Source organism: Pristiophorus japonicus, chromosome 10, assembly GCF_044704955.1.
Source record: "Pristiophorus japonicus isolate sPriJap1 chromosome 10, sPriJap1.hap1, whole genome shotgun sequence".
NCBI classification, from domain to species: Eukaryota; Metazoa; Chordata; class Chondrichthyes; family Pristiophoridae; genus Pristiophorus; species Pristiophorus japonicus.
This window is the reverse complement of record NC_091986.1, coordinates 63,892,078-63,964,166: the sequence shown is the minus strand read 5'-3', so window position 1 is coordinate 63,964,166 and position 72,089 is coordinate 63,892,078.

The window sequence follows — 72,089 nt, the reverse complement described above, 5'->3', positions numbered from 1 at the left end:
CGGATTGGAAAGCAGCTAATGTAATGCTTCTGTTTAAAAAAGGGGGCAGACAAAAGGCAGGTAAATATAGGCGGGTTAGTTTAACATCTGTAGTGGGGAAAATGCTTGAAGCTATCATTAAGGAAGAAATAGCGGGACATCGAGATAGGAATAGTGCAATCAAGCAGACGCAACATGGCTTCATGATGGGGAAATCATGTTTAAATAATGTACTAGAATTCTTTGAGGATATAACGAACATGGTGGATAGAGGTGTACCGATGGATGTGGTGTATTTAGATTTCCAAAAGGCATTCGATAAGGTGCCACACAAAAGGTTACTGCAGAAGATAAAGGTACGCGGAGTCAGAGGAAATGTATTAGCATGGATAGAGAATTGGCTGGCTAACAGAAAGCAGAGAGTCGGGATAAATGGGTCCTTTTCGGGTTGGAAATTGGTGGTTAGTGGTGTGCCACAGGGATCGGTGCTGGGACCGATCCCTGTGGCAATATACCTAGATGACCTGGAAGAGGGGACAGAGTGTAGTATAACAAAATTTGCAGATGACACAGAGATTAGTGGGAAAGCGGGTTGTGTAGAGGACTCAGAGAGGCTGCAAAGAGATTTAGATAGGTTAAGCGAATGGGCGAAGGTTTGGCAGGTGGAATACAATGTCGGAAAATGTGAGGTCATCCACCTTGGAAAAAAAAACAGTAAAAGGGAATATTATTTGAATGGGGAGAAATTACAACATGCTGCGGTGCAGATGGACCTGGGGGTCCTTGTGCATGAATCCCAAAAAGTTAGTTTGCAGGTGCAGCAGGTAATCAGGAAGGCAAATGGAATGTTGGCCTTCATTGCGAGAGGGATGGAGTACAAAAGCAGGGAGGTCCTGCTGCAACTGTACAGGGTATTGGTGAGGCCGCACCTGGAGTACTGCATGCAGTTTTGGTCACCTTACTTAAGGAAGGATATACTAGCTTTGGAGGGGGTACAGAGACGATTCAGTAGGCTGATTCCAGAGATGAGGGGGTTACCTTATGATGATAGATTGAGTAGACTGGGTCTTTACTCGTTGGAGTTCAGAAGGATGAGGGGTGATCTTATAGAAACATGTAAAATAATGAAAGGGATAGACAAGATAGAGGCAGAGAGGTTGTTTCCACTGGTCGGGGAGACTAGAACTAGGGGGCATAGCCTCAAAATACGGGGGAGCCAATTTAAAACCGAGTTGAGAAGGAATTTCTTCTCCCAGAGAGTTGTGAATCTGTGGAATTCTCTGCCCAAGGAAGCAGTTGAGGCTAGCTCATTGAATGTATTCAAATCACAGATAGATAGATTTTTAACTAATAAGGGAATTAAGGGTTACGGGGAGCGGGCGGGTAAGTGGAGCTGAGTCCACGGCCAGATCAGCCATGATCTTGTTGAATGGCGGAGCAGGCTCGAGGGGCTAGATGGCCTACTCCTGTTCCTAATTCTTATGTTCTTATCGTTCGAAACCGCTCAAGTTGTTCAGAAGGGAACCTGACCCCCTCATAGAGACCTACCCCCCCACCCCCCCCACACAAGCTTTCTCCCCCATCCCCAGCCTTCTCCGACCCCCCGCCCCAGCCTTCCCCCAATCCCCAGCCAACTCCGCGCACACCCCCGCCAGCCTTCTCCACCCCCCCCTCCCCAGCCTACTCCCCTCCCCTCCCCCTCCAGCCATCACCGCTCCCCAAAACCTCTGTGCCCCCCACTACTCAGCCTTCTCCCTCTCTCCGCAGCCTTCTCTCGCCCATCCCTAGTTTTCTCCCCCGCCACCCCCACCCTCCCCTAGCCTTCTCCACCCCCCCCCACTCCAAAGCATTCTCTGCCCCCCACCTCAGCCTTTTCCCCTCCGTACCCAGCCTTCTCTTTCCCACTCCCCAGCCTTCTGCCCCCCCACCCCCCGCCAGCCTTCCCCCCTCCCCCCATCCCCACTTTCTCCCCCCTCCCCGGCCTTCTCCCCCCCCTTCTCACCTCCCCGGCCTTCTCACCCCCGCCACCTCCCCAGCCTTCTCCCCGCCACCTCCCCAGCATTCTCCCCCCTCCCCAGCCTTTTGCCCCCCACCTCCCCAGCCTTCTCCCCGCCACCTCCCCAGCCTTCTCCCCCTCCCCAGCCTTCTCCCCCCGACCCCCCCAGCCTTCTCCCCGCCACCTCCCCAGCCTTCTCCCCCTCCCCAGCCGCCCAGCCTTCTCCCTTCACCCCCCCAGCCTTCTCCCCCCCACCTCCCCAGCCTTCTCCCCCCCACCCCCTCGCCTTCTCCCCGCCACCTCCCCACCCCTCTCCCCCCACCTCCCCAGCTTTCTCCCTCCCACCTCCCCAGCCTTCTCTCCGCCACCTCCCCAGCCTTCTCCCCCTCCCCAGCCTTCTCCCCCCCACCCCCCCAGCCTTCTCCCCCCCACCTCCCCAGCCTTCTCCCCCCACTTCCCCAGCTTTCTCCCCCTCCCCAACCTTCTCCCCCCGCTGTCTTCTTCCCCCCACCACCCCAGCCTTCTCCCCACCACCTCCTTCGCCTTCTCCCCACCCCCCGTCCCCAGCCTTCTCCCCCCTCCCCAGCCTTCTCTGCCTGCCCCCGACTCGATCCTTCTCCAACACCTCTCCACCGCCGTCCAGCTGGGTGGGACTGCACTCACCTGGTTCCATTCATATCTGTCTAATCGTAGTCAGAGAATCACCCACAATGGTTTCTCTTCCCGTGCCTACATCATCACCTCTGGTGTCGCCCAAGAATCTATCCTTGAACCCCTCCTATTTCTCATCCACACGTTGTCCCTTAGCAACATCTTCCAAAAATATAGCGTCAGTTTCCACATGAACGCTGATGACACCCAGCTCCACCTCACTACCATTTCTCTCGACCTCTCCACGGTCTCTAAATTATCAGACTGCTTGTCCGACATCCAGTTCTGGATGAGCAGAAATTTTCTCCAATCGAAGCCATTGTTTTCGGTCCCCACCACAAGCTCTGTTCCCTAGCCACTGACCCCATCGTTTTCCCCAACTTTTGTCTGCGGCTGAACTATACTGTTTGCAACCTTAATGTCATATTTGATCTTGAAATGAACTTTCGACCACTTATCCACAGTATAACTAAGACCGCCTATTTCCACCTCCGTAACATCGTCCGGCTCTACCTTTGCCTCAGCTCATCCTTTGCTGAAACCCTCATTCAAGCCTTTGTTACCTCTAGGCCTGACTATGCCAACTCACTCCTGGCTGGTCTCTCACACTCTACCCTACAAAAACTAGAGGTGATCCAAAATTTGGCTGCTCATGTCCTAACTCGCACTAAGTCTCGCTCACCCATCACCGCTATGCTCACTGACCTATATTGGCTCCCGGTTAAGCAACGCTTTGATTTCAAAATTCTCATCCTTGTTTTCAAATCCCTCCATGACTTCGCCCCTCCCTATCTCTGCAATCTCCTCCAGCTCCTTAACCCAAGATATCTGCACTCCTCAATTCTGCCTTCTTGAGCATGACAGATTATAATCGCTCAACCATTGGCGGCTGTACCTTCTGTTGCCTAGGACCTAAACTCCGGAACTCCCTCCCTAAACCTTTCCGCCTCGCTAACTCTCTGTCATGTATCTCACATTACTGTATATAACTGTATCTTACCATGCTATACATCACTGTAATTGGATATGACCTGTAACAATAAGCATACCTTACCACCGGGGGTGCACTTGCAGGAGACACTCCATACCTGTCCCACTGTGGTATATAAAGGAAGGTCTCAGGCAAGTGCAGCACTGGAGAGCTGGAATTAAAGGTGCAGGTCCTGAGTGACCGTGACTTCAGCATGTGTCTCGTGTAAGTCAGTACCTTATAGTCAGGACTCAACAGTGACGACGAGTTACGGGATCACAGAATCCACAGAATGGCTACCAACAGCTCAGATGAGAAATACAATACTGGAGACAATTGAGATGACTTTACAGAAAGGCTCCAGCAAAGCTTTGTGACCAAAGACTGGCTGGGCGAAGATAAGGCAGACAAGAGAAGAGCCCATTTCTTGATCAGCTGTGGCTCGAAAACATACGTTTTAATGAAAGACCTGCTGGCACCCGAGAAACCAGCAAGCAAATCGTTTGAGGAGTTGAGCACACTGGTGAGAGACCACCTGAAGCTAGCGAGCAGCCGACACATGGCCAGACACAGGTCCTACAACGACAGACGCTGTGTGGGCCAAACCATACCTGACTTTGTGGCGGAACTTCGGAGGCTGGCAAGTTCATGTGAGTTCCCCAATGAACTAAGGAGAGAAGTACTGAGAGACTTTTTTTTGAAGGAATAGGCCATACAGGCATATTCCGAAAGCTTATAGAGACTAAGAACTTGACTCTAGGGGCAGCAGCACTGGTCGCACAGATGTTCTTGGCAGACGAAGAAGAAACGAGGCTGATCTATACTTCGTTACGACAACCAATGAGGCATCGGAACAAGGGGTTCACATTGTGAAACAAACCGCTACCCCCACACACAGACAAAGGCAGGAAAGCAGGCCTTCAACAGCAGACAGTGGCGCCAGAAGCCATCAAAATCAAGGGCCACATGAATGGCCGATCACACCTCATCAACCCACAATGCGAGCAATGAACAACAGATTGAGAGAAGCTCAAGGGAGATCAGCCAGACACAGCTCATCCTTTGGAAACAATAGAAACGGTCTGTGTTGGAGATGTGGGGGAAGGCACTCAACCAGGGTGTGTTGATTTCAGCATGCCGTTTGCAGAAACTGCAACTACACAGGGCATCTGGCTTGCATGTGCAGAAAAATAGCAGCTCGGCTGATATACGAATCGGAAGGGTCGGAAAGCGGACCAGAAGATGGTGGGAACAGTGCACGGAACGCTGAGGTACAGCAGGTTAACACAATCAATGTCCACTGTTCTTACACCAAGACGCCTCCAATTATGATGAGGGTTCTACTCAACGGGATACCTGTCAACATGGAACTGGACACGGGGGCCAGTCAATCCCTCATGAGCGTTCAACAATTTGAACAGCTGTGGCCGCACAAAAGCAACAGACCAAAACTCACAAAGATCGACACCAAACTAAGGACCTATACTAAAGAAATCATCCCAGTCCTTGGCAGCGCCATGCTCTCCATCACACACAAAGGGATGGTGAACCGACTTTCCCTGTGGATTGTCCCCGGGAATCTCCCAGCCCTGTTGGGGAGAAGTTGGCTAGCAGAACTTAATTGGAAATGGGATGATGTTCACGCCATGTCGTCAGAGGAACGGACCTCCTGCTCAACAGTTCTAAGTCGTTTTGAACATCTCTTTCAGCCAGGTGTGGGCACCTTCAAAGGGGCTACATCACACAGAATGCCAGACCGGTCCATCACAAGGCTAGAGCTGTGCCTTATGTGATGAGGGAAAAGATTGAAAACGAACTGGACTGGCTTCTGCGGGAAGGCATAATTTCTCCCGTGGAATTCAGCGACTGGGCAAGCCCCATCGTCCCCGTCATGAAGCCTGATGGATCCGTACGAATCTGTGGGGATTACAAGTCTACCATAAACAGAGTCTCCCTACAGGACCAATACCTGCTGCACAGAGCGGAGGACCTATTTGCCACGTTGGCTGGAGGAAAACTTTTCTCGAAACTTGACCTCACATCTGCGTATATGGCGCAAGATCTGACCGAAGAGTCTAAGCTACTCACCACCATCAACACACATCGAGAACTTTTTGTGTAAAATCGATGCCCATTCGACATCAGGTCGGCAGCTGCTATATTCCAGTGCAACATGGAGTGTCTGCTCAAGTCCATCCCGGGGACGGTTGTGTTTCAAGATGTCATACTCATCATTGGCAGGGACACCGATTCTCATCTCCGCAATCTTGAGGAAGTACTAAGTCGATTGGGTTGGGTAGGCCTAAGAGTTAAGAAATCCAAGTGTCTGTTTCTCACGGCTGAGATTGAATTTTTGGGCAGAAGGATTGTCGCTGATGGAATCCGCCCAACCGAATCCAAAACCGAAGCGATTCGCCTGGCACCCAGGCCCCGGAATGTCTCGGAACTGCACGCCTTTCTCGGGCTACTCAATTACTTTGGGAACTTTATGCAGAACTTGAGCATGCTGCTGGAGTCTCTCCACATGCTACTCAGAAAGGGGTGTGATTGTTTTTTGGGGGACGCCCAAGAACGCGCCTTCAATAAGGCACGCAACCTTCTATGTTCCAACAGTGTTTTAGCCTTTTTTGATCCAGGTAAAAAGTTAGTCCTTACGTGTGATGCGTCAGCGTATGGGGTCGGGTGCGTTTTACAGCATGTCAATGAAGCGGGTAAATTGCAGCCCGTTGCTTATGCCTCCAGGTCATTTTCGCGGGCGGAGCGCGGGTACGGTATGGTTGAGAAGGAGGCGCTCGCGTGCATGTACGGTATCAAAAAGATGCACCAATACCTTTTCGGGGCCAAGTTTGCATTAGAAACCGACCACAAACCCCTCACGTCCAGACTATCCGAGTGCAATGCAATCAATGCCAACGCCTCGGCGCACATTCAGCGGTGGGTACTCATGCTGGCGGCTTACGACTACACGATAAGGCACAGACCAGGCACAGACAACTGTGCCGACGTGCTTAGCAGGCTACCCCTGGCGACCACAGAAGGGTCCGATGAACAGGACTGTGAGATAGTCATGGCAATCAATGCCTTCGAATCCACAGGTTTGTCCATGACGGCTCGCCAAATCAGAGCCTGGATGACCAGCGACTCCAAGTTATCTCTAGTTAAAAGATGCGTTTTAACCGGTGACTGGGCAGAGGCGCGCGATGCCTGTCCCGAGGAGGTCAAACCCTTCCATAGGCGCATGCATGAACTCTCACTACAGGCAGACTGCCTGATGTGGGGCAGCCGAGTAGTTATGCCCTTACGAGGCAGGGAGGCGTTTTTCTGGGAGCTCCATCGCGAGCACCTGGGGATCGTCCTCATGAAGGCCACAGCCAGATCTCATGACTGGGTGGCCTGGCATTGACGCGGACTTGGAGCTCTGCGTCCATCGGTGCACCATTTGTGCCCAACTCAGTAATGCCCCCAGGGAGGCCCCCCTAAGAACCTGGCCCTGGACCACCAAACCGTGACTATGTAGACTATGCGGGCCCATTCATGGGCAAAATGTTCCTCGTTGTCGTTGATGCATTTTCAAAATGGATTGAGTGCACCATTTTAAACTCGAGCACCACCTCCACCACTGTGGAGCGCCTAAGAACCATGTTTGCAACACACGGAATTCCTGACATATTGGTCAGTGATAATGGTCCGTGCTTCACCAGCGCAGAATTTCACGATTTTATAGTTGACCATGGTATAAATCGCATTAAGACGGCACCTTTCAAGCCGGCCTCCAATGGCCAGGCGGAGCGAGCAGTGCAGATCATTAAACAAGGCATGCTCGGAATCCAAGGTCCCACGCTGCAGAGCTGCCTGTCGCGACTGCTGCTGGCATACAGATCTCGTCCGCATTCGTTGACTGGGGTTCCCCCCGGGCAACTATTGATGAAACGAACCTTAAAGACCAGGCTCTCGTTAATCCTCCCAGACATGCATGAAATTGTTGAGGCTAAGCGTCAAAAGCTAACTGAGTACCATGACCGAAATTCGAGGGGGAGGTGGAATGAGATAGGGGACAAAGAGGGAAACAGGCTACTGATTGTACAAATGGACAATGGCCAAACCTGCCGGAGGCATGTAGACCAAGATTACGGCAAGGTCCACCCACTCCAACCTTCTCCCCTTTCCCCAGCTTTCTCCCCACTTCCCAGCCTTCTCCCACGCCCCTCCACCCCGCAGCATTCACCGCCCCCCCAAAACTTCCCCGCACCCCGCTACTCAGCCTTCTCCCCCGTTCGCAGCCTTCTCCCGCCCCTCCCCAGCTTTCTCGCCCCCACTCCCAAGTGTTCTTTCCCCGCTCCGCGCCTCCCACATCAGCCTTCTCCACTCCATACCCAGCCTTCTCTCACCCCTCCCCTGCCTTTTCCCCGTTTCTCCCGTCCCCAGCCTACTCTTCTCCCCGCCTCCCCTGCCTTCTCCATCCCTCCGCCGCCAGCATTCTCCTCCATCCACAGCCCCCCCGCCAGCCTATTCCACCCCCTGCAGCCTTCTCCCTCCTTCCCAGCATTCTCCCTCCTCCCCAGCCTTCTCTGCCTTCCCCGCCAGCCTTCCTGCCACTCTCCTCCCAGCATTCTCTGCTCTCCCCTCCCAGCCTTCTCCTCCCCTCCTCTCTCAGCCTTCTCTCCACATCACCCTTCCAGCCTACTCTCCCCCTCCCAGCTTTCACCCCCCCTCCCCTCCCCAGCCTTCTCCCCACCACCCCACAGACTCCACTCTACCCCCTCCACAGCCTTCTTCACTCCCCACCTCCCCGGCATTCCCCCCCTGTCCCTCCACCCCCAGCATTCGTCAACTCCCCCTCCCCAGCCTTCACCCCACACTCCCCAGCCTTCCCCCACCCCCAAGCCTCCTCCCCCCTCGTCCCCAGCCTCCTCTTCGCCCCCTCCACAGCCTCCTCCCTGCCCCCTCCCCAGCATCCTCTCCCACTGCAAGGCTTCTCTCCCACCCCCAGGTTCCTCTCTGTCTTCTCCCCTGCCTTCTCTCCGCTCCCCTCCCCAGCCACCTACCCCCCGCCCCCAGCCTCCTCTCCGTCCCTGCCCCAGCCACCTCCCACCCCCACAGCCTCCTCTCCACTCCATCCACAGCCACATCTTCCACCCCAGGCTCCTCTCCGCCCCCCCTCACAGCCTCCTCGCCGCACCCTCCCCAGCCTCCTCTCCCAATCCAAAGCTCCTCTCCCACTCCAAGGCTCCTCTCCCACTCCAAGGCTCCTCTTCCAGTCGCAGGCTCCTCCCCATCCCCTCCCCAACCTCCTCACACACCCCCAGCCTCCCCTCCACTCCCCTCCCCAGTCTCCTCCACCTGCCCCCCTCCACCAGCCTCCTCTTCGTCCCTGTCATATCTGTAACCTTCATGTAACTGTGACCTTCATAACAACACTGCATACTGTATACACCTAAGAAATGCACACCTTGACCACGAGGGGGTGAACTTGTGGGAGACACTCCTCACCTGGTCATCCAGGTATATAAAGGGAGGTCCCACGCAGGGTCATCACTTCTTGGTCCTGTGAATAAAGGTTCAGGTCACACAGTGACCTTGTCTGCAGAATGTGCCTCGTGTGAATTACATTTGGCGACGAGAAACGGGAATCAACGACTCATGAGAATGGCCACCGGTAGCACAGAGGAACGGTACTGTGTTGGTGAGAACTGTGACGATTTCATTGAGAGGCTCCAGCAGAGCTTTGTCACGAAGGACTGGCTGGGAGACGCAGCGGCTGACAAGTGAAGGGCGCATCTACTGACCAGCTGTGGACCTAAGACGTACGTGCTGATGAAAGACCTGCTTGCTCTTGAGCAGTCGGTGGACAAAACCTTTGAAGAGCTCAGCAAACTGATCGGTGAGCACCTCAAACTGGCAAGCAGTATACACATGGCCCAACACCGATTCTATGCACACCGACGTTGGGAAGGACAGAGCATAACGGACTTCGTTGCGGACCTTCGGCGCTTGGCCAGCCTCTGTACGTTCTCAGACGCCTGCAGTGGGGAGATCTTAAGGCATTTCTTTATTGAGGGCATTGGTCATGCCGGGATTTTCAGAAAGCTAATTGAGACCAAGGACTTGATCTTGGAAGCAGCGGTGTTGATGGCTCAGATCTTAATGTCGGGGGAGGTGGAAACCAAGATAATATACATGCGCAACTCTGCTTCCAACGTGGCGATGGATCAGGAAGTTAACATTGGAAATGCGACTCAGAACCCCACAGGTAGGCAAGGACAATTCGACACCACCCAGGCAGCAACAGACTCTAGAGTGGGTCCTCAACAGAGACAATGACAGGTTGAACGGACATTTACGCCATCACGGTGGACAATGCGTCCCGGGATGGGGCCATTGACACCCACTCAAGAGTAATCAAAGAGACAATCAGAGAAGAATGCCTGCTAACAGCCCTTTTGTTCACAACGATCTCAGCTCATGCTGGAGGTGCGGCGGCAGACATGCTGCAAAAACCTGTCGAAATTATAACTTCAGTGGACGTTTAGCCAGAATGTGCAAGAAGCCCGCAGCAAGGCTAATTTACAAGGCAGATGAACCAGAAGAGGGGTCTGCAAGGCAGGTTGATGCTTGGGACAAAAAGCAATGGACGCTGAAGTTCAGCGGGTTCAGGTGGCAAACATCCACAGCTCATATACCAAAACGCCACCTATGATGATGAAAGTCCTATTAAACGGCATCCCGGTACGCATGGAGCTGGGCACAGGGGCCAGCCAGTCACTTATGAGTATCCAACAATTCGAGAAACTATGGCCACTCAGAGCTAGCAGACCCAAACTAGAATGCATTGACACACAATTACGGACGTACATCAAAGAGATCATCCCAGTGCTTGGCAGTGCAATGTTGGTGGTCACACATGATGGATCAGAGAACCGGCTGCCATTCTGGATTGTTCCGGGAAATGGTCCCGCGCTTTTGGGGAGGAGCTGGCTCGCCGAGATGAACTGGAAATGGGGGGATGTGCACTCCATTTCATCTGTGGAGTGAAGTTCATGCTCACGGGTCCTACAGAAATTTGAGTCACTATTTCAACCTGGTGTCGGGACTTTCAAAGGTCCCAAATTGTGATAAGCATCACCCCGGACGCCAGACCAGTGCACCACAAAGCCAGAGCTGTGCCGTATGTGATGCGGGAGAAAATTGAGAGTGAGTTGAACAGGTTGCTAAGAGAGGGCATAATTTCGGCCATTGAATTCAGCGACTGGGCAAGCCCCATTGTCCCTGTCCTAAAAACGGAAGGCTCGGTCAGGATCTGTGGCGACTACAAGGTCACTATCAACCGAGTGTCACTACAAGACCAATACCCGCTTCCGAGAGCGGAGGATCTTTTTGCCACGCTGGCAGGCGGCAAGCTGCTCACCAAGTTGGACCTCACTTCAGCCTACATGATCCAGGAACTGGCCGAAGAATCTACGTTACTGACCGCCATCACCACGCACAAGGGGCTGTTTGTCTACAAGAAGGTGTCCGTTTGGCATTTGATCAGCGGCTGCTATCTTTCAAAGGAACATGGAAAGCCTGCTCAAATCCATCCCTGGAATAATCTTATTTCAGGACAACATCCTTATCACGGGTCGAGACACCGAGGAACACCTCCACAACCTGGAGGAGGTGCTACGCCGACTGGACTGCGACTAAAGAAGTCTAAGTGTGTGTTTTTGGCAACAGAGATCCCCTCCTATCTTTGATTAAGAAATGTGTCCTGACTGGGGATTGGGCGCCCGCACACGGAGCATGCCCCGAGGAGGTCAGACCGTTTCACAGGCAGATGGATGAGCTCTCCATCCAAGCTGACTGCCTGCTATGGGGCAGCCGGGTAGTCATGCCCCAGAAAGGAAGGGAAGCATTCATCAGGGAACTCCACAGCGAGCACCCAGGCATCGTGCTAATGAAGGCCATTGCCCAGTCACATGTATCGTAACCGGGAATTGACTCCATCATATTGAATTCGTGCACGACATCCATCACTGTGGAGAGTCTGCGTGCGGTCTTTGCGATTCACGGCTTGCCGGACATCCTGGTTAGCGACAATGGCCCGTGTTTCACTGGCTATGAATTCCGGGAGTTCATGTCGGGTAATGGCATCAAATATGTCAGGACGGCACCGTTCAAGCCGGCTTCCAATGGCCAGGTGGAACGTGCGGTCCAAATCATAAAACAGGGCATGCTCCGGATTCAAGGACCCTCCCTTCAATGCTGCCTATTGCGCCTCCTGCTGGCCGATAGGTCCTGACCGCATTCGCTCACGGGAGTCTCGCCCGTGGAACTACTCATTGAACGTACATTTAAAACTCGGCTGTCCCTCATTCATCCTGTCCTGTCAGACATTGTTGAGGGCAAGCACCAGTCCCAAAATGAGTGCCATGACCGTAACTCAAAGGGGAGATGTATAGAAATCGATGACCCTGTATTTTTACTTAATCACGCTTTGGGGCCCAAGTGGCTCGAGGGTATGTAATTGGCCAAGAGGAATAGGGTCATAGTGGTCAGACTTAACAATGGACAGATATGCCACAAGCATCTGGACCAAGTTAAAAAAAGGTTCAGCATGGATACTGAGGAACCTGAGGAAGATCATGAGATGTTGCCCACACCACCGCCAGTGAACGAGCAACAAGAACATTCAGCAACATGTACAGTCCCTGTGGCCAGCCCGGACAAGCCGGAATCACCACAGGTGATAGACGCATGCCAAGGCTCAACAACCAGAGCCCCAACTGCGGCGCTCCACGAGAGAGCGTCGACCGCCTGAAAGACTTAATCTTTGACCCCATAAGATGTTGGGGGGGTGGTGATGTCATGTATGTAACCTTCATGGAACTGTAACCTTCATAACAACACTGCATACTGTATACACCTAAGAAATGCGCACCTTGACTACAGGGGGTGAACTTGTGGGAGACACTCCTCACCTGGTCATCCAGGTATATAAAGGGAGGTCCCACGCAGGGGCATCACTTCTTGGTCCTGTGAATAAAGGTTCAGGTCATGGAGTGACCTTGTCTGCATAATGTGCCTCATGTGAATTTATAGTAGTGTGTAAGGACATTACAGTCCCCTCCCCAGCCTCCTCTCCGCTCCCCTTCTCAGGCTCCTCCGCCTGACCCACCCCAGCAGCCTCCTCACCGTCTCCTCCCCAGCCTCCGCCCCCACCCCCAGCCTCCTCTCCGCTCCCCTTCCCAGCCTCCTCCACACCCCCTGCAGCCTCCTCACCGTCCATTCCCCAGCCTCCTCCTCCCGCCCGCAGACTCCTTACCGCCCCTCCCCAGCCCAGCCTCCACTCCACTCCCTCCCCAGCCTCATCCCCGCCCCCTCCAGCCTCCTGTCCACCCTCTTCCCAGCCTCCTCTCCGCCCTCTCCCCAGCCTCCTCTCCACTCCCCTTCCCACCTTCCTCCTCCCACCCGCAGCCTCCTCAACGGCCCTTCCCCAGTTCAGCCTCCTCTCCTTCCACTCCCCAGCCTCCTCTCTGCCCCCTCCACAGCCTCCCCTCTGCCCCCCCCAGCCGCCTCTCCACCCCCGCCAGCCGCCTCTCCACCCCCGCCCCAGTCTCCTCTCCCCGCCTCTCCACTCTCCGTTACCCCAGACTTCTCTCCTCCCCCTTCCAGCATCCTCTCCTCCCTCTCCCCAGCCTACTCTCCCCGCCCTCCAGCCTCCTCTCCACCCGTTCCCCAGCCTCCTCTTCGCCACTTCCCCAGCCTCCTCTCCGAGTGCCTCCCAGCCTCCTCTCCAGACCCTCCACAGCCTCCTCTCCACTCCCCCTCCAGCCACCTCTCTGCCCCCTCCCCAGCCTCCTCTCCGAGTGCCTCCCAGCCTCCTCTCCGGACCCTCCCCAGCCTCCTCACTCACTCCCCCAGCCACCTCTCCGCCCCGTCCCCCTCTTTGCCCTCCCTCCAGCCTCCTCTCCCCCCCATCATAAGCCTCCTCTGCACCCCCCTCAGCCGCCTCTCCGCCCGCTCCCCAGCCTCCTTTCTGCCCGCACCCCAGCCGCCTCTCCCCGCTCCAACCTCCTCCCCGCCCCCTCGACAGCTTCTTCTCTGCCTCCTACCTAGCCTCCTCTCCCACTCCCAGGCTCCTCTCCCAGTCACAGGCTCATCTCAGTCCCCTCCCCAGCCTCCTCACCGCCCCCTCCCCAGCCTCCTCACCTCCCCCTCCCCAGCCTCCTCACCTCCCCCTCCCCAGCCTCCTCACCGCCCCCTCCCCAGCCTCCTCACCTCCCCCTCCCCAGCCTCCTCTCCGCCCCTCCCGAGCTTCCTCTCCCGGCCCCAGGCTCCTTTCTGCCCCCTCGACAACCTCCTCTCCGTCTCCTCCCCAGGCTCCTCTCCCAGTCACAGGCTCCTCCCCCCACCCCCCCCAACCTTCTCTCCATCCACTCCCCAGCCTCCTCTCCACTCCCCTCCCCAGCTTCCTCCTCCTGCCCGCAGCCTCCTCACTGCCTCTTCCCTAGCCCAGCCTCCTCTCCCCCCTCCCCAGCCTCCTCACCTCCCTCTCCACAGTCTCCTCTCCAGCAACCCCCAGCTTCCTCTCAGCCCCCTCCCCAGCCTCCTCTCCACCCGTCCCCCCAGACTCCTCTCGACCCATTTCCCAGTCTCCTCTCCGCCCTCCAACCTCCTTTCTGCTCTCTCCCCATTAATATGTCCTTATTATACAGTACAAATGCACATGAGGCCCATACTAGAGAAAAGGTCACTCTGTGACCAGTCCTTTATTAGCCAGCACTGAAGTGCCGAAGATAGGTGGAGCTTCCCCTTTTATACCGGAAAGTCCAGGTTAGGAGTGGCTCCCACAAGTTCGCTACCTAGTGGTCATTGTTCTCACGGTGTACAACTTAGGTCAGTTTATATATGGGTCACAATGACAGTAGAATACATGCCATCACCTCCCCGCCATCACCTCCCCGGCATCACCTCTCCGTTGTAGAGCGCCTGAGTTGGGGCTCCGGTTGTTGGGCGCTGGCCTGAGTGTCTGCTGTTTGCGGTGCCTCAGGCCTGTCTGGACTGCCCACAGTGACTGGGCTCTCCGCCACTTGATTCTGGTGTTCACTCACCTGTGCTGGAGTGAACTCTACATCGTGTACTTCCTCTGCTTCTTCTATGGGGTTGCTGAACCCTCTTTTAGTTTGATCCACGTGTTTACGGCAGATTTGTCCATTGATAAGTTTAACTACTAGAATCCTATTCCCCTCTTTGGCAATCGCAGTGCCTGCGAGCCATTTGAGGCCTGCAGCGTAGTTGAGGACAAAAACAGGTTCATTGACTTCAATACATCGCGCACTCGCATTCCCGTCATGGTCGTCACATTGTGACCGGCGCCTGCTCTCAACAATTTATTTAATGGTTGGGTGTATAAGGGATAAACTGATTTTGAGCATCCTTTTCATTAGCAGCTCTGCGGGTGGAAACCCTGTGAGCGAGTGTGGTCGGGATCTATTGGCCAACAGGAGGTGTGATAAGCGGCTTTGTAGGGAACCCCCTTGGATTCTGAGCAACCCCTGTTTGATTATCTGCACTGCTCGTTCTGCCTGGCCATTTGAGGCCGGCTTGAACGGTGCCATTCTGACATGGTTGATACCATTTCCTGCCATGATGTCCTGGAATTCAATGCTTCTAAAGCACGGGCCGTTGTCGCTGACCAAGACGTCCGGTAGACCATGGGCGGCGAACATTGCCCGTAGACTTTCGACCGTGGCAGAGGATATGCTTGAATTGAGAATGTCGCATTCGATCCATTTGGAGTAGGCGTCTACTACAACCAAAAACATTTTTCCCATGAAAGGACCTGCGTAGTCCACATGGATGCATGACCATGGCTTGGCGGGCCAGGACCAGGGGCTAAGGGGGGCATCCCTGGGCACATTGCCCAGCTGGGCACAAGTGTTGCACCTGCGAACACAAAGTTCCAGGTCTGCATCGATCCCTGGCCACCAAACGTATGATCTGGCAATTGCCTTCATCATGACAATGCCTGGGTGCTCATTGTGGAGATCTCGGATGAATGCCTCTCTGTCCATCTGGGTCATGACTACTCGGTTTCCCCATAGTAGGCAATCGGCCTGAATCGAGAGTTCATCCTTGCTCCTGTGAAATGGTTTAAATTCCTCAGGGCATGCCCCGTATGTGGCTGCCCAGTCCCCATTCAGGACACATTTCTTGACTAAAGACAGTAGCGGGTCTCTATTTGTCCATACTTTGATCTGATGGGCTGTCACGGGTGAGCCTTCGCTTTCGAAAGCTTCAACAGCCATGACCATCTCAGCAGCATGCTCGGTTGCCCCCTCGGTGGTGGCTAGTGGGAGCCTGCTAAGTGCATCGGCGCAGTTTTCAGTGCCCGGTCTGTGCCGAATTGTATAGTCATAGGCGGCTAACATGAGTGCCCACCTCTCTATGCGAGCCGATGCATTTGCATTTATGGCCTTGTTGTCGGCCAAAATGCACGTTAGGGGTTTGTGATCTGTCTCCAGCTCAAATTTCCTGCCAAACAGGTACAGGTGCAATGTTTTTTTACTGCATATGCACATGCTAGTGCTTCCTTTTCTACCATCCCGTAGCCCCTTTCTGCCTGTAACAGACTTCTGGAGGCATAAGCTACCGGCTGTAACTGAACCATGACATTAACATGCTGTAACACACACCCGACCCCATAGGACGACGCATTGCACGTTAACACAAGTTTCTTACATGGGTCATATAGTGTTAACAGATTGTTGGAGCATAACAAATTGCGTGTTCTATCAAAAGCCCTTTCCTGGCTATCCCCCCAGACCCATGCGTAGGAGCACGTGTAGCAGCTCTAACAGTGTGCTCAATTTGGGAAGAAAGTTACCAAAATAGTTCAGGAGCCCCAAGAACGAACGCTGTTCCATCGTGTTACAGGGTCTGGATGCTCTCTGGATCGCTTCCATTTTGGACGCAGTAGGTCTGATCCCGTCTGCTGCTACCCTCATCCACAGGAATTCTACCTCTGGAGCTAGGAAGAGGCATTTCGCCTTTTTCAGTCGCAGCCCTACCCGGTCCAGTCTGCGTAGCACCTCCTCCAGGTTGCGGAGGTGTTCTTCAGTATCGCAACCCGTGATGAGGATGTCGTCTTGAAAAACCACCGTCCTTGGAATCGACTTGAGGAGACTTTCCATGTTTCGTTGAAAGATCGCGGCGGCCGAACGAATCCCGAATGGACATCTGCTATACTCAAACAACCCCTTGTGTGTCGTAATGGTGGTCAGCTTCTTTGACTCACTCGCCAGCTCCTGGGTCATGTAAGCTGAGGTCAGGTCCAATTTTGAAAAAGGTTTGCCACCGGATAGCGTTGCAAAGAGGTCCTCTGCTCTCGGTAGTGGATACTGATCTTGGAGTGACACCCAATTGATGGTGGCCTTGTAATCACCTCATGTCCTGACCGACCCATCCGCCTTGAGCATCGGCACGATCGGGCTCGCCCAGTCACTGAATTCGACTGGCGAGATGATGCCTTCCCTCAGCAGGCGGTCCAATTCGCCTTCTATCTTTTCCCGCATCACGTAAGGCACCGCTCTGGCCTTGTGGTATTCTGGGCTGGCTTCCGGGTTTATGTAAATCACTATGTTGGTCCACATGAAAGTGCCAATGCCGGGTTGAAATAGTGAGTCAAATTTGTCCAGGACCTGTGAGCATGATACTCGCTCCACAGAAGAAATTGCATTGACATCGCCCCATTTCCAGTTCATGACAGCAAGTCAACTCCTCCCCAGCATTGCGGGACCATCCCCTGGGACAATCCAGAGTGGCAAACTGTTCTCCGAATCTTTGTGGGTCACGACTACAGTGGCACTGCCTAGCACCAGAATTATCTCCTTTTTTTATGTCCGTAGCTGTGCGTCAATCGGCAATAATTTTGGCCTCCTGGCCTTGGATGCCCACAACTTGTCGAACTGTTTGATACTCATCAGGGACTGGCTGGCCCCCGTGTCTAGTTCCATTGATACCGGGATGCCATTGAGGAGCACTTTCATCATTATCGGTGGCGTCCTGGTGTATGAACTGTATATGTGCTCCACATCAACTCGCTGAACTTCAGCTTCCAGCGATTTCCCCCAGTGTCCATTTGACCTCGTAAGGCTTACATCGGGCCCGTCCTCCTCGTACATCAACCTGGCTGCAGGTTTCCTGCACATACGCAACAAGTGACCGCTGACGTTGCAGGTTCTGCAGTTATATTGCTGATACCTGCAAGCTCTGGCTGTGTGTTTGCGTCCACACCTCCAACATGAACCGTTGTTGGAAGCAAGAGGTCCATTACCAGTCGATCGTCTATGACTGTTTCTGTAACTGATTTAAACGCACGATTAACAGGTGTTGATGGCCCCATTACTGGCTGCATTGTCCACTGCGATGGCATGAATCGCCGTTCAGCTAGCCATTGTCTCTGTTGAATTCCCCCTTTGTGTTCGACTACATGCTCGGGCATGTCCGATTGCCCCTGTCTGCCTGGAGAACTGTGTACCGTGTTAACAATGTTGACTCCCTGGTCATTTGCTGCATTTAACCCAAGATTTTTGCCAAATAACATTCTGGTCTCTTCCTCCCCTGAGATAAATGCTTGGGCCATCAAAGCCGCCGTTTCCAGGGTCAAGTCTTTGGTCGTAATCAGTTTCCTGAAAACCCAGTGTGCCCGATGCCCTCAATAAAAAAGTCTCGCAGCATCTCCGCCCTGCATGCATCTGGGAACTTACAGAGGCTCGCCAGTCGCTGGAGGTCTGCCACGAAGTCTGGAAGGCTTTGCCCTTCTCGCCGCCGGTGCATGTAAAACCGGTGTCTCGCCATGTGCATGCTGCTCGCCGGTTTAAAGTGTTCCCCGATCAACTTACTGAGCGCTTCAAAAGTCTTGTCCATCGGCTTCTCTGGTGCTCGGAGGTCCTTCATCAGGAAGTACGTCCTGGATCCACAAACCGTCAGGAGATGAGCCCTGCGTTTGTCAGCCGAATCCTGTCCCTGTCATTCCTTAGTGATGAAACTTTGCTGTAGTCTCTCAATAAAATCGTCCCAATCATCACCAACACAGTACCTCTTGTCTGTGCTGCTAGTGGCCATGCTCGCGTGGTTTAAATTCCAGTTTTTCCTCGCCAATAATATGTCCTTACTATACAGTATAAATGCACACGAGGCCCATACTAGAGAGAAGGGCACTCTGTGACCAGTCCTTTATTAGCCAGCACTGAAGTGCCGAAGATAGGTGGAGCTTCCCCTTTTATACCTGAAAGTGCTGGTTAGGAGTGTGTCCCACAAGTTCACCACCTAGTGGTCAATGTTCTCACGGTGTACAACTTAGGTCAGTTTATACATGGATGACAATGACAGTAGAATACATGACACCCATCATCCTCTCCGCCCCCTCCCAAGCCTCCCCTCAACCCCCAGCCTCCTCTCTGCTCCACTCCCCAGCTTCCTCGCCCCCGCCCCGCAGCCTCCTCACCGCCGACTCCCCAACCTCCTCTCCTCCACCTCCCCAGCCTTGTCTCCGTTCCCTCCGCAGCCTCCACTTCGCCCACTCCCCAGCCTCCTCTCTGACCTCACCCCAGCCTTCTCTCCATCTCCCCAGCCGCCTTTCTCCCCCTCCCCTGCATCCACTCCGCCACCTCCCCAACCTCCTCTCCGCTCCCTACCCAGCCTCCTCACTCCCTCCCTCAGCTTCCTCTCCACCCACTCCCCAGTCTCCTCTCTGCCCCCTCCCCTTCATCCTCTCCGCCCCCTCCCAAGCCTCCTCTCACCCCCCCCAGCCTCCTCTCTGTTCCCCTCCCCAGCTTCCTCCCCACCGTCCCGCAGACTCCTCACCGCCGACCCCCCCCCCGCCCCGCCAGCCTCCTCTCAGCCCCCTCCCCAGTGTCCTCTCCACCCCTTCCCCAGCCTCCTCTCCGCCCTCCAGCCTCCTCTGCGCCCGCTCCCCAGCCTCCTCTCTGCCCCCTCCCCAACGTCCTCTCCGCAACCCTCCCTAGCCTCCTCTGCCCACCAAGCCTCTTCTGCGCCCTCCAGCCTCTTCTCTGCCCCCTCCCCAGCTGCCTCTTTGCCCCCTCCTCAGCCTCCTTTTGCCCCCCTCCACAGCCTCCGCTCCATTCCCCTCTGCAGCCTCCTCCCCCCCCTCCCCAGTCTCCTCTCCGCTCCCTCCACAGCCTCTTCCCGCCCCCTCCCCAGCCTCCTCACTCCCTCCCCAGCCTCCTCTCTCCACCCTCCCCAGCCTCCTCTCTTTATCTTTCCTTTCTTTATTGCTTTCTTAGTCATTCTTTGCTGTCATTTAAACTTTTCCGAATCTTCTCGTTTCCCACTAACCTTGGCCACCTTATACGCATTGGTTTTTAATTTGATACTCTCCTTTATTTCCTTGGTTATCCACGGCTGGTTATCCCTTCTCTTACCGCCCTTCTTTTTCACTGGAATATATTTTTGTTGCGCACTATGAAAGAGCTCCTTAAAAGTCCTCCACTGTTCCTCAATTGTGCCACCGTTTAGTCTGTGTTTCCAGGCTTCTTTAGCCAACTCTGCCCTCATCCCACTGTAGTCCCCTTTGTTTAAGCATAGTACGCTCGTTTGAGACACGACTTCCTCACCCTCAATCTGTATTACAAATTCAACCATACTGTGATCACTCATTCCGAGAGGATCTTTTACTAGGAGATCGTTTATTATTCCTGTCTTATTACACAGGACCAGATCTAAGATAGCTTGCTCCCTTGTAGGTTCTGTAACATACTGTTCTAAGAAACAATCCCGTATGCATTCTATGAATTCCTCCTCAAGGCTGCCCCGTGCGATTTGATTTGACCAATCGATATGTAGGTTAAAATCCCCCATGCTACTGCCATTCCTTTGTCACATGCCTCTATTATTCCCTTGATTATTGTCCGCCCCACCGTGAAGTTATTATTTGGGGGCCTATAAACTACACCCACCAGTGACTTTTTCCCCTTACTATCTCTAATCTCCACCCACAATGATTCAACATTTTGTTTATTAGAGCCAATATCATCTCTCACAACTGCCCTGATATCATCCTTTATTAACAGAGCTACCCCACCTCCTTTCCCTTCTTGTCTATCCTTCCGAATTGTCAGGTACCCCTGTATGTTTAATTCCCAGTCTTGGCCACCCTGCAACCACGTTTCTGTAATGGCCACCAAATCATACCCATTTGTAATGATTTGTGCTGTCAACTCATTTACTTTATTTCGAATGCTGCATGCGTTTAGGTAAAGTGTTTTAATATTAGCTTTTAAACCATGATTTTTAGTTTTGACCCCTTCTGCAGCTCCTTTAAATTCATACATATTGTCTCTTCCTATCACCTTGTGGTTTACACCTACCCCAGTGCTATTCTGCTCTGTTGCCTCCTGCCTTTTGCATTCTTTCTTGGGGTCTTGTTCTTCTGCGTTCTCACCCACTCTAACTAGCTCAGAGCCTTCTCCTGGGTTCTGAATACTCCTCGCATTGAGGCACCGAGCTTTTAGGCTTGCCTTTTTATTACACTTTGACCCTTTAGAATTTTGCTGTACAGTGGCCCTTTTTGTTTTTTGCCTTGGGTTTCTCTGCCCTCCACTTTTACTCATCTCCTTTCTGTCCTTTGCCTCTGTCTCCATTCTGCTTCCCTCTGTCTCCCCACATTGGTTCCCACCCCCCTGCCATATTAGTTTAACTCCTCCCCAACAGCACCAGCAAACACTCCCCCTAGGACATTGGTTCTGGTCCTGCCCAGGTGCAGACCATCCGGTTTGTACTGGTCCCACCTCCCCCAGAACCGGTTCCAATGTCCCAGGAATTTGAATCCCTCCCTGCTGCACCACTGCTCAAGCCACGTATTCATCTGCACTATCCTGCGATTCCTACTCTGACTAGCACGTGGCACTGGTAGCAATCCCGAGATTACTATTTTTGAGGTCCTACTTTTTAATTTAGCTCCTAGCTCCTTAAATTCATCTCGTAGGACCTCATTCCTTTTTTTATCTATGTCGTTGGTACCAATGTGCACCACGACAACTGGCTGTTCTCCCTCCCTTCTCCCGCTCCGAGACATACTTGACCCTTGCACCAGGGAGGCAACATACCATCCTGGAGTCTTGGTTGCGGCCGCAGAAACACCTATCTATTGCCCTTACAATTGAATCCCCTATCACTATCGCTCTCCCACTCTTTTTCCTGCCTTCCTGTGCAACAGAGCCAGCCACGGTGCCATGAACTTGGCTGCTGCTGCCCTCCCCTGATGAGTCATCCCCCTCAACAGTACTCAAAGCGGTGTATCTGTTTTGCAGGGGGATGACTGCAGGGGACCCCTGCACTACCTTCCTTGCACTGCTCTTCCTGCTGGTCTTCCATTCCCTAGCTGGCTGTTCACCCTTCACCTGTGGTAAGACCAACTCGCTACACGTGCTACTCACATCATTCTCAGCATCGTGGATGCTCCAGAGTGAATCCACCCTCAGCTCCAATTCTGCAACGTGGACCGTCAGAAGCTGGAGGCAGATACACTTCCCGCACACGTAGTCGTCAGGGACACCGGAAGTGTCCCTGAGTTCCCACATGGTACAGGAGGAGCATATCACGTGACCGAGCTCTCCTGCCATGACTTAACCCTTAGATACACTTAATTTGGCGACAACAATGTTAACAGGTTACTTACTGATATAAAAAAGAAAAAGTAAAGGTACTCACCAATCACCAGCCAATCACTTACCCCTTTGGCTGTGACGTCACCTTTTGATTCCTTTCTACTTCTTTTTTGCTTTTTCTCCCGGCTGGAGCTGCACAAGCTGGGCCTTTAGTAGGCCTCACCAACGCCACGAACTCCTGCCTCTGATCTGCCACCGCCTCTCGCAGCCGCTGGGCCTTTTGTAAGCCTCACCAATGCCACGAACTCCTGCCTCCGATCTGCCACCACCTCTCGCAGCTGCTGGGCCTTTTGTAGGCCTCACCAACGCCACGAACTCCTGCCTCCGATCTGCCACTGCCTCTCGCAGCCACTGGGCCTTTATAGGCCTCACCACGCACCTTGAGCTCCTGCCTCTGATCTGCCACCGCCTCTCGCAGCCGCTGGGCTTTTATAGGCCTCACCACGCACCTTGAGCTCCTGCCTCCGATCTGCCACCACCTCTCGCAGCCGCTGGGCCTTTTGTAGGCCTCACCAACGCCACGAACTCCTGCCTCCGATCTGCCACCGCCTCTCGCAGCCGCTGGGCCTTTATAGGCCTCACCACGCACCTTGAGCTCCTGCCTCCGATCGGCCACCACCTCTCGCAGCCGCTGGGCCTTTATAGGCCTCACCACACACCTTGAGCTCCTGCCTCTGATCTTCCACCACCTCTCGCAGCCGCTGGGCCTTTATAGGCCTCACCACGCACCTTGAGCTCCTGCCTCTGATCTGCCACCACCTCTCGCAGCCGCTGGGCTTTTATAGGCCTCACCACGCACCTCGAGCTCCCGCCTCCGATCTGCTGCTGCCTCTCGCAGCCACTGGGCCTTTATAGGCCTCACCAACGCCACGAACTCCTGCCTCTGATCTGCCACCGCCTCTCGCAGCCGCTGGGCCTTTATAGGCCTCACCACGCACCTCGAGCTCCCGCCTCCGATCTGATTATCCAGGTCCCTCGGGGATTGGGTTATGCCGGGTAAACAATTTCTCCATTAGAGCGATTGATATTATAAAGTGAAAACCCATGCCTTCCCGGACTAAAAGGACTCCGAACGCACTGGCCTGATGTCTTCCCGGGCCAAAATTTTAAATCCCGTTACAATGGTTTCCCGTTGGATCCGTGTGTGGATAATCGAGAGTTGCCTGTAATACAATTCTAAAATGCAAACGGCTTCCTACAACATTCAGTTAAACATAGTATTCTACAGATGATACATTTTTTTTCTGGATACCTCTGCTCTATTTACATGTTCTGAGATAAATACAATGGATCCATCATTTGTTTATTGAGGATACAGGAAGTTCTGCTAAATGCATTCATTGTGCTATTCGTAATTTAAACCAATGACCACTGATTAAACATATTTTTAAATTGACACAAGCAATTTGTAACATTAGTATAACAAACACAGAAACTTGTTAAGCTTGTATAAATGATTAAATTATAATGTAACCGGAGCTAAAGTGAATCCATACGCTTGACGTGAAACCTCGTGTCAGTCCTCAGACTGGCCATTGAGAAAGGTTCTCTGATCAAAGGTTAATTCAATTAGACCCTTTAAGTTGGCGTATTAGGATTGGTAGCTAAATTGGCCTTTTGATCAATTGTTAAGGAGACATTTGTTGGCTTTGTATTTAATTAACACTATTAGGAAGCCATATTGTGTCTATAATAGGATGGACATTTGTATGTTGTGATGCTGATGCAAGAGAGATATAATTTATTTAAGAAGATATATTTGTATAATTCTGAATTTCATATCACTGAATTTTAAAAAGGGTACCATCAAGTTAGATATCTGAATTATTGTATTTGTACAATGCATTGAAAAATGCTATATGAGCTTTGTCTGGCAAACAATCCTTGAATTAGCCTTGAATATCGTCATTTTGCTGGTCATGGGCAATATCATTATGATTCATTTTGAACTTTTGCAATGTAGAGGAATTAGAAGGAAGAACTCAGCATCGAAAACTGCTGTCACATCATCATTATCATCATAGGCAGTCCCTCAAAATCGAGGAAGACTCCTAAAGTGAGTTCTTTGATGGCTGAACAGTCCAAAACGAGAGCCATAGACTCTGTCACAGGTGGGACAGATACTCGTTGGGGGAAAGGGGGGGTGGGGGGTGGCACTGATTTACCACACGCTCCTTCCGCTCCCTGCGCCTGACCTCTTCACGCTCACAGTGTTGAGATTCGAAGAGCTCAACGCCCTCCCGAATGCACTTTCTCCACCTAGGGCAGTCTTCGGCCAGGGTCTCCCAAATGTCAGTGTTGATGTCACCAGGGAGGCTTTGAGGGTGTCCTTGTAACATTTCCGCTGCCCACCTTTGGTTCGTTTGCCATGAAGGAGCTCCGCACAGAGCAATTGCTTCGGGAGTCTCGTGTCTGGCATGCGAACTAAATGGCCTGCCCAGCGAAGCTGATCGAGAGTGGTTAGTGCTTCAATGCTGGGGATGTTGGCCTGGGCAAGAACACTGATGTTGGTGCGTTTGTCCTCCCAGGGAATTTGCAGGATCTTGCGGAGACATCGTTGGTGATATATCTCCAGCGACTTGCTGTGTCTTCTCTGCATCGTCCATGATCCATACAGGAGGGCGGGATTTACTGCAGCCCTGTAGACCATGAGCTTGGTGGTAGGTTTGAGGGCCTGGTCCTTGAACACTCTTTTCCTCAGGCGGCCGGAGGCAATGCTGAATCTCCTCATCAATGTCTGCCTTTGTTGACAAGAGGTTCCCAAGGTTTGGGAAGTGGTCCACGTTGTCGAGGGCCGCACTGTGAATCTTGATGACTGATTAAACCACAAGAGGATCTTAGGAAACTGAAGGGTATTGGTGGAATAGATTCTACTGGACTATTGGATCCTGATTTCTATCTGTTTGGGTTCATTTTGGGCATTGTGATATTAGCACATATCCAACAGTTAGTGCACAGACTCCGTCCCTATTTCTAAAGTCAGCCTGATTTGTATAGTGTGGGCTAGCTCCAGACATCAGTAGCACCTTTCATTGAAACCTCTCCCATGAGTGGGTGAGAAATGGCAAGTGCCTTCAAGGGCCATTTCTGTTTCCAGGTTCAAAGGCCAACACAAACATTTCTGAAGAAGTAGTTGTGCGAACAGCAGGACAGCTCAATTTTCTGATGGGGCAACCACGATCTTTGCTGGAGCAAGTACACTCATTTCTGCAAATGGTCGACAAATATCCCGACAAGAGTGGCGCAGGAGGGAGCCAAAAGTCTAAATGCTAATGGCACTATTCTGCATATGTGGTTGCAATGTTACAAAAAATTTAATAATCTGACTCGATGCAACATTATTTTGTAATAGTGGTATGTATTAAACTTCAATGATGTGTAGTTATCTCCCACCTAGACAATTTATAGTACTTTTAATCTCCTGAATGTCCTTTCTGTAGCAGAGTATTCTTGGCAGCAACTTCCTTCCCCTCTAATTGTTTCTTCCCCTGTATCTTTTAATGCTATTTTCACCTGAAAAATTCTTCTATGGTGTGTTGCATGAAGCAGAGTCACGGAACCAGGAGTCCAAAAGGAAGCATTCAACTCATAGCACACACCATCTTTCAGTCTTACTTAGCAAAACAGCTGCTCGGGTACATCCACCCCAAGCGATTTGGCAAGTGTGCACTGGATCATACAGTGAGCAGCAGTGGGTGGTGGTAGCAGAGGAGGAGCAAAACGCGAACTTTTACCTGGAAAAATGAGTGGGTGTGAATTTAATTTCTCTCCCATGGTTTTAAAAGGATGTTTTCTGAGCTTCAACGATGACTGTAGTCATTGCTGATCGAACTTTGGCAACCAGAAATATTGTAGCCCTTAGCTGGGACTTCTCAAGTCCCTGTGTACAGAGGTTGAGAGTCACCTGAATTCACAGAGTTTCTCATTGACACACAGCAGCCTGTCTCCTCAAGTACTCCTGCCACTGGAACAGCACATAAAAGCACAAGATTAGGTTCCAGAAATATCAGTCATATACTGTCAGCAAGCGGAAGCACCAAGATGCTGCTTCTTCTTGTTTGTCTAATAATCAACTATTCATACACACACTTCACATGTAGGGAAATAAAATATACTTACATTGAAGTAGTAATGAGTCCAGAGAGTGTTCCTGATATGGACCCTGAATTGGCAGTCGGTGGCGTGGCTAAAGAGCACGCCGTCGATATCTGTAGGATATTTACACTTACCTGGTGCGAACTCCCCTTTGAGAACTTGTGCTCTTTCGCTGCAGAGTTGTGCACAGCGGATCCCAGGAGCGCAATGCTGTGCGTAAGCGGACGTGGGATTATGTGGGGCGGTGCTCCTTTCATTTCCTGAATCTTAGCCAATCAGGAAACTGAGGAGATTGCTATTGTTTGTGGCAAGAGATGTTCCCAGTTTTTTTGTGTAGCATTCACTTGTACAGACTCACTATAAAGAGGATGTTTAACTTATACAAAACAAAAGCGAAACAAACTAATCTCTGCGCTTGCAAGCCAGGTAATCAAATACCAAAAACATTGAATTTTCCGATTCAGTTAAAACTGGAAACAATGAAAGGATTGTTAAAATAAAGCCTTGTGAACAGTGACAGATTTATACCATGTTGGATTATTTTATATCCTGATGAATATTTCAAATAATGTACAGCATTAGTATAATGAAAAACATGTCCATTTAACAGAAATTGATAAAAGACGAAAGGAATAATAAGGGAAGGTGCCGAGAGTCAGCATTGCGTCTCAAAGCTTATTCTAGTGAGTTTTGATAAAAGAAGCGAGGTAAACTGAGAAGGCATTGTTAATTTAACTTCAAGATAATTAATACCTATAACATTTTCTCATCACCCCCCTCCCCTTACACTGTGCAAATAAGCTCCTGCGCTGTCATAGCCATCGCAAGTTCAGGGCCCAGAAAGGGGCTGAAATTCCCCTATTCTGTGCCCCGAGGGGCACTAATGGGGAGCAAAACAGTTTTCGCTGGGAAAGAGCGCTACCGGCTCTCGGCTCCCGTGAAATTGCGTAGGAGTTAGCGGAGGCGCATTCCTTCCTTTCCCTCCATTCCTGCTCCTAAGTAGCAGAAATAAGAATTATGATAAGTATATCCATTGTCTCACTTAGTAAGTTGTCAGCAAAATATTGGTGGGCTCAAACTCATCCTACAAACCTTCTTCAACCAGCATTAGCCGAAGGAAAGAAAATAACATGAAAACCCATCAGAAGAAGAGCTGATTAGCTAATATTGCAGTACATGCTGTCCCTTCAAACACATTTTTATTCAACGGCACAGCTCAGCAACTCCGACACCAAATTATATGGAGGTCATTATGAAATGGTCAGGTCTGGGGAATAACATTGATATTTACACTAATTTGATTATAATGAAGATTACATAAAATTAATTGTGCAATTTTATTGCAACTAGGGCAATTCATAACCCAGAGCTACACAACCCAAGATACCTTTCTATATCACGAGGAACATTACTTTTTTTGCAATGAATTTTTCACAATTGTTAAAGGGGAAAATGGAATGTGAAAAGCCCAAATCATTACAACCATCAAATAGAAAAAAATATCCTCTCTTCCACACTATCAGATCACTGCCATGGATCATCATCATAGGCAGTCCCTCAAAACGAGGATAACTTGCTTTCACGCCAAAAAAGGATGAGTTCACCATAGATACACAAACATTAGCTCAGTCACTGCTGCCAGGACTGGAGCTTCCGTCAATAGCAGCTGCTCCCACTGCTGCTGTGGTATGATTATGCGCAGAATTAAAATTAGACTTTTTATTTTTGTTATTTTAGAAACCGCTAAGTTTTATTTTCCATGGGTCACTCTGAAATAAATTGTTAAGCCAGCTCGTTAGTTCATATGCAAGCTATCTGAGACTTTTATAGGCAGCATGATATACAAACACATGAACGGTGACGGCTGAAAAGACCTTTCACACCTCTCTACATGTAATTAATACTAAACGATTTGCTCAGTTAGTAGAGGACACTGGGGGTTTGGAAGTCACAACAATTTATGAACTTTTATTAGGTCTCATCAAACAGTGGCCTATTACCCAGTATCAACTGAGACAAATTGATGCTCATTGAAACCCAGCAGAGCAAAGCAAGCCAGGTAACTCCAGTGATGGAAGTGCTTGCCACCTAGCAAGACGGTCATGAGTAGAAGTCCCACAGCCTGGAGATGGTTGCCCTCAAACTCACGTGCCTGGTTGGAGTAATATTTGGCCCTTTCTTGGTTTAAACAGTTGGAACAGACCACCATGTAAAGAAGGACAACGGGTGGGTTGGGTTCGGGTGGGAAGTTACAGTGTAATCTCGACCCCCAACCCGCCCATTTACAGTTTTAACAGAGGTGGGGTGGAGGAAAGGGGGGCAGGGCAACCAACCTGCTCTCAGGAGACAAGTTGACACTTTAAATATTATAATAAGGTTGCCTGCCTCATTTTTGAAGCTCCACTTTAAATTTAACTCTGGGCAACTAAGTTTCCCAGGCCACAGGGAATCCGGCAGCTAAAGGAAGGTAAGGATTGCTGGATCCAGGGGTAAGCACCTTTCCATCTACCTGCTGGATCCAGCGTTGCTGCTTCGCCAATCCCCTGCAATCAGACACGCTCTGACCCTTCCGCTTTCCCCCCAGCCTCTGATCTCACCCCCACCCCCCCGACTATCCCTGGCCCCGAACCCCTCTGATGATCCTTGCCTTCCTGCTCTCTGCTCCATATTCTGGCCTCTTAAGCATCCCCGATTCTAATCGCTCCACCAATAGCGGCCATGCCTTCTGCTGGCGAAGCCCAAAGCTCTGGAATTCCCTTCTTAAACCTCTCTTTCCTCCTTTAAGATGCTCTAATATTTCCTTATTTGGCTCGGTGTTAAACTTTACAATGCCTAGGGACATTTTACTATGTTAAAGGTGCTATATGAATACAAGTTCTTGTTCTCATTTAGGGTTAGCAACGGTTATTAGAAATCCAGGAGAATTTACTTCTGATGGCTTACTTACTATTTCCCATATGGTGGACCAGTCAGTGAAAATAGAAAACCACTAATCCTCTTAAGCAGCTGTTCGTGGTCAGTAAAGCACTTGAAATAGGTTGATTGTACTTAGTAACATTTCTATAGAATTGGGCTTTACAGAATGAGGGAGTATATTGCACTACTCCATGAGAATGCGAAGAAGTTACGGAAGAATAGCTGTGGCAGTTATCCAGGAAACAGTGAGCACAAGAAGTCCAATACAAGGCTGCAGTTCAGTAGTGTATGAAGCCAGCAACATTTAGACAGTAATTTGGAGCCAAGTAGAACCAAGGTGGTTATCGCACACAGCAATAGAATTTCCAAATTGCTGGCCAGCATCACATCTTGCCGTGGACACAGAGTTTTATACCTACAGCAACTTCTTTGCTAATATGTAGCCCCATGATTAATGCTTCCCACTGAATTCTGTTCAATATTTTTTATTTCCATGTAATTGCATGGGAAATGTTCACTTCATAACATAAAGGCGCATTCAATTAATTATTCCAATGTTTTTTTTACTGCTTCTAGTAACATTTCTCTTCTACAGGTTGTCATGTTAACACATCTTCAATATTGGTTCATTTGAAATGAAATAACTGGGTTGCAAGAAAATGTCAAAAGTGTTGAAGGTTGCTTGCTGCTCAATTTCCTGATTTTTTTTTGGTCTTTTCTGTGCGGGTTCACAGTAACACTACTGTCACTATTGTTATCGAACTAGGCCTAGTCAACGGATCCTAAAGACTGCACATTGGCAGTACTGCTGTCAGGGTTTGTGACATCATCAGAACCCCCATGCCTCACCCCAACTATGACAGAATGTTGCAATGTACCAGACGATCTTTGCTCGCTGTGTAAAGATTCAAGCATCAAATCCATTTGCTTGGAAATGCCTGCTGCCTCCTTGGAGAAACTGTGTGAGGATTGATGAAATCAGAGATGTGTAATATGCCCAGTACACCACTGCAGGGAGTCAAACTAGATTTGTTCTTGTCTTTCACTGCTCAATCATAAAACCCCCATCTTCACTGATCTATTCATCAATTTCAGGTCAGTTTTCATACAATTTGAATGCTGTGAGAGTTTTTTTTGTACTCTGGCTGATTTAGGAGTTGAGCTATCAATGAGAAAGATTTTATTTTTATTCAAATTGTATATGATTTGCAAGCTGCTCTTCAAATTATCTTTGTGAGTTGTTCCACAAATAAGAACAAGGATGATCCACACCCATAACTAAAAATCCACAATAAATCCTTTTGATTTTAACATTTAGACTGCCAATAGTTCCAGGGAATTCCAGGTTCCCTGGAATAACTATTTATTTAAAGTTCAGCTTATTCACTATTACATAGAATATACAGCACAGAATCAGGACATTTGGCTCAACCAGTCAATGCTGGCATTTATACTCCACTTGAGCCTGAAACATACGTTAATATTGCAATAATAATATTCAAATTGCAAGAACAGATTTATTTCTCTAATATTGACACCATGCCAAAACCATTTTTTATTTCTATATAAACTTTTATTTTTAACAATTAACTTGCACTTACTCCAACTTCCCTTTTCTTCATATTCTTCTTCACCATTTTTCTCTCCTATTTTTATTATTTTAAATTTATCTTTACTTCGATTACATATTAAAACTATTTAAAAATAACATGAAACACTTTTATTTACCTATTTCTTTTGATTCAAATTGTTAATTTTGAAGTTAGAATATTGAAATAAAATTGGATTTAAAACCAACCAAACCAACCTAGAAATCTAAGGATTTACATTATCATGGTGTAGACATGATGACATTGACTTCTGACCTGTTTGCAAGTATCAAACCAGCAAGCGCTACAAATTGATAGTTGCATTATTAGCCATGGCAGCCCAATCATGCCTTACTGTATTGCTCAGAGTCGATGGGTCTAACTAACACTGCTACGAGGAGAGAGAAGACATCCACCTAGAATTTGCAGTGGCTAATAACAACGAATGAACAGTGTTCGCTGTTATTATCCTTTTGAAACTGATCGCAACTTCAGGATTTAGCGCATGCGCACCCTAAAGCGTAAATCTTGAATTTGCGGTCTGTCATTCACTGCTCCGATACTGGCAGCGTTGTGCCCCCCCCTCCTCCATCCCCACTCCCCTCACAGCCGGCAGTCAGTATAATCAGGGAAATCAGTGGTATTGACTAAAGCTTCGGCTTTTTCACAGTAATATTGCTGTTAAATACCCCATTAAAAGTCAGTCACTTTTGGATTATGTGTAACTAGGGTTTTAACAGCGTATTGACTGCTAAACAAATGTTATGTCCCTGAAAAACACATTTTAATTTTGTGGAGTGTCAAATTTATCCATTTTAATAAAAATTGCAATTTTTAAGAAACTTTAAAGAATTTTTTTTTAAGTTTGTTCATCTTTATTTCAGGTTTACCTTTCCCCATGTGAGAACCCCAATCTTTGTTTTGCTCTCCATAACATTTTTTCAAAGCTAGAACAAAAGGAGCTTACTCACTTCCTCGTTTGCTGTCTGCGCGAATTCTGCATTGTGATTGGCTGCTTAGACAGCTTGATGGTGCCACAGCAGCTCGCATTAGGGATTCCCGATTAAATTACACTGATTTCAACTGAATGTCGGAGAAGCTGAACTTCTCGCTACGGAGATCACAAGATCTTTGTGGGAAACTTACTTCAGGGCTAGTGATGAATTCCTTTGCTTCGCCGCTGACCGCAAATTATGCGCCATTATACGATCACTGAAATGCCATGCATATCTGATACAATGTAGCATTTTTATCACCAGTATGTTGTTGTGTTAAATGCTTGATAGACAAACAGTAAAATGTTATTGAATAGTTTGGTATTACAAGAAGACTTGGAATCGAAGAAGACTTGCTTTCACTCTTAAAATGAGTCCTTAGGTGGCTGAACATTCCAATACGAGAGCCACAGTCCCTGTCACAGGTGGGACAGATAGTCGTTGGGGGTAAGGGAGGGTGTTACTGGTTTGCTGTGCGCTCTTTCCGCTGCCTGCGATTGCTTTCTTCATGCTCTCGGCGATGAGACTTGAGGTGCTCAGCGCCCTCCCGGATGCACTTCCTCCACTTAGGGCAATCTTTGGCCAGGGCTCCCAGGTGTCGGTGGGGATGTTGCACTTTATCAGGGAGGCTTTGAGGGTGTCCTTGTAATGTTTCATCTGCCCACCTTTGGCTTGTTTGCCATGAAGGAGTTCCAAGTAGAGCGCTTGCTTTGGGAGTCTCGTGTCTGGCATGCGGACAATGTGGCCTGCCCAGCGGAGCTGATCAAGTGTGGTCAGTGCTTCAATGCTGGGGATGTTGGCCTGGTCGAGGATGCTAATATCCTCCCAGGGGATTTGTAGGATCTTGCTGAGACATCGTTGGTGGTATTTCTCCAGCGACTTGAGGTGTCTACTGTGCATAGCCCATCTCTCTGAGCCATACAGGAGGGCGGGTATTACTACAGCCCTATAGACCATGAGCTTGGTGGCAGACTTGAGGGCCTGGTCTTCGAATACTCTTTTCCTCAGGCAGTCGAAGGCTGCACTGGCGCATTGGAGGCGGTGTTGAATCTCGTCATCAATGTTTGCTCTTGTTGATAAGAGGCTCTCGAGGTATGGGAAATGGTCCACGTTGTCCAGGGCCGCGCCATGAATCTTGATGTGACTGGAGGGCAGCGCTGTGTGGCGAGGACAGGCTGGTGGAGGATCTTTGTCTTATGGATGTTTAGCATAAGACCCATGCTTTCATACGTCTCAGTAAATACGTCTACAATGAGCTGGAGTTTAGCCTCTATGTGTGCAGACACAGGCGTCATCCGCGTACTGTAGCTCGATGACAGAGGTTGGGGTGATCTTGGACCTGGCCTGGAGATGGCGAAGGTTGAATAGGTTCCCACTGGTTCGGTAGTTTAGTGCCATTCCAGCAGGGAGCCTGTTGACTGTGAGGTGGAGCGTGGCAGCAAGGAAGATTGAGAAGAGCTTTTAGCCTTACGGTGAGGATCCTCATTTTCAAAATTGTAAATGGTAGTGTTACAACGCAGATGCTCACCAATTATTATTTCTTGTGCTTTCTAAGACTGTATATGTCAAGGGCCCGTATTTTCCTCAGCGGTGAACAGACTTTTTGCGGGCTTGTCAACGGAGATTTCCACTAATCTGCCGTTTGTTTCAGTGCGGCACCCTCTACAGGTGGTGCCTGTCAGCACGACAAGCAGCAGCGAGCACTTCAACTAATCAGACTGAAATCTCCTCGCTGAGACACACACACTGCAAACTAGTAGGTAAAAACCAGGAAATATAAATTACATTTAAATTATTGTACAGGAAGCAAATTAAAGATTGGGAAATACAGATGGGATTAAGGGAGAGAGATAAGAGAAAAACATACAAATTCTTTTTATTTAAATTTTCTGATGAAGAATGGGACTTCACAGTTGTAAAATTAATTTTTCAGCGCCACAGAGATTGTTCACTCTAATTATCACTTATTACGCCATTAAACATTCACTTACTCCTGAATGCACTAGCCCTCACTTATCCAGCCATTTTTAATGTGGGACAAGATAACAATTTGCCCAAGTTTATGCCATTACATTGATTCCATCGTCGAAAACTGCAACAGCACAGACTTTGGAAGAGCGGGGTATCACTGACAGAAACTTCATGATTTCTGTGTTTAACTGCGCATGTGCGGACGCCAGCAGTTGATGACAGATTGACCCTGTAATAATGGGCACTGTTAGCCTCGCTGTTGTTGTTAGATACGGGCCATTGTGTAAATTTACAAATTGAGTTTATTAAGTAAAATTAAACAGACGTAAGAGCAAACACTGCATATTTCACTAGATTACAAGTAGGCGTAGGGAACACACTTAGACCGTGGGATCGTGATACCGAGCGACACTTCCCGGACCCAGTAGTGTCATTTGAAAATATACCCCGGGGACCAGGCGGTGCACAGCAACCAACGGAAACCAAACCTGTGAACAGGGTCAGACCAACAGACAAAACGGTAGTAGGTAGTCGTTAAGGAGGCGTAGGGCACTGCGGGAATTGCTTAAACGTGTTTTAAGAATTGTATAAGTTTGTATAATAGCAGAACTTGTGACCTGACAGTAGCCAGGAGACGGTCTACTACAAGTTACTCTAGGTAGAAAGCGGACCTCTGAGAGTAGATTCCTAACGGTTCTAGTCCTACCCAGGAATGGCCAATAAAGCAAGTAACCTCGAGTGGGGACCAGAAGGGTCCCTTACCCGCCACCTGGTGGAAAAACAAAAGAAACTAATTGAGAAGATGATTAAGTCAGGATGGGACGCCCAGGACCCTCCAGCAAATCAGCGGGAATGGTGGGAGAAGGAAAAGAAAGATAAAGATGAGAAAGCTATGGTCTTGATTCTTCGAGCCCACAACAAATTAACAGAGGCAGTTAATCAACATATAAGAAATTAAAAAAAAACCTGACAATGATTATCTTAAGTGAAGTGTGGATCAAGAATAGAGCCAGCTAAACAATAAACTTTGTTGAATGAAAGGAGACTTCTGTGAATGTCTGTCTAGGAATGAGATAAAGAATGGAGAAGGGAAGCTGTAATGCCTTTTAAAAAAAGAAGCCTGTGTGGGTCTCTCGAGGCTGCAGGCTGGGGGAATACGCTCCCATTTTTGCTTTGTGTAAAACCTTGATGCGAAAGCTTCTAGCTCAGTGAAGAGATTTTTAAATAACAGATTGGCAGTACAATATTTAAATTGGGATTTTGAGATATTTCAGGTGACTCTCACCTAATAAACATTTTGGTTGTATTGGAAAATCTTGGGTTTGGAAGCCTTTTTAATAAAAGTACACATACTGTGTCAGAAGCTGAAGCTTAAAAAAGATGTAATTTATGAGATATAGTACCACAAAATTGAAGTTACAGAGCAAAAGATTAGAGTTTTTGTTCAGCTTTTAAAACAGAAGTTAGGCACAAAAAAACCAGTATTACCATATTTGACATTTTGTAATTCAACAATAAATACAAATTCTATGAAAGGGGAGCAGAAATTAGGATGGGAACAGTGAAGAGTTAATTTTATTGTGAAGGTTTCAAGTAACACTGGTTAAGAAAAGGCAAAACAAAATGCGATACATTTAAAACAAAAAGTTAAATCTGATCTCTTTAAAAAAAGGTGTTTGTGATGGAAAAAGACATAGCTTACTAAATACTAGTTGATATTAGTTGTGAAAAAGATATTGGTTTAATTGGAAAAAAAAAGATTTCCAGAATAGACATGTTTATCAAGAAAAGTCCCGAATAGTCTAAACAAGCAGGAGGGTTATGAAAATAACGAGGAGAAAAGATCTAAACTATGCGAACTCAGCACAGAAAGAAAAAACTGGGAATTAGAAAATCTTACTGAATTTTAAAATTCTTACAGAAAATGGAACTGGCACGGAAGTTTAGATTTTGTGCCAAGAGAGAAATAAAACACAAGATTTGCTCAGTGAACGGGACCATAAAAACCCCCCAAAATGTTGGCATGTACACAACTTGTGTGAAAATTGTATTTCAGTAAACAAGATAGCTATTAAAAATATGTGGTCTCGTTTTAAATCAATTAAAAAAAAAATATTTGGCAAGTACTTGAATTAGAAGTTTAGAAAATGTGGAGTTTAATCTAAAATGCTGTCTTTATCGATGAGAAGAGTGGAGTGCCTGGAGTTGGACCAGAGGCACTCTCCCCGCTGGCGTAATAAAGGCCGTTTTGGTGTTGGAACCGACCCAGAGTGTCGAGTGATTCTTCCGGGAAAACATTCATGCTAACAGTGAGCAGAAATGTACAGGGCAGAACCCACGAGTCTGCAACTGCCAGCAGGCCTCAGGTGACCCAAATGACTCAGTCCCCAACAAAGGATGAATGCAAGGCAATTCACACCTTGTTGGCGTTGTGGAGGCTTCCATTCAGCCTATTCACGCTGCTTCAAAGGGTATGTTTGCAAGAGTTGTGGAACAATGGGGCACCTCCAACGAGCTTGCAAACGAGCTGCAAGCTCTGCAAAACCTGCTAACTACCACGTGGCAGAGGAAGATCGGTCCATTATGGATCAAAGCAATTTCGAGCCTCAGAAAGAGGAGGCAGATGCTGAAATACACGGGGTGCATACATTTTCGACGAAATGTCCACCTATAATGCTAAATGTAAAATTGAATGGCTTACCCGTAGCCATGGAACTGGACATTGGCGCTAGCCAATCCATCATGAGTAAAAAGATGTTTGAGAGACTGTGGTGCAATAAGGCATTCAGACCAGTCCTGAGCCCCATCCACATGAAGCTGAGAATGTACACCAAAGAGCTTATCACTGTCCTGGGCAGTGCCATGGTCAAGGTCACCTCGAGGGCACGGTGCACGAACTGCCACTCTGGATTGTCCCGGGCGATGGCCCCACATTGCTTGGAAGGAGCTGGCTGGGCAAAATCTGCTGGAACTGGGATGACATCCGAGCACTATCACATGTCGATGAGGCCTCATGTACCCAGGTTCTTCACAAATTTCTTTCCCTTTTTGAGCCAGGCATTGGAAACTTTTCCGGGGCGAAGGTGCGGATCCACTTTGTCCGAGAGGCATGACCCATTCACCACAAGGCGCGAGCGGTACCTCACATGATGAGGAAGAGAGTGGAAATCGAGTTGGACAGGCTGCAACGCAAGGGCACCATCTCCCCAGTGGAATTCAGCGAGTGGGCCAGCCCGATTGTTCCAGTACTCAAAAGTGATGGCACGGTCAGGATTTGCGGCGATTATAAAGTAACTATTAATTGTTTCTCGCTATAGGACCAATACCCGCTACCGAAGGCAGACGACCTATTTGCGATACTGGCAGGAGGCAAGACGTTCACCAAGCTCGACCTGACTTCGGCCTACATGACGCAGGAGTTGAAGGAGTCTTCGAAGGGCCTCACCTGCATCAACACTCACAAGGCACTGTTCAGCTACAACAGATGCCCATTTGGAATTTTTGGGGAGAAAGATCGCGGCTGACGGCATTCGGCCCACAGGTGCCAAGACAGAGACTCTCAGGAACATGCCCAGGCCACAGAACGTCACAGAGCTGCGGTCGTTCCTGGGACTCCTCAAATATTTTGGTAACTTCCTACCAGGGTTAAGCACCCTTTGAGAGCCCCTACATGTGTTATTGCGCAAAGGTGAGAACTGGGTATGGGGAAAAACCAAGTAATTGCTTTTGAGAAAGCCAGAAACATTTTATGCTCCAACAAGCTGCTTGTATTGTATAACCCGTGTAAAAGACTTGGGCTAGCATGTGATGCGTTGTCGTATGGAGTCGGGTGTGTATTACAACAAGCTAACATTGCGGGGAAGTTGCAACCTGTCGCCTATGCTTCCAGGAGCTTGTCTAAGGCCGAGAGGGCCTACAGCATGATTGAGAAAGAGGCATTAGCGTGTGTATCCGGGGTAAAGAAAATGCACCAGTACCTGTTCGGCCTCAAATTTATTGTGGAAACCGATCACAAGATGCTCACATCCCTGTTCGCTGAAAACAAGGGGATAAATACTAATGCCTCAGCCCGCATACAAAGGTGGGCACTCGTGCTACCATCCGCCACAGGCCAGGCACCGAGAACTGTGCGAATGCTCTCAGTCGGCTACCATTGCCCACCACGGGTGTGGAAATGGTGCAGTCTGCAAACTTGTTGATGGTGGTGCAGCCCGCAGACTTATTGATGGTCATGGAAGCATTTGAAAATGATAAATCACCTGTCACAGCCCACCAGATTAGGACTTGGACCAGGCAAGATCCTCTGCTCCCCCAGGTAAAAAACTGTGTACAACATGGGAGCTGGACCAGCATCCCCGTTGAAATGCAAGAACCAATCAAGCCGTTCCAGCGGCAAAAGGACGAGCTGTCCATTCAGGCAGACTGTCTGTTGTGGAGTAACCACGTAGTGCTACCAAAAAAGGGTAGGGAGACGTTCATCTCGGATCTCCACAGCACACACCCGGGTATAATAATGATGAAAGCGATAGCCAGATTCCACGTGTGGCAGCTTGGTATCAACTCTGACTTAGAGTCCTGTGTATGGCAATGCAGCGTGTGTGTTCAGTTGAACAACGCGCCCTGAGAGACACCACTAAGTTTGTGGTCCTGGCCCTCCAGACCATGGTCAAGGATCTATGCGGGCCCATTTCTCGGTAAAATGTTCCTGGTAGTGCTGGATGCTTTTTCAAAATGGATTGAATGTGAAATAATGTCGGGAAGCACCCCTACTGCCACCATTGAAAGCCTGAGGGCCATGTTTGCCACCCACGGCCTGCCTGACATACTGGTCAGTGACAATGGGCCATGTTTCACCAGTGCCGAATTTAAAGAATTCATGACCCGCAATGGGATCAAACATGTCACCTCTGTCCCGTTTAAACCAGCCTCCAAAGGGCAGGCAGAGCAGGCAGTACAGCCCATCAAACAGAGCCTTCAACGAGTCACAGAAGGCTCACCCCAAAGCCGCCTGTCCCGAGTACTGCTCAGCTACCGCACGAGACCCCACTCGCTCACAGGGGTGCCCCCGGCTGAGCTACTCATGAAAAGGACACTTAAAACCAGACTCTCGCTGGTTCACACCAACCTGCATGATTAGGTAGAGAGCAGGTGGCAGCAACAAAATGTAAACGATGGTCGCGCCACTGTGTCACGGGAAATTGATCTGAATGACCCTGTGTATGTGCTAAACTATGGACATGGTCCCAAGTGGATCATGGGCACAGTGATAGCTAAAGAAGGGAATAGGGTGTTTGTAGTCAAACAAGACAATGGACAAATTTGCAGAAAGCACCTGGACCAAACGAGTCTGCGGTTCACAGACTGCCCTGAACAACGCACAGCAGACACCACCTTTTTTGAGCCTACAACACACACCCAAAGGATCAACGACACCACGCCGGACCAGGAAATTGAACCCATCATGCCCAGCAGCCCAGCAAGGCCAGGCTCACCTACCAGCACTGCAGGGTCAACAACATGACAACCCAGCGAGGGCACAGCCAACACATCAGAACAGACATTTGTATCGAGGCGGTCCACCAGGGAAAGAAAGGCCCCCGACCGCCTCATCTTGTAAATAGTTTTCACTTTGGCTTTGAGGGGGAGTGATGTTGTGTATCTGTAAAGCATGCACTTCCATGTACCGCCACCAGGGAGCTCATCCCCTGAACTCCCACGAATCCCAGCATCCCTTGGGAGCACTGTATATAAGCTTGTTCCTCACTCTGGAGTATCTTATTAAGACTGAGGTCACTGTTACTTTAACCTCCCTGTGTGCAGCCTCATCTGTATTAGGAACACAATAGTATCTGCCTAACTTGATTGAATTTTTAGAAGGTAACAAGGGGGCTCAATGAGGCTAGTGCATTTGTTATAGTCTACATGAATTTTAGCAAGGGTTTTCACAAGGTCCCACATGGCAGGTTGGTCAGAAAAGTAAAAGCCCATGGGATCGAAGGGAAAGTGGTAAGCTGGATCCAAAATTGGCTCAGTGGCAGGAAGCAAAGGGCAATGGTCGATGGGTGATTCTGTGACAACAGGGTTCAGTACTAGATCCCTTGCTATTTGTGGTATATATCAATGATTTAGACTTCAATGTAGAGGGCATGATTAAGAAGATTGCAGATGACATAAAAATTGGTTGCATGGTTGATAGTGAGGAAGAAAGCTGTAGACTGCAAGATATCAATGGACTGGTTAGGTGGGCAGCAAAGTGGTAAATGGAATTCAATCTGGTGAATTGTGAGGTAATGGATTTGGGTAGAGGAAATACGCAATAAATGGTTGGATACAAAGAAGTGTAGCGGAACAGAGACCTTGAAGTGCACATCCACAGATTCCTGAAGGTAGCACGACAGGTAGATAAGGTGGTTAATACTTGCCTTTATTAGCCAAAGCTTAGAATATAAGAGCAGGGATGTTATGCTTGAACTGGTCACATACTGTTCTGGTCACATTACAGGAAAGATCCCTGGGGAGCGGGCAGGGTAGTGGACCTGAGTCCATCATTGGATGAGCCATGATAGTATTAAATGGCGGAGCAGACTCGAGGGGCCATATGGCCTACTCCTGCTCCTATTTCTTATGTTCTTAAGATGTGATTGCAATAAAGAGGATATACAGGAGATTTTCAAGGAGAATTTTAGCTATGAGGAAAGAACATAAGAAATAGGAGCTAGAGTAGGTCATTTGGCCCCTCGAGCCTGCTCCGCCATGTAATAAGATCATGGCTGATCTTATCTTGGGCTCAGCTCGACTTACCTGCCCGCTCCCTATAACCCTTCACCCCCTTATCATTCAAAAATCTATCTATCTCCACCTTAAATATATTCAATGACCCAGCCTCCACAGCTCTCTGGGGCAGAGAATTCCACAGACTTACAACCCTCTGAGAGAAGAAATTTCTCATCTCAGTTCTAAATGGGTGACCCCTTATTCTTAAACTATGCCCCCAGTTCTAGATTCCCCTATGAGTGGAAACATTCTCTTTGTATCTACCTTGTTGAGCCCCCACAGTATCTTATATGTTTCAATAAGATCACCTCACATTCTTCTAAACAATGAGTTTAGGCCCAACCTGCTCCACCTTTCTTCATAAGTCAACCCCTTCATCTCAGGAATCAACCTCGTGAACCTTCTCAGAACTGCCTCCAATGCAAGTATATCCCTCCTTGTCCAGGCAGGTAAGTGATTGGCTGTTTGATTGGTGAGTATCTCTTTTTCTCTTTTATAATCAGATAATTAGAGGGATGGCAGGGCAGCTCAGTCCTGTGGAGTGCATGTCCTGCGGCATGTGGGAAGTCCTGGATGCTTCGCGCAGCCAATACAACCATGTGAGCAGGAGGTTTCTCCAGCTTCAACTACTTGAGCTCCACGTTTTGGAGCTTGAGCAGTGGCTGGAGTCACTACGGTGCATCCATGAGGTTGAGAGCTATATGGATAGCACGTTTCAGGAGGTGGTTACCCCGCAGCTTAAAAGCGTGCAGGCAGAGGGGCAGTGGATGACCACCAGATGGAGGAAGAATACTAGGAAGATAGTGCAGGAGTCCCCTCCTGAGTCCATCTCGCTTTCCAACCGATATTCTCTTTTGAGCACCATTGAGGGCGATGGTGACTCTGGGGAGTGCAGCCAGAGCCAAGTCCAAGGTACCACGGGTGGCTCAGCTGCACAGAGGGGAGGGACAAAGAATAAAAGAGCTATAATGGTAAGGGATTCAATAATTAGGGGAATAGAGAGGTGTTTCTGCAGCCGTAGATGTGACTCCAGGATGGTATGGTGCCTCCCTGGTGCCAGGGTCAAGGATGTCACAGAGCGGAATGCAGAGTATTCTGGGGGGAAGGTGAACAGCTAGAGGTTGTGGTCCATATTGTGACCAATGACATAAGTAGAAAGAGGGATGAGGTCCTGCAGGCAGAATTTAGGGAGCAAGGAGAAAAATTAAAGGGTTCAACCTCAAAGGTAGTAATCCTTGGGTTACTACCGGTGCCACATGCTAATAATTACAAGAATAGAAGGATAGAGAGGATGATTGCGTGGCTGGAGAGTTGATGCAGGAGGGAGGGCTTTAAATTCCGCAACAGCGCTGGGACCAAGATCCTCGCGGGGGGTTTTGCTCGTGCTGTTGGGGAGAGTTTAAACTAGCTTGGCAGGGGGATGGGAACTTGAGAACAAATTCAATAGGGAAGTAAAGCTGAAATTGCAAAGCAAGAATGTAGAAAGTGAATTTGTCAGACAGAGGAAACAAGGGTTAGTAAGTAGTAATCAAGGACGTCTTCCTGTGCTAAATTGTATACACGTCAATGCAAGGAGTATAGCAAATAAGGCGGATGAGCTGAGAGCACAGGTAGACACTTGGAAGTATGACATGGTTGAAAGAGGGGCAGGTTTGGCAGCTCAATATTCCTAACTATGGGTTTTTAGACAGGAAAGAGGGGGGAAAAGCGAGGGGCAGGGTGTCAAGGTATTGATTAAATAAACTATACAGCTGTGAGGAGGGATGATGTGTTAGAGGGATCACCAAATGAGGCCATATGGGTCAAAATGAAAAATAAAAAAGGGCCGATCACACTGCTGGGCGTGTATTATAGACCCCAAAACAATGGGAGGGAGATAGAAGAGCAAGTCCGTAGGCAAGTTTCTGTGAAGTTTAAAAACTATAGGGCTGTAATAGTGGGGAGCTATGGGAAAAATTAAAGGGTTCAACTATCCTAATATTGATTGGGACAAATATAGTGTGAAGGATATCATCATATCATCATAGGCAGTCCCTGGAAATGAGGATGACTTGCTTCCACACCGAAAAGGGGTGAATTCACAGATGTTTCAATGAAGGACCTAATATTCCAGATCCCGAACTACATCTTGAAGGGTGGAAGATGCCTGTGTGTGGATTTTTTAATGTGTGGTGGCTGTTGCACCCCACGGGCTTGACAGAGCTAGGTCTTGGTCCAGTGGCAAGGATTAACCAAGACGACTGGAGACCAGCTCTGCTGCACAGACCAAGTGCTCACACATATCGCATTGTCGGCTGGCCCGTGCTGTGCCTGGGCCCTCGCCTCTTCTAAGTCCCAAACTCACGCCTCTCCTGGGCCCCGATCTGCAGAATTCCTAAAATGCATTCAAGAAAACTTTCTTCGTCAGTGTGTAACAAGCCCAACATGGGAGGGGGCATTTCTGGATTTAGTTTTGGAGAATGAAGCTGGGCAGGTGGAAGGAGTATCAGTGGGAAAGCACTTGGCTGTCAGTGACCATAATTCAGTCAGATTCAAGGTAGTTATGGATAAGGACAAGGATAGACCAGGAATAAAAGTCCCAAATTGGGGAAGAGCTAACTTTGCTGAGTTGAGCAGTGATTTGGCCACAGTAGACTGGAAACAGCTACTTGAAGGTAAATCAGTGTCAGAACAGTGAGAGGCATTCAAGGAGGAGATCCTGAGGGCTCAGGCCAAACATGTGCCCTTAAACAAAAAGGATGGGAATAACAATTATAGAGCCCCCTGGATGTGTAGGGACTTACAGGGGAGGATAAAGAAAAAAATGGAAGCTTGTGTCATATAATGATGGCTAAATACTGTAGAATCTCTGGAGGAATATAGGAATTTCAGAGGTGAAATTAAAAAGGATATTAGGAATGTGAAGAGAGCATGAAAAATTCTTGGCAAGTAAAATTAAGGAAAACCCAAAGATATTTTATAAATATATTAAGAGCAAGAGGATAACTAAAGAAAGCGTATGACCTATTGGAGACCATGAGGGTAATCTGTGTGTGCAGGCGGAAGATGTAGGTATGCTTCTTAATGAATACTTTGCTTCTGTTTTCACAAAGGAAAGGGGCAATGTAGATACTGCTATCGAGGAGGAGTGTAAAATTCTGGACGAAATAGACATAGTTAGAGAGGAGGTATTGAAGGGTTTGGCAGCTTTGAAAGTGGATGTCTCCAGGCCCGGATGAAATGTATCCCATGCTGTTGAGTGAAGCAAGAGAGGAAATAGCAGAGGTTTTGACCATCATTTTCCAGTCCTCTTTGGATTCAGGCATGCTGCTGAAGGACTGCTAATGTGGTACCCTTGTTTAAGAAGGGAGAAAGGGATAGGCTGAGTAATTACAGGCCTGTCAGCCCAACCTCAGTGGTGGGAACATAATTGGAAAAAATCCTGATGGACAGGATAAATCTACATTTAGAAAGGCAAGGATTAATCAGGGACAGTCAGCACAGATTTGATAAGGTATTTCCCATACCTTGGGAGCCTCTTATCAACAAGGGCAGTCATTGACGACGAGATTCAACACCGCCTCCAGTGCGCCAGTGCAGCCTTCGGCTGCCTGAGGAAAAGAGTGTTCGAAGATCAGGCCCTCAAATCTGCCACCAAGCTCATGGTCTACAGGGCTGTAATAATATCTTCCCTCCTGTATGGCTCAGATACATGGACCATGTACAGTAGACCCCTTAAGTCTCTGGAGAAATATCACCAACGACGTCTCTGCAAAATCCTGCAAATCCCCTGGGAGAAATATCACCAACGTTAGCGTCCTCAACCAGGCCAACATCCCCAGCATTGAAGCACTGACCACACTCGATCAGCTCCGCTGGGCAGGCCACACTGTTTGCATGCCTGACTCGAGACTCCCAAAGCAAGCGCTTTACTCGGAACTCCATCACGGCAAATGAGCCAAAGGTGGGCAGAGGAAACGGTTCAAGGACACCCTCAAAGCCTCCTTGATAAAGTGCAACATCCCCACCGACAACTGGGAGTCCCTGGCCAAAGACCACCTAAGTAGAGGAATTGCATCCGGGAGGGCACTGAGTACCTCGAGTCTCATCGCCAATAGCATGCAGAAATCAAGCATAGGCAGTGGAAAGAGCGTGCGGCAAACCAGTCCCACCCACCCTTTCTCTCAATGACTGTCTGTCCCACCTGTGACAGGGAATGTGGTTCTCGTACTGGACTGTTCAGTCAGCTACAAACTCATTTTTAGAGTGGGAGCAAATTGTAAGGGGGTATAGTATTGTAAGGGGAAAAAATACTGACACCAAAGTGGAAGTAGACATTCACTTATATGCATATATAGCTCGCTTATAAAACTCACTTACAAATGGGTTTTAAAATGGAGAACCGCTAAAAAGCAAAGCTTGCTGGTAAATGCGTTGAACCCGAGCACAGACTGATGGAAGATTCAGCACAGGACAACACTTGCCAAGGACAGTAGAATAAACTGTTTGGGGAACATAGATTATAGTATTGACTGTAGTTTTGACTCGAGTTCTTGGGAGAAGGGTAAGGAGGCAACATCCTAGGAAACAAGGTTAATCAAAACATCATGAGGAACTGAGTCAAAGTTGACACCACTGAGCAACACATCCCATAAGACTGACAGGTGATGAAAGATATAAAGGATGGGGGAGCCACTCAGAGCCAGTCTGATAAGGGTCAACAAATCAATGTAACTTTGCTGATAAGCAGCAGGCCAATCAGTGGTTTTGTAGGAGGGTCGCACATCTCAGAAAATGTATAACGGTCGATGTAGAAACCTCTATTCTTAGAAGGTTAATTCGGGAACGTTTCCCCTGCATGCTTAAATAAAGACCGGTTGAACTGAGGTTTCATCTGAGTGATTCTGTGGTCGCATTAACAGGCGGGTGTCGATTCCTTATATCAGGGTATCCACCTTAAATCAGAGCAGTCTTCTTTTTACCCCAACATTTGGCGCTGTGAGCAGGGTGCAGGCACTCCGTCCTGGGTGATGTGGCAGTTATTGCAGTGACTATTCTTTTTTGTACCACCTGCAGAGCTGGATCACCTGAAGGAGGTAATCGGTATAAAGAACTAAGTTATAGCGAACCACGGAAGGACAAAGACCGAGGTAGGATAACGTGACGGGTGACATAATAAAACAAGGAGAAGCCAGTATTGATCGTGTGCGGTGCAAACAAGAAGGAATACAACCTAAAGAGGCAGTGGGTGCTGACCCCAACATCTTTAGGAAAAACTGGCCAGTGGGATGGAATGAAGACCAGGGGAGTCTCTGATAGATGGACCAGAAGGGTCTCGGGTATAAATGCTAGCAGGAAAGAATGTGAAAATAATCAAATAAAAAACTTACAAGTTAAAACCGACACTTAAGTTGCCAAGGAATCAGATTATGGAGGCAATCAGTATTGTTAGTCCAGCCGGACGTTAGAGGAGTCCAAGGACTTGGAAAAAGTAAATGGAATCTGGTAGAGGGGTAGATGTACCAGATGAGAAATGGCATGCAAGGATAAGTTGCTGAAAAATAAAACTGACACAGAAGCTTCAGCTTTTGTGCTGAGGAAGAGAAAGATAAGCTGTGTTGAATGAAAAGTTGATGTGAATATCTGTCTTTAAATGAAAGTGTTTGTGTGGAAGTTTTCTTGACTGTGGAATATTTGAGGTGGGAATGAATGAATTTTTCATTTGTCTGAAAGCCGGTCTTTTAAAAGAGAAATTATTCTGTATGTCTGTTTTAGCTCCTCAACTTTTCCGACATGAAATGCACAAAGGATGGGTGTGTTTAACAAAAGATAAAACTTCAACCTTGAAGTTACAGTTGCCAGAAGAAAAACAAATTGAATGGATTAATTAGAGTACAAAAAATGGCGATTGTCTAATGTAGTTTAAATTAACAATTTCTCGGAGCTACAAGCCTTCTGTGTAAAATGTTTGTTAGATACAAAAACTAATTCAGTATTTTTACAGTTCATTGGAAAGGCATCTGAAGAAAGGAGAAAATGAAAAAGATATTGGTTTAATTGGATTATTGAGGGTAATTAACCAATGAAAACCGGACTTTCATTGTGGTCACGGTGAAATTCCGGTTTCTTTTCAAAGTGTGAATATGAAACTTTCAACACATTGGAAAAGAGATAAAAGATACTTTATGTTGATAATGATTTTTGCCAGGAAAAATAAAGGTGCCATTTGATTGTTTGGAAAATGATATTTTAAATTACAGGAAAGTTTCTACTTCAGTAAAGTAAATGTCCAGTTTGAAAACCTTTATAAAACTGAGGTGAATTGTCTCTCATATAGGAAAGGTTTTTAAAAAAAGAATTACGCCTTCTTACAAGCCTGCAAAGGAGTTAACCCTTTCCACTGACAGCTGTTTTATTTAGTTCACCAAACAACTTCAGCATCGCTGCATGAAATTTAAAAATAATACTGGACATTATTAATTTGGGTTTCTTAATTGGAAGTGAATGTTTTCCCACGTGCCAGAAGGAAAATAAATAAATTATAACGGTTATAAAGACTATGGAAAGAGCGAAGTAAATATCTAGGATACATCGTAACACAAGGGAAAAGACAAATGCCCAACAACAGAAAGGAGGCTATTAAATCAATGCCAAGGCCAGGGACCATGAAAGGGGTTAGGCAGGTACAAGGGCTATTCAATTATTGCCACAATTTTATCCCCGAATATGCCGAGATGGCCCAACCTATACAGGACCTGGTCAAAGGGGGAGAAACCCTCCCAAAAGCCAGTGGACTGGGGCCCTGATCAGGAAACGGCGTTTGTAAAGTTAAAACGAGCTCCCACCAAGTGTTCCAGCCCTGAGATTACCCGACCAGAATAGGCCTTTCCACATTGATACATACCACTGTAAAGATCATTTTAACGCGGTGGTGACTCAATTACATACCCAGCATACCTTAGTATAATTGCTGAACAGGAAGGCTAAAACCGATATCCGACACGCGAGGGGCTAGGTGGGAAGCAATGCTCTTACCACCCCCCACAATGGGACGGTAACAATAATAAAAGACAACTGTAACAACTCTGCAGGGTGGATCATTATGGAGGGAGATAGGAGAAGACGAGGGAAGTAGTCAGGCTAGTGAAACCCCGCTTGAGGAGGCAGACATGGACCTATACATAGATAGGTCCCGGTGCTATATCAACAGGATGTCACGAACGGGATGGGCAATGGTAGGTAGCATCAGACAGGTTGGAAGGGAAGGACGGCTAGAAGTGGGTCTATCGGCTCAAGTGGCTGAATTGGTGGCTCTCACCAAGGCTCTGAGGATGGCTGAGGGTAAAAGAGTAAACATCTATACAGACAGTCGGTATGCTTTTCGAGTAGTGCATGATTATATGATAGTCTGGCGTAGACGGGGATACATGACATAAGGAGGAGGGCCAATACTTAAGGTACAGGGAGAAGCCACTCCATTGGAAAAGGAGGGGTGGAAGCTGGGAGGAACCCAACAAGGGACCGATGGGGTATGGAGGAAAGACGGGAATGTGGTGGTCCCAGAATGCATCCAGGGGAGCGTATTAAATTTATACACGGGCAAGTCCATACAGGTAGAACCAATGATAAACTCGATGTCCAGATGCTGGTGGTGAAAGGGAATGGGTAGAGATATAGAGAACCACCTTAGAAGGTGCGTGACATGCGCAAAATACAACCCAAGAGGGAAAGTAAAGGTCAGACAGGGACATCAGCTCCGATCGAAAGGACCCTGAGAAAACTTACAGATAGATTTTACTGGACCATTACCCAGTAACAAGGGGAAGACATACTGCTTAGTTATAATAGACCAGCTTACGAAGGGGTAGAAGCTTTCGCCACTAGAAATGAAACAGGCCTGCGCTCTACTACCATCCGGAAACTTCCTTAAAAGAGGCACTAGCCAAGGCAATCGAAGAGACTGGAAAGGGATGGGTAGACATGTTACCCCGAGTACTGATGAAACTCAGGGCAAACCCTAGTTGGATGACAGGACTGACTCCCTTTGAACTAATGACCGAAAGGGCTATGAGACTGCCAGAAGTCTTGTTACAGGCAGTGAGGACATAGAACCTTATATAGACAGGATACGGAGGTTTGTGATGGAACTCTTGAAGCAGTTACATGACTTAAAAGCGCAAACTAGAGATCAACAAGTAATCAAGGACTTAGAGAATGACACTAAAGAACAGAAGGTCCAAATACCCCAAGTAGGCAGTCAGGTGATGGTGAGAACGGTAAGTGACATGTCCGCCTGCGTAGTTATAAGGGGTATTGGCAAGTGGAAACACTGGACCCAGTTGAAAAACATAGTCACAAACTAAACGGGGAATACTGTTTTTGCAGGTTTCTGGTGTTCGTGGGAACAACATGGGGGAACTCATTTTCATATCAAGGACAACAGGCTGAGGGACAGCAAGTCCTGTATTACAGGGACTCGGGCAACATTAGTTGTGATAAAGAATCAAAAACGCTGACGGTGACGGACGGAGCAACAGTGGACTTAAATTGCAGCGTCGGAATAACGGGCATAAAACAACGAAATGAGGAAACGAAGTGACATTGGGGATGGGCCAGTAATACGGGACTAATAATTAGTGTGACTAAGACCGCGGTGTGTTTAATAACCAGGAGGGGGGTACAAAGATACTGCACCTGCAGGAAGGGGTGCAGATAAGGTGCACGGCAAATTTCACTCAATTATCCGGAGTACCCCAACAAGGGAAGGAAGAGTAAAATGTATGCCCGCCCTCCCAATGTGCAGACATCTATGAATGGTGTTGGAAACATAAAAACATCGAAAATAGGTGCAGGAATAGGCCATTTGGCCCTTCGAGCCTGCACCACCATTCAATATGATCATAGCTGATCATGCAACTTCAGTACCCCATTCCTGCTGTCTCTCCGTACCCCTTGATCCCTTTGGCTGCAAGGGCAACATCTAACTCCCTTTTGAATATATCTAACGAACTGGCCTCAACAACTTTCTGTGGTAGAGAATTCCACAGGTTCACAATTCTCCGAGTGAAGAAGTTTCTCCTCATCTCAGTCCTAAATGGCTTACCCCTTATCCTTAGGCTGTGATTCCTGGTTCTGGACTTCCCCAATATTGGGAACATTCTTCCTGCATCTAACCTGTCTAATCCCGTCAAAATGTTATATGTTTCTATGAGATCCCCTCTTATTCTTCTAAATTCCAATGAATATAAGCCTAGTCGACCAGTCTTTCTTCATATGTCAGTCCTGCCATCCCTGGAATCAGTCTGGTGAACCTTCGCTGCACTCCCTCAATAGCAAGAATGTCCTTCCTCAGATTAGGAGACAAAAACTGCACACAATACTCAATGTGTGACCTCACCAAGGCTCTGTACAACTACAGTAAGACCTCCCTGCTCCTATAATCAAATCCCTTTGCTATGAAGGCCAGCATACCATTTGCTTTCTTTACTGCCTGTTGTACCTGCATGCCTACCTTCAATGACTGATGTATCATGACACCCAGGTCTCGTAGCGCCTCCACTTTTACTAATCTGTCACCATTCAGATAATATTCTGCCTTCCTGTTTTTGCCACCAAAGTGGATAACCTCACAATTATCCACATTATACTGCATCTGCCATGCATTTATCCATTCACCTAACCTGTCCAAGTCCCCCTGCAGTCTCCGAGCATCCTCCTCGCAGCTCACACTGCCACCCAGTTTAGTGTCATCTGCAAACTTGGAGATATTACATTCAATTTCTTCGTCTAATTCATTAATGTATATTGTAAATAGCTGGGGTCCCGGCACTGAACCCTGCAGCACCCGACTAGTCACTGCCTGCCATTCTGAAAAGGAGCCGTTTATTCCTACTTTTTGCTTCCTTTCTGCCAACCAGTTCTCTATCCACGTCAATACATTACCCCCAATACCGTGTGCCTTAATTTTACACACTAATCTCCTGTGTGGGACCTTGTCAAAAGCATTTTGAAAGTCCAAATACACCACATCCACTGGTTCTCCCTTATCCCCTCTACTAGTTACATCCTCAAAAAACTCTAGAAGATTTGTCAAGCATGATTTCCCTTTCATAAATCCATGCTGACTTTGACCAATCCTGTCACTGCTTTCCAAATGCGCTGCTATTACATAATTGATTCCAGCATTTTCCCCACCATCGATGTCAGGCTAACTGGTCTATAATTCCCTGTTTTCTCTTTCCCTCCTTTTTTTAAAAGTGGGGTTACATTAGCTACCCTCCAATCCATAGGAACTGAACCAGAGTCCATGGAATGTTGGAAAGTGACCACCAATGCATCAACTATTTCTTGGGCCACTTCCTTAAGTACTCTGGGATGAAGACTATCAGGCCCTGGGGATTTATCGGCCTTCAGTCCCTTCAATTTCCCTAACACCATTTCCTGACTAATAAGGATTTCCCTCAGTTCCCCTTTCTCACTAAATCCTTGGTCCCCTAGTAATTTTGGGAGGTTATTTGTGTCTTCCTTCGTGAAGACAGAACCAAAGTATTTGTTCAATTGTTCTGCCATTTCCTTGTTCCCCATTATGAATTCACCTAATTCTGACTGCAAGACCTACATTAGTCTTCACTTATCTTTTTCTCTTCACATATATATAGCTTTTGCAGTCAATTTTTATGTTCCCTGCAAGCTTACTCTCATACTCTATTTTCCCTCTCCTAATTAAACCCTTTGTCCTCCTCTGCTGAATTCTAAATTTCTCCCAGTCCTCAGGTTTGCTGCTTTTTCTGGCCAATTTATATGCCTCTTCCTTGGACTTAACACTTTCCCTAATTTCCCTTGTTAGCCACGGTTGAGCCACCTTCCCTTTTTTATTCTTACACCACACAGGGATGTACAATTGTTGTAGTTCATCCATGTGATATTTAAATGTCTGCCATTGCCTATCCACCATCAACCCTTTAAGTATCATTCTCCAGTCTATCCTAGCCAGTTCACGTCTCATACCGTCTAAGTTTCCTTTCTTTAAGTTCAGGACCCTAGTCTCTGAATTAATGAAGAATTCTACCATATTATGGTCACTTTTCCCCAAGGGGCCCCGTACGACCAGATTGCTAATTAATCCTCTCTCGTTACACAAGATCCAGTCTAGGATGGCCTGCTCTCCAGTTGGTTCCTTGACATATTGGCCTAGAAAACCATTCCTTATACACTCCAGGAAATCCTCCTGCACAATATTGCTTCCAGTTTGATTAGCGCATTCAATATGTAGATTAAACTCACCCATGATAACTGCTGTACCCTTATTGCATGCGTCCCTAATTTCCTGTTTGGTGGTCTGTACACAACTCCCACTAATGTTTTCTGCCCTTTGGTGTTTCGCAGCTCTACCCATATAGATGCCACATCATCCACGCTAATGTCCTTCCTTACTATTGCGTTAATCTCCTCTCTAACCAGTAATGCTATCCCACCTCCTTTTCCTTCCTGTCTGTCCTTCCTGAATATTGAATACCCCTAGATGTTGAGTTGCCAGCCTTGGTTACCTTGGAGCCATGTTCCCGTAATCCCAACCACCTTATTATGAATGCTCCTCGCATTAAGACTCAGAGCCTTCAGGCTTGTTCTTTTAACACTCTTTGTCCTCTTAGAATTATGTAGTAATGTGGCCCTTTTTGATTTTTGCTGTTGATTTCTCTGCCCTCCACTCTTGCTTTTCTCCTTCCTACCTTTTGCTTCTGCCACCTTTTTACTTCCCTCTGCCTCCCTGCATAGATTCCCATTCCCCTGCCATTTTAGTTTGAACCCTCCCCAACAGCACTCCGCCGAGGACATCGGTTCCGGTCCTGCCCAGGCGCAGACCATCCGGTTTGTACTGGTCCCACCTCCCCCAGAACCAGTTCCAATGTCCCAGGAATTTGAATCCTTCCCCCTTGCACCATTCCGCAAGCCACATATTCATCTGAGCTATCCTGCAATTCCTACTCTGAATGGCACTGGAGGGTTATTTCCTGAGATAGACCCACCACCACGGCCCCACCAACTACTTTAGTAACAGTGAGCACTACCAGGCCCCCGACCACCACACCCCCAACGCCACCAACGTGTCCAACTATGAACGCTGGGGCAAAAGGAGGATAAAAACCTGACTCTGCGAGCACTTGAAGGCCCTGAATCAAAAACCATGAGGTTTAAAGTGGAAAGAGGGTCAGGTAAAAAGCGGGACCAGGGAAAAAGAGGGATACTAGAAATGGTAGGCGTGGGATACGCGGCGGGAGTTGCGACGGTAAACACTATAGACCTGCACACGATAGATGATCGGGATGAAGATAATTAAAGGGTACAAGCACAACTGGGTCGTGGTGTGGAGAGGGAATTGTTACAAGTAGCCCACACATTGCGAGACCATGCCAGAATATTCAATGGGCAGAGCAGAAAGAAACTTGAGTAGAACCTTACAGACAGAAATAGTTTGCGCAGGGTACGGAGCTTCGTTACTCAGTGGTATACAACATAACCGAGAGCAACTTCAAAATGGAAAGATGCCGGATTGGATAACACTTGATGTATTTACCAACTGGACCTTGGACAAAAACATGACTCATGCATGTGAGGTGCGGAGAAACAGTCATGCTTGAGTCCCAAAGGTCAGATGCGTAACCGGACATTTAACTATAATCGGTTTTGTACTATCAATATCATAGTATTATGTGACAAAGAGAGATCCCGTATACCAAACAGACAATATAGGGGAAATAAGAAATCAAACTTGCGTGCGTTACCATGACCTACCTATCCAGATATGTAATTAAAGAGAACAACAGTACTAAGAGTCTCAGCATAGATGGTTGTTATAAAAATAACCAAGTTATTTTATGTCGAGATCCACTACGAATGACGACTGTGGATATGGCCAAATTGACGGATGCACCTTGACACTGGTACTGGTTGTAGTGCAAGGGATCATATTGGTCACCCCAACATGAGACTACCAAACTACCGCTGTTCCACGAGGAAATGGGGAATGATGTGTGAGCACCACGACAACTGAAATGACGGTCACAAATAAGGGAGATATCATGAATATTGACTTCTGCTTTACCCCGCTTGACAAGACATATTTAAATTATAAACTATATGAACTAAAGGAAGAAACATCAATGGGGCAATGATAGACATTATCCGAGAAGGGTATGTGGAGGCCATCGGGCTGCAAGGAGAACCGATACCGAACTGAATGAGGAACAAACTCGACTGGAGCAAGATATTTGGAGGCAAAGACTGAAGTATATAGTCCTGATAGAAGACATAGACAAACTGTGAAAGAACACTGAGGAAATGCTAGGTTCAATGTGCAAGTGCATCTGTGGATATGGATAATGTCACATGTACTGGTTGTAGTGCAAGGGATCATATTGGTCATCTTGCTATTGTTAGCCTGTAAAAAGTGTAACTGACGTAAGAGGCAGGCCATAGCATGAACTATAGTAAAAACACTGAATAAAGGGAAATTAGGCAGTCCTGCCAAAAGGACTTATCTTGCATTACCTTGATGGGAAAGCTGACAGGTGGGTCCTGCAGTTCCGGAGGTAGCGCTACTCAAGCGAAAGGACAACCCTAGGGGCTCACCCATGAGGAACAGATTGGGAAATGGCCTATCTTGGGCATTTGCCAAGGACCATAAGGGGGGATTGTAAGGGGGTATAATATAGTAAGGCGATAAAATACTGTCACCAAAGTGGAAGTAGACATTCGCTTATATGCATGTATAGCTCGCTTATAAAACTCACTTACAAATGGGTTTTAAAATGGAGAACAGCTAAAAAGCAAAGCTTGCTGGTAAATGCATTGAACCCGAGCACAGACTGATGGAAGATTCAGCACAGGACAACACTTGCCAGGGACAGTAGAATAAACTGTTTGGGGAACATAGATTATAGTATTGACTGTAGTTTTGACTCGAGTTCTTGGGAGAAGGGTAAGGAGGCAGCATCCTAGGAAACAAGGTTAATCAAAACATCATGAGGAACTGAGGCAAAGTTGACACCACTGAACAAACATATTCCAAAAGACTGACAGGTGATGAAAGATGGAAAGGATGAGGAAACCACTCAGAGCCAGTCTGATAAGGGTCAACGAATCAATGTAACTTCGCTGATAAGCAGTAGACCAATCGATGGTTTGGTAGGAGGGTTGCACACCTCATAAAATGTATAACTGTCGATGTAGAAACCTCTGTTCTGAGAAGGGTTCATCAAAACTCTTCCCCTGCATACTTGAATAAAAACTGGTTGAACGAGATTTCATCTGCGTGATTCCGTGATCGCTTTACGGGTGGGTGTTAATTCCTTATATCAGGGAGTCCACCTTGAAGAAGAGAAGTCTTCTTTATACCCCAACACAAGTCTTCCTCAATTCGAGGTGCTGCCTATTATGGTTAAGGGAAAATCGTGTTTCGTGATCGTGACTAACCTGATTGAATTTTTCGAGGAGGTAACCAGGAGGGTCGATGAGGGTAGTGCGTACGATGTCGTGTGTATGGATTTTAGCAAAGCTTTTGATAAGTTCCCACATGGTAGACTGGTCACGAAGGTTAAAGCCCATGGGATGCTGGGTAAAGTGGCTAGTTGGATCCAAAATTGGCTTATAGGTAAGAAGCGAAGGGTAATGATTGATGGATGTTTTTGTGACTGGAAGGATGTTTCCAGTGGGGTTCCGCAGCGCTCAGTATTGGGTCCCTTGCTTTTTGTGGTATACATCAATGATCTAGATTTGAATATAGGGTGTATGATTGAAAAGTTTGCAGGTGACACTAAAATTAGCTGTGTGGTTAATAATGAAGAGGAAAGTCATGGACTGCAGAAGGATGTCAATCTACTGATCAGGTGGGCAGAATAGTGGCAAATGGAATTTAATTTGGAGAAGTGTAAGCTAATGCACTTGGGGAGGGCTAATAAGGAAACGGTATACACATTTAATGGTAGGCCATTTAGAAATGTAGATTAACAAACAGACCTTGGGAGGAAACTAAAACATTTTTGGGAGGAAACTAAAACATTAAATGGTGGCCCCCCGATCTGGGGGACGCACCAAACATTTACAAGGCCTTTTTTTTTGTTATTTTGGGGGGATTTTTGTGTTTTTGTTTTTTGTTTTTTTAAAGTTTTTTTGGGGGCACTAAAATCATATTTGTTTTCTCCAAGTGCCCCCTATAAAAGGGGAGGGGGACATTAAAAACACCGTCAATTAAAACAAACAAAACTTTAAAACATAAAATCAAATTAAAATTTGGTTGCCGGGCGTGACGATGCACTCCAGTCCCTCCGGTGCCCACCTCACGCGGAAGGCCACGAGCGTACCGGTGGACACCGCGTGCTCCATCTCCAAGGACACCCTGGCACGGATGTACGCGCAGAAGAGAGGCAGGCAGTCAGGCTGAACGACCCCCTCGACCGCCCGCTGCCTGGACCGGCTGATGGCACCCTTGGCCGTGCCCAGGAGCAGTCCTACGAGGAGGCTCTCGGACCTACCCGCTCCCCTCCGCACAGGGTGCCCAAAGATCAGGAGTGTGGGACTGAAGTGCAGCCAGAATTTCAGGAGCAGCCCCTTTAAATAATAAAACAGGGGCTGCAACCTCGTGCATTCGGTAAAAACATGGAACACGGACTCTTCCAGATCGCAGAAATTGCAGGCGGCCTGGGAGCCCATGAACCGGCTTAAAAACTTATTGCACGGCACTGTTCCGTGCACCACCCTCCAGGCCAAGTCCCTGATAAATAGTGGGAGGACTCCCGCATAGAGTGCCCTCCATCAGGGACCCCCGCCACCTCCGGACGGCAAGATGGTACGCCATGACGTGTCTGGACGGCAGGCGAGGATGGCAATGTTGAGAGTGTGCAGGAGCAGCCCGTACATGAAACCCCTCCGCGCGGAACTGAAAGGCACGGAGGGAATTTCCTCAAGGCGGCTCAAGTTGTGAGGCGCCGGCTCCCGAGGGAGGTTCCGGGGTTTGGCGCCGATGAGGAATTCCGTCCGGACAGGGGTCAGTTCGGACGGGATCTCCCCACATGCTTGAGCCTCCTCGATGCACCTAACGGAGTCGGGGCCCAGAGCTGTTTTTAGCGACTCGATGGCATCGGCCGCGCGGCGGACGTTGGCAGAATTTAGGCGCCGCGCCAGCATGTCTGGCGCCATCCAGCCCGCTCCTCCGCCATCGAGCAGGTCCCTGACCCTGGTCACCTTACCAGCCACAGCCCTCTCGTCCGACTGCCACCTAAAACCTTGGTCGTGGAGGTACGGATTCCCGAGCAGCGGCTCCTGCAGGACAGCCGCCACTCCAGCCAGTGGAGAGCTGCGCTTGGTGGAGACTTTGTTCCAGACCCTGAAGAGTTCCTTGTAAAAGACAGGCAGCTCCTGGAAGGCGGTCCTGACGCCCCCCAAGCTCACAAACATGAGCTGCATGTCGTAGTTGAGGCCGTGCTGCTGGCGGAAGAAATACGTCGCCAGAGCACGCCACCTAGGAGGGGGCTCGACGTAAAGGTATCTCTGCAGGGTCTGAAGACGGAAAATCGCGAGCTGGGTGCTGACGCACACCAACGACTGACCGCCCTCCCCAAGCGGGAGACTCAAGACCGCGGCAGAGACCCAGTGCTTCCTGTTGTTCCAGAAGAAGTCCACCAGCTTCTTCTGTATCTTGGCGACAAACGCAGAGGGAGGGGTCAATGTGACCAGCCGGTACCACAACATAGCGGCCACCAGCTGGTTTATGACTAATGCTCGATCCCTGTAGGACAGCACTCGGAGCAGTCCTGTCCAGCGCCCTAGGCGAGCGGCAACCTTGGCCTCCAGCTCCTGCCAGTTCACCGGCCAGGCTCCCTCATCGGGGCTAAGGTAGACTCCCAGATAGAGGAGATGGGTCGTGCTCCAGGCAAAAGGCCTGAGCTCCTCCGGCAGGGAGTCCACCCGCCACTGACCCACCAGGTGTCCGGAACATTTCTCCCAGTTGATCCTGGCGGAGGATGCGGCCGAGTAAATCTCCTGGCACTCACGCATCCTCCGCAGGTCAGCGGGATCCTCTACCGCGAGGAGCACGTCATCGGCGTAAGCCGAGAGAACGGCCTCCACGCCCGGCGCTTGCAGAGCCAGTCCCGTCAACCTCGTCCGCAAGAGGCGCAGGAAAGGCTCCACGCAGATGGCATATAACTGGCCGGACATGGGCATCCCTGGCGCACCCCTCTCCCAAAGCGAAGGGGCGCCTTCAAGCACCCGTTAACTTTAATCAGACACTCCGCGGCGGCGTACAAAAGTCAGATCCAGGCGACGAAATGCGTCCCGAACCCGAAAGCGCGCAGAGTCCCGAACAGATAGTCGTGATCCACCCTGTCGAACACCTTCTCTTGGTCGAGAGATAGGAAGGCGACCGATAGACCAGCCTCCTGGGAATGATGGATGAGGTCCCGGACCAGATGGATGTTATCGTGGATTGTCCGGCCCGGGACCGTGCAGGACTGGTCGGGGTGGATCATGTGGTCCAGCACGGCGCCAAGGCGCCCTGGTGAAGATTTTGTAGTGCGTGCTGAGGAGGGAGACCGGGAGCCAGTTCTTAAGGAGGCGGAGATCGCCCTTCTTAGGCAGCAGTACGATGACTGCCCTGCGCCAAGAGAGGGGCATCTCCCCGGTTGCCAGACTTTCCCCCAGGACCCGCGTGTAGTCACCCCCCATGACGTCCCAGAATGCCCTGTGGAACTCCACGGTCAGCCCGTCCAGCCCCGGGGCTTTTCCCGTCGAGAGCCGGTCGAGGGCGCCGGTCAGCTCCGCCAGGCTTAGCGGAGCTTCCAGATTTTCGGCGTTCTCCGGGCTGACCTTCGGCAGGTCCTCCCACAAAACTCTACGTGCTTCCTCGCTGCACAGCTCCAGAGAGAACAGAGCCCCGTAATATTCATGGGCCCTGTTGTTGACGCCCTCCGGATCCGAGACGAGAGAGCCGTCGTCGGCCAGCAGCGTCAAGAGCTGCTTACGGACACCCTGTCTTTTTTCCAGCGAGTAGAAGAAGGGGGAGCCGCGGTCCAGATCCCGCAGGAACCGGATCCGCGACCTCACGAACGCGCCTCAGGACCCGACGAGCTGCAGGTCCTTCAGCGCGGCCTTCTTCGCTTCGTGCACCATCCGTAGGGCCGGGTCCTCGACGACTTGACCGAGACGGGACTCCAGGTCGAGCACCTCTTTTTCTAGGCGCCCGACCCTGGCCACCCACCTCTTGGTCGACTCCCTCGCGTACTCTTGACAGAAGACGTGGACGTGAGCCTTGCCCACGTCCCAACATAGCCTCAAGGAGGGGAAGCCCCCCTGCTTCCTTCTCCAGTCGGCCCAGAAACGACGGAACGAGTCCTGGAACCGCACGTCCTCCAGCAACTGGTTGTTAAAATGCCAGTACCCGGACCCCGTCCTTGCGCGGAGCGAAGCGAGCTCCGCCCACACCAGGTGGTGGTCCGAACATGGCACCGGCCGCATGGAGGCCGCCAGGACGCAGGAAACGTATGCCAGAGGCGGTCGACTCTGGACCATCCTACTCCAGGCCTCACCCAATTAAAGGCGCTGGAGTCGGGATGGAGATTTCGCCAGACATCCAACAAGTCGAAGGACTCGACCAGGTCCCTCAACTTCTCCATCGCCGTCATGCTCTACGGGGCACTGGAGCGGTCCCTCGCCTCGAGGGTGAAGTTAAAATCCCCCCCGAGAACAATGCAGTCGTCGATGTCGACGGAGCCAAGAAGAGCGGACATCTTTTCGAAGAAGCGCGTTTGCTGCGGTCCGGGCTGAGGGGCGTACACGTTCACGAGATGGAGCGGCACGTCCCCCAGGCGAATCGTGACGTGCAGCAAGCGGCCTGGCACGGGCTCCTCGACCCCCAAGATCTCCGGCTGAAAATGCGGGGCCAACAAGATGGCCACCCCACAAGAAGTGGCAGTGAGGTGGATCATGCGGACCTCTCCTTGCCATTCCAGGAGCCACGCAGCTTCGTCTCCCGGAACGGTGTGGGTTTCTTGCAGGAAGCACACCGCATATTTCCCCTCCCGCAGGAGCGAAAAATTGTTAAATCTACGGTGTGCCTCTCTGCCGCCGTTGATGTTGAGGCTGGCTATGGTTATCTTCATGACAAAAGCATAGTGCAACCTCTACCTAACCTATTGTGGGGGAGGGAGTGGAGTCGTTTGTTGACCTCCACTCCTTCAGCAGCCTAGCGAGGAACCCTTTGAGCCGGCGCAGCTCAAGGCCTTGCGCCTTTGATGAGGGCCCGCCCACGGCCATGGTTTTAGTGGCGGCGCGGACAGACGCGATGATCAGCCCCGGCTCGGACCACCTTTCCAGGGCCAGATGGGCTCGGTTGCGGCGACCCTGGCTCTGGACCAAAAAGTCCCGGAGTTCCTTTGCAGGAATGAGGGGGGACTCAGCGGCGGGCACGAGGAGATCCACCGCCTCACTGGCGATGGACTCTAGATCTTCACCTGCGTCCTCCACCGAGTCCCCGTCCCCCTCCGGGAGGTCGCCGCCAGCAGCCGGACCGTCGACCGCACGAGGTACGGCGAACGGCCCGGCCGCTCCATCCGGCCCTGGCTCTGCCCCGATCCCACCCCCAGGATCGTCGGCAGAGGAGTCTCCACTGGGCTCTTTTAAAAGTAGTGCTGGGTCAGGAAGTGACAGCGGAAGGCATTCCTCCTCCGTCCCAAGAACCGGGGAACACGGAGAGACCTGGCCAAAGTAATGTTCCAGGTCCTCCAAGTACCCCAGCTCCAAAGTCGGGGGCGAGGGTTGTTGTTCTTCCCCCTCCCCGCCGCCACCCCCCGGCCCAGCGTGTACAGAATCGTTAAAATTATTCATAATTTCCGTTTCTTCCGGGCCGAGCGAAACCCGGGGGAAGTTGGTTAATAGCTGGGCGGGCTCAGGTTCGGCCTTTTCGGCCCCGCCCGCCTCAGTCCCCAGGACGCTCGACCCGGCGGCTACGCATTCCTGCGCTGGCCCCACGCCCCCCACGACAGGCAGATCTTCCACGCCATCCCCGGGAGGCAGAGGCTGGGCAGCCTCGACTGTCTCACCCTCCCCGGGGACAGATTCCTCCTGCCTACGTCGCTGGTGGGGGACGCTGGTGGGGGACGCGGGACACGCGGTGGGCACCGACTCCTCCGCGGAGGGATGTTGTTCCCCCTCCGCCTCATTGGAGCGGCGCCTCCTTTTGTTCCTGGGAGGGCGCGGAGGCAGGGAGACCTCCATGTCTGCTGAGGCCTCCCGCTCCACCACCCACTTTTTCTTTTCTTACCCGCGCCCCTCTGTGATACTGGTCAAGTGCTCGGGCACGGGCTCAGGGCACCCCGCGCTCGCTGATGTTAGGGTTGGGCTGAGTGCAGTGTTCAAGCTGTCTGGCGCACTGAGGGGACCCGCCTCTAGATGTTTCGCCTTCCTCCGCGCGTTCCTTCCGATCGGACGCTCTCCATCACCCCGCCGGAGGCCGTGAAAACAAAGGCCCCCGACGATGACCGCGCACCCACAGCTCCCGGCACGCGGACGCTACTAGGGGGAGGGGTGGCGGCGGCGCCAGCCTTCGCCGCCCTCGGTGGTTTGGCGGCTTTGGAGGCGGGGCAGTTCTTGCGAACGTGCCCCACCTCCCTGCAGGCATGGCACCGCACGCCGTCCGATGTCCAAAAAGACGCGGTAGGCAGTCCCCTCGTGCACCACATTAAAATTGCCCTCCGTTATCTCCTCCTGCGCCAGCCGGACAAAGAGCTGGCGGCGGAAGGAGAACACGTGGCGCAGGCTGTTCTCCCTGAGGCCGAGCGGTATGGGGTTGATCCCCGACCTTACCTCCCCCAGTTGGTGTAGGTGAGGGTGGAGGAGCTCAGCGGGAACAAAGGGCGGGACGTTTGAAATGATGACCCTCTGCGCGGTGGCCTCGAGAGGGTCCACCGGCAGGAACGTCCCGTGAGCCCCTTTTCAAGAGCCAGGGACACCGCCCGCTCCGACCCCAGGAAGAATACAGCCTTCCCAGACATCTTAGAGGCTGCGACAATGGTCGAGGGGCCGACTACCCCAGCCATCGCCCGCACGCACTCCTCAATGTTCATTGTGGGGTGAGTGTAGCTCTTGATCCCGTGTTTTTTGGTTATAAGTCTGAATGGTGGCAGGGTAGCAGGAGGCGCAGGAGGCGCCGTGGATGTGGACGCCGCCTGCGCATATGTCCTTGCTGGCCCTGCCACCGGCGTGGATGGGGTCGCCATCACGGGGTCCCTTTAAGGGCTACACCCACCCCAAAGTCACAGGCCTTAATGGTCTTTAATTGGCCTCGTTGGTGTTTTGAGCAGAGGGAGCTCTTAATGGAGCACACCTCTCCCCTAGTTAACGAATGGGGAGGGGCCTTGCTCCCTCTGCTCAGTTGTCTTAATTGTTTTACAATTGGGAGGAAAGGGCTCTCAGAGAGAGAGGGGAGAGACAGAGAGAGAGAGAAAGAGAGGCGGGGGGTGGGAAACAGGGAAGCTGCGAGGGCAGGTCTCCCCTCACAGCGATGGGTGGGTGTTTCTTGGGGTGCACTCCCCAGATAGCAAAAATCACAGTATTTGTAGAATGATCTTCGGGTGGGGGGAGAAGATGTCTTCACCTGGGGTAGCTGGAGCCACCCAGGCACACAGTCCCAACGATGTTTAATAGGGTGATTAGTACGACTTCAGCCAGGTAGCTCCAGCTAGCCCAGGCTAGGCAATGGGAGAGGGGTGCTTCAGTGGTGTGTGAGGTCTAGCTGTAAGCAAGACCCCCACACACACACACATCCCCCGCGATGTTCCGGCCCTCAAGTTATCTTCTTTCCTCCCCCCACCGATACAACAAAGTCTTTCGGGGAATGCACCAAAACACACCCACCTGTCGAAGATTGTAGAAATGACTCTCCCTCCTTCCACACTGGATGGTGTTTTCTCAGAATGTTTTTTCCCCCTCTCTCCAACTCTCTGTAGTTGTAATAAGTGATACATTTTCTGCTCTCCACCTCTCCCTCTGGACGTTGAATGGTAGTAAGCCAGCCCTCTCCTCCTCTTCCTGGGCTGTTCTCAGGGTTCACTCCAGGCCTCCCAGACAGGAGCTTCAGCAGGGAGTTCCTTCTCTCTCAGCAGCACAGCTCCAACTGAATAGGCCACACCTCCAAAGCTCCACCATTGGTCTACTGATCGTTGAATGTACAGGACAGGTGGATAAGGTGGTTAAGAAGGCATATGGAATGCTTGCCTTTATTGGCCAAGGCATAGAATACAAGAGCAGGAAATTTATGCTTAAATTGTATAATATACTGGTTCGGCCACAGCTGGAATACTGCGTGCAGTTCTGGTCACCGTATTATTGGAAAGAAGTGATTGCACTGGAAAGGGTGCATAGATTTACAAGGATGCTGCCTGGAATGGAGAATCTTAGTTATGAGGACAGATTAGGTAGGCTGGGTTTGTTCTCCTTGGAACAGAGGAGGCTGAGGGGAGACTTCATTGAGGTGTAAAAAATGTTAAGGGGCCTGGATATAGTGGATAGCAATGCCTATTTCCTTGGTGGAGGGGTCAATTACGAGGGGCCATAGGTTTAAGCTGGTTGGTGGAAAGTTTAGAGGGGATTTGAGGGGAAGCTTCTTCACGCAGAGGGTTGTGGGGGTCTGGAACTCGCTCCCTTGAAGGGTAGTGGAGGCATAAACCCCCACCACATTTAAAAGGTGCTTGGATGTGCACTTGAAGTGCCGTAACCTGCAGGGTTACGGACCTAGAGCTAGTAAGGGGGATTAGATTGGATAACCTCTTGTTGGCTGGTGCAGACATGATGGTAAATACATCATGGAATCTAATACGGCCAGAGTGATCTCCTGGACTATTTTCGATCGCCAGGATGGGTCGGAGAGGAATTTTCCCAGATTTTTTCTACAATTGGTCTGGGTTTTTACCGCTTTTTTGTCTCTTCCAGGAGATCGCATGGCTCCGGGTGGGGTGGAGTGTAAAATGTTGCGATACATGGGGTATCGCAGTTGTGTGGGGCAGACTGGTTGGGCCAGATGCTCTTTATCTATCCGCCATTGTTCATTGGCTTCAATGTAACCTTAATTATTAGTAAAAGGTTTAACAATCACACTACACATTACCAGTTCATTCACCAGACTCACAATCACTGCCTCATCATGGATCCCCCGAACCCAACTGGCTGGGGTTTTATTGAGTCTTGTGAACATCACGTGACTGGCTAAGCCACTCCCAACTCAACAACTCTTTTGCGGGGGGGGGGAACAAAATAAACATTAGATCAAGTGCCCCCCGATCTGGGGGACATCAATGTAACCTTAAGGACTGCTGATCGAGGACCGTGTGTCTCTTTGTCGGCTGCACGGACATGATGGCCGAAATGTCCTCCTTCTGCGCTGTAAATTTCTGTTCCTAAATAAGGAGACCAAAACTGTACACAGTACTCTAGGTGTGGTCACACCAATACCCTGTACAGTTGTAGCAGGACTTCCCTGCTTTTATACTCTATCCCCCTTACAATAAAGGCCAACATTCCATTTGCATTCCTGATTATTGTTGTACCTGTATACTAACATTTTGTGTTTCATGCACAAGGACCCCCAGGTCCATCTGTACTGCAGCATTTTGTAATCTCTCTCCATTTAAATGATCATTTTCTTTATTTTTCCTGCCAAAGTGGATAATCTCACACTTTCCCACATTATAGTCCATCTGTCAAATGTTTGCCGACTCACTTAGCCTGTCTATATCCCTTTGTAGATTCTTTGTGTCCTCCTCTCAACTTGCTTTCCCACCCATCTTTGTATCATCAGCAAACTTGGCTACATTACACTTGGTCCCTTCATCCAAGTCATTAATATAGATTGTAAATAGTTGAAGACCCAGCACTGATCCCTGTGGCACTCCACTGGTTACTGTTTGCCAGCCGGAAAATGACCCATTTATTCCGACTCTATGTTTTCTGTTAGTTAGCCAATCCTCAATCCATGCTCATATATTACCCCCAACCTACTGAGCTCTTATCTTGTGCAGTAACCTATTATGTGGCACCTTTTTGAATGCCTTCTGGAAATCCAAATACATGACATCCACTGGTTTCCCCTTATCCACCCTGCTCATTACATCCTCAAAGAACTCCAGCAAACTTGTCAAACATGATTTCCCTTTCATAACACCGTGCTTACTCTGCTTGACAGTGCATTTCCAAATCTATTATGTTTTTCCAAATGTCCCGCTATTGTTTGCTTAATAATGGACTCCAGCATTTTGCCAAAGACAGATGTTTGGCTAACTGGTCTATAGTTTCCTGCTTTTTATCTCACTTCTTTTTTAAACAGGGGCATTACATTTGAGGTTTTCCAATCCGCTGGGACCTCTGCAGAATCCAGGGAATTTTGTTAGATTGAAACCAATGCATCCACTCTCTCTGCAGCCACTTCTTTTAATACCCTAATTTGCAGGCCATCAGGTGCAGGGGGCTTGTCCATCTTTAATCCCATTATTTTACCGAGTACTTTTTCTTTAGTGATAGTGATTGTTTTATGTTTCCACCTGCCTATAGCCCCTTGATTATGTATTATTGGGATGTTTTTAGTGTCTTGTACTGTGACGACTGATACAAAATATTTGTTCAGTCTCTGCCATTTTCCTGTTCCCCATTATTAATTCCCCAGTCTTATCCTCTAAGAGACCAAATGTTTACTTTAGCTAATCTCTTCCTTTTTATATACCTGTAGAAGCTCTTAATATGTTTTTATATTTCTTGCTAGTATACTCTCATAATCCATCTTCTCTTTCATCCTCTCTCTCATTATCTTTTTAGTTGTCCTTTGCTGGTTTGAAACATTTGCCAATACTCTGGCCTCCCACTAATCTTGGCAACATTGTATGGCATTGTTTACAATTTGATATCATCCTTTACTTCCTTATTTAGCCACGGATGGTTATCCCTTCTCTTAAAGTCTTTCCTTCTCTCTGGAATATATTTTATTGAGAGTTATAAAATATCTCCTTAAATGTCTGACACTGCTAATTAACCGTCGTACACTTTAATCTATTTTCCCAGTCCCCTTTAGCTAACTGTCCCTTCATACCTTTGTAATCGCCGTTATTTAAGATCAGGACACTGTTTTGAGACCAAACTTTCTCACCAACTGAATTTGAAATTCAACCATGCCATGATCACTCTTTCCTCGAGGTTCCTTTGCTATGAGATCATTTATTAATCCTGTCTCATTACACAGTACCAGATCTAATATAGCCTGCTCCCTGGTTTCCACTCCGTACTGTTGAAGGAAACCATCCTGGAACACTCTATGACCTCTTCCTCAAGGCTACCTTTGCCAATTTGATTTATCCCATCAATATGAAGATTAAAATCGCCCATGATTATTGCTGTACCTTTCTTACAAGCCTCCATTATTTCTTGATTTATACTCTGTCCAACAGCGTGGCTACTGTTAGGGAGCCTATAGACTAACCCAGTAGTGACTTCTTCACATTATTTATCTCCACCCAAACTGATTCTACATCTTGAACTGCTGAGCCAATATCATTTCTCACTACTGCACTGATCTCATCCTTTATTAACAGAGCTATCGCATTTCCTTTTCCTTTGACTATCCTTCTGAATTGTCAAATATCCCTGAATATTCAGTTCCCAGCCTTGGTCACCTTGCAACCACGTTCCTGTAATGGCTACAAGATCATACCCATTTATATCTATTTGTGCCGTCAACTCATCTATCTTGTTACAAGTGCTGCTTGCATTCAGATAAAGAGCTTGTAATTGTCTTTTTACCATGTTTGCCTGCTTTGACCCCACTTTCTGATACACTCTTATTTTTATACATTCTGTCCCTTCCTGTCACTCTGGTTATCAACTCCCCGATCAACGAAGGTTCATCAGACTGATTCCCGGGATGGCAGGACTGACATATAAGGAGAGACTGGATTGGCTGGGCCTGTATTCACTGGAGTTTAGAAGGATGAGAGGTGATCTCATAGAAACATATAAAATTCTGATGGGACTGGACAGGTTAGATGCAGGAAGAATGTTCCTGATGTTGGGGAAGTCCAGAACCAGGGGACATAATCTAAGGATAAGGGGTAAGCCTTTTAGGACTGAGATGAGGAGAAACTTCTTCACTCAGAGAGTTGTTAACCTGTGGAATTCCCTGCCGCAGAGAGTTGTTGATGCCAGTTCATTGGATATATTCAAGAGGGAGTTAGATATGGCCCTTACGGCTAAAGGAATCAAGGGGTATGGAAAGAAAGCAGGAAAGGGGTACTGAGGAAATGATCAGCCATGATCTTATTGAATGGCGGTGCAGGCTCAAAGGGTCGAATGGCCTACTCCCGCACCTATTTTCTATGTTTCTATGATCGCCACCCTGCTCTAATGCCTTCGCCTTTCTCTTTGACCTTTTACATGTTCGCTCACCTGAACCCCTCCCCACCCACTAATTGGTTTAAAACCCTCTCTACAGTCCTAGTTATTCGATTCGCCAAGATACTAGGAGCAGCACGGTTCAAGTGAAGACTGTCCCAACAGAACAGCTCCCTCTTAGCCCAGTACTGTTGTCAGTGTACCAGGAATCGAAACCCATTTCTCCCACACCAGTTTTCAAGCCATGCGTTCATCTCTCTGATCTTATTTACCCTATGCAAATTTGCTCGTGGCTCACGTAGTAATTCAGATATTATTACCCTTGTGGTTCTGCTTTTTAATTTAGAAAGATTGGATAGGCTGGGTGGTTTTATTTGGAACAGAAAAGGCTGAGGAGAGACTTAATGGTGGTGCATAAAACTATGAGGGGCATGGGCCCAAGTTTCGGGTGGAGTTGCTCCTATTTTTTTGGAGCAACTAGTTTAGTTTGGAGTATGTTAGAAATTGCAATTCTCGGCACTTAGTTTGCTCCAGTTCTAGTGAGTTAGTTTAGGTTGGTTTAGTTCAGGTATTTCTTTTTCAAAAGGGGGTGTGTCCAGCCACTCAGGCCTGTTTTGCAAATTTTGTCAGCGAAAACTTACTCCAAACTAACTTAGAATGGAGTAAGTGCCCACTTTTGTAAGTTCCGAACAACCTTACCTAGAGTTAAGCTCAGTGCAGGCACAGCCAGAGACGGTGGGTGGGAATTAAACACAAAAAGGACTGAAGCATTAAACACATCACTTAACATGGCCTAAACCTCTTTCGATTATATTTTGCCTGATGTCTGCTGAATGAAGATAGTTGGTTCTCTTTTTATAAATAAACAAGTGTAGGCTTCCAGCTGAGGCAGGCACATCAACACCTAATTATGGCTAATTTGATCCTTTGGAAATCATCATACCCCATTAAACCTATGACTTGAATGATTCACCTCATTTGTAAAACTAACTGTTTGGCATTGTGCCTCTGTCAGGGACTGGCTGTTAGAGTAACGTGTTGTAAACCACCCTAAAACCCACCATTGTCTCCCACACCCCCAGCAGCACTCTACCCCCCCCGCACCCGCCCCCCCTCACCCACCTCCCAACCCGTCGCTCCGTGTGTCCCCCCTCACTCCTGCACTCCCAACAGCACTCTTCCCCTCCCCGCCCCCAGCTCCCAACCCAACCCCTCGCAGCCAGCAGCAGGACCGACCTGTGTGTCTCAGATACTGTAGGGTAATTAGTCGCTGGCTTCCTCGGTCCACGGACACCATCCCACTGCAGCAGGAGAGATCTCCAAGCCACGACACACCACACCAGCACGCCCCTCGGTCATGGCTAGGTGCGGGAGGCAGGCATGACTGAAGGGGTGAGGGATGTTTATCTTTTGCAGGTGTTCCTAAATGTTGTGTTTGGTATGATAATGGACCATGAATCAGTTGTAATGTTAAATAATAAACTTTATTGAAACATTTACAATGTACTTTACTTTAGTGCAATAATAATAAAAGCATTCTTGTCATGATTCAGTTTCAATGTACATATATTTCATTGAAATCTTTACAATGTACTTGACATTAGTGCAATAAAATCATTCTTCTATTAAATTTGATATGACTCTTTCCGATCACTTAACAACCCCAAAAACTTATAGAGTTTTAAAGTTAGAAAACTTAGTAAACAATTTTAATTTGTGAATAAATCACTGAAAAACCTTAAGATAACTTTTAACGCGGTAAATTTAAACAACTTATTAAGATCACTTAAAAACTCTAAGATCACTTATATACTTGTAAAGTTACAAAACTTAGTACACAATTTCAATTTGAAAACAGTTACAACATTGGCATCAAACCTATTACATCAACACCAACAGCAAAGAAAGGCTGCACCCAGCTCTCATCCACATCTCGGTGCATGTGCACTGCCTCATGGGGGCGGGGGGTGTAGGGGAAGAGAAGGGGTGGTGGGGGGAGAGAGGAGGGTAGGGGAAGAGACAGGGTGGGGTGGGAGAGATTGGGGGTCCCAGCTTGGATCTCTACAGAGGCTGATACTGGGATTGCAGTGGGAGGGGCATTTGATTGGCCGGGAGGTGTGCGCTTATTGCAGCAGCTAACTGCCTGATGGCCTCTGCCAGCATTTGCACTGCCCCAGCAAATCCCACACTCAGTTCACATGGCATAACTGCTATTTGCCCAGACAGCGCTGTCAACTCATCACCAACCCCTCTGATGGTGCCCTCCAGTGAACGGGTAAGGTCATTGCCCTCCACCCCCAATGCTATAACGTCAAGCACATTTGTTGAACGCTGCATCTCAGGAGAGTCTACTCGGGTTCTCCTTCCTCTCCCCCCGGCTCTGCCTCGTGGCACCACTCCAGTGCGAGGCTCAGGGTGGGACGGTGGGGCCCTGGGTGTTCCACACTGCATTCTACCACCAGCACTGTGACCCTCTATCTCTGATAATGGGGCCCTGGGTGCTACAAGCTGCATTCTACCACCACCACTGTGACCCTCTACCTCGAAGAATGTGAAACCATGGAACGTCTTACCAGAATTTACATCACTAAGCGCGGATGGGTACGTGAGGAGAAGATGACATGCTGCATCAGAACTTAAAGCACCACGCAAGGATGGGGGGTGGATGAAGGAGTGGAATGTTGGAGGAGAATTCATGGTATTCTCTGGGATAATGAGGCCCTGCACTATGGACTGATCTATATTACGATCAACATTCTTCCCTGATCCATTCCCCCTTCCTCCCCCCACCAACGCTTTGGTCTTGATCGCATGCATCCGACTCTTCCTCTGAATCTTTAGAGTGACATCATGTTCTGCAAAATATAACTGAACAGTCAAATGGTTAGCACAACAGGAGTGGGAAGGATGGGTGACATAGATAGTCTCGCACATAGCAGGCTCGGCAGCAGGATGATTTGAAGGGTCACGATGCATTTTCAGGACTTACCCTCTCCCAAGCGTGTGGGCCCAGCTTGTGCATCACTGATTGCCTTTCTCCAGGCATGACTCATCATGGCAGCGACCCTCTGTTCCAAGGGTATCAGTGGGTGCAGATTTGGCGGGCCTCCTCCTGTTTGTGTTCTTTCCCTTTTGTTGTGAGCCAATTTCTTCTGCAATGTTGAAAATATAACTATTTAGAGAGGGTGCCTTTCTGCTGGGTGGGACATATACAGCTGGTCACATTTACAATTGCAATTCCATTGAGAAAAGGAAGATATTACTTACACTAACGACTTGACCAAGGTCCTGACAATTCTTTTTACACTAGGCTCCAGATCTCCTGGTATTCAGCACTGCGCAGTATTCATCTGCAACTAGGTCCCAGCGTTTCTTGATTTCTTTGTGTGCCACCTTTGTGCGGCCTCTGTTGCTGGTGTCCAGCTCCTGCCATCTCCCCTCAATGACATTAACTAGTGTCTCGACTTCGTCATGCAAGACATTTTTCGTTCTCGCTGCACGTTCTTGCATTGCTGTACGGGTACTGGATTTCCACTCAGTGATTTTTAAAAACACAGTCCTTTCCTTGCATGCACGTGTGCAGCACCCCTTTGCACTCCAAGAATCACTTAAGACTTTTCACTCCTTCCCTTCCTGCACCCAAAAATCACACAGCTCACTGTAACAGAGTGCCACGTTTTCCCTTTAAATGTCCTTGCTTGCAACTATGCAGTACTTTTGCAGCACTCCTTTGCACAACAAGAATCAATAAAATAATTTTTACTCCTTTTCCTACCTTCAACCAAAAATCCAAGCAAGCTTTAAATGTGTGTCTGTAACATTCTTCCTTTAATTGTCCTTGCTTGCACCTATGCAGCACCGTTGCAGCACTCCTTTGCACAAGAATCAGTAAATAATGTTTACTCCTTTTCATACCTGCAACCAAAAATCCCAGCTAGCTTTAAATGAGTGCCACGTTCTCCCTTTAAATGGCCGATTGCCAAGGTCGAGGCCCCATTGCGCATGCGCGCATGTTGTTCCGCGCACGTGCAAGGGAGCCGGCTGAGAAAGACACGCAGGGGCTTAGCCCCGCCCCCCTGCAGACTGCGATAGGTTTGCTCCACCCCAGGGAGATACCATTGCACCACGCCACGCCAAGCTCCAGGAGGACTGGAGAATTGTTCGGGAAGATTCCGGCACGCTTTCGAGCCCAGGCAGGTCACGTAAGTCTCGGAGGTGCACCGTTTTCGCCAGAACCGGAAACTTAGGCCCTGAGAGTGGACAGGAAGGACCTATTTCCATTAGCAGAGAGATCAATAACCAGAGGACATAGATTTATAGTAATTGGTAGAAGGATTACAGGGGAGTTGAGGTGAACATTTTTCACCCAGAAGGTGGTCTGGAATCACTGCCTGAAAGGATGGTAGAGGCAGAAACCCTCAGCACATTTAAAAAGCACTTGGATATGCACTTGAACTGCCGTCACCTACAAGGCAATGGACCAAGAGTAGGAAAATGGGATTAGGCTGTGATTTGTCCTTACTATACAGTATAAATGCACACAAGGCCCATAGTTGAGAGAAGATCACTCTGTGACCAGTTACCTTTATTACCAAGACCTCAAGTGATGAAGGTGGGTGGAGCTTTCCCTTTTATACCTGAAAGTCCAGGTTAGGAGCGTCTCCCACAAGTTCACCCCCTTGTGGTCAATGTTCTCAAGGTGTTCGACTTAGGTCAGCTTATACATGGGTTACAATGATAGTTGAATACATGACATCACCTCCCCCCACAAAGTCTTATTGGGATCACATGTTAAGTCTCTCTGGTGGTTTATGCTCCCTTGTAGAGCGCCTGAGTTGGGGCTCCGGTTGTTGGGCACTGGCCCGAGTGTCTGCTGTTTACGGTGCCTCAGGCCTGTCCGGACTGCCCACAGTGACTGGGCTCTCCTCCACTTGGTTCCGGTGTTCGGTCAACTGTGGTGGAGTAAACTCTACGTCGTGTTCTTCCTCTGCTTCTTCTATGGGGTTGCTGAACCTCCTTTTAGTTTGATCCACGTGTTTGCGACAGGTTTGCCCATTGGTAAGTTTAACTTCCAAAACCCTATTC